At 37.0% G+C, this 72,089-nt stretch overlaps 1 protein-coding gene across 1 annotated transcript; it reads left to right on the forward strand.

The window, feature by feature from the left end:
• Positions 1 to 9,792: 9,792 nt before the first annotated feature.
• Positions 9,793 to 47,781, forward strand: ADRA1B (adrenoceptor alpha 1B). Its single transcript, XM_031953611.1, has 2 exons — positions 9,793 to 11,133; positions 46,600 to 47,781. The coding sequence occupies exons 1-2, from the start codon at positions 10,185 to 10,187 to the stop codon at positions 47,166 to 47,168; spliced, it is 1,518 nt and encodes a 505-aa protein (XP_031809471.1). The 5' UTR covers positions 9,793 to 10,184; the 3' UTR covers positions 47,169 to 47,781.
• Positions 47,782 to 72,089: the final 24,308 nt, after the last annotated feature.

Genomic DNA, 72,089 nt, shown 5'->3' on the forward strand with positions numbered 1-72,089 from the left:
CAAAGGAAACTCCTATGAGCTAAGAGCAGTTGGTTTCTCTGCGGTAAAGCTGGACTTACACTTTTGCCTACATAATTACATGGCTTCTATAAGTTTGAGTGTACCTTACTTTTGTTCAGAAATAAAGTTTATATATTATTATCTATTTTTAAAATCTTAAGCTAGTTGAAAATCCAGGAGCTATTCGTGGGTTTGACAATACTCTGATCTGGACTAGAATTTTGACCCACTCTGATTCTGACTTGGTCCTTTTTGCTTTTCTTCTGGCAACCATTAGCCCCAGCTCCTGAGGGCTCTCTATATCAACATTTTTCTTAGGGCATATAAGAGCAGTTCAGAATTCCCAAGTCTATGGAATCTGCTAGCCTCAGCCTCACTGGTAGCTAAGATTATAGGAATGCACCATTATGTCCAGCCAGAAATTAACTTAAAATGACAAACTATACCTTTATACAGACCAGAAAAGTATATTGCATAAGGCTTAGAGGGCTAGACATGCAACCAGGAAGACATGGATTTGTCACCTTTCAGCATTTCTTCCTACTTGATAATCTCATACAAGACTTTCTAAATCCTGCACTAATTTGAATCTGTCAAAGGCAATATGATTTAGCAGATTGAATACTAAGTAGAAGACATGAGCTACTGGGAACCCTGCTCAAGTTCCACTTCCTGCTTATAAATATCTCTAGCAACTTTCACTAACATGGATTTCCTATATATCTCTTGTCTTCTATATTACTCATTCTAGTACTAGTACACATATTTTGTTAACTTTGTTATGAAATGTTTTTAACAGCACTTTTGTAATAGCAAAAAATAAACCTGGAAACTAAACAGATGTTCTTCAATGAGAGAAAATAACTTTAAAAATTGTAGTAAATTAATGTCAAAGAATGCTTTTGTGCTATAAGTGTTAAATATAAAGAATTTGGAGAAATATAGGAAGATTTATTTGAACTGATCCAGAAGAAAGTTAGCAGAACTAGGAGGAAATATATACAGAAATATATACAATGGCTATAATAGAGTAAGTTAATGCTAAAAAGGCAGCAAAACTGAAGTTAATTGAAATAAGCAATTTTGGTCTTAGAGAAAAAATAATGAAATACATTCCCCTCTTCCCTTCAGAACACAGAAGATGAGGGGAGCAGAATGTTGCATATGTTGTGAGACATGTTCATTTTAGCTGATTTTGCTTACCTGTTTTATATTGTTACCATGATTTCATTGGGAAGGATAGCGTTATAGCAGAAAATAACTAGTATGCAGCAAATGAGGCATCAATAAAACTCTTCTGTATTTTTTTCTTAAGTAAAAAAAAAGACTCAGTTCCACCAGAGAAATTACTGATAGCATGTGACAAACTAATGTGTAAACTCACTCAAGCAACAAGCAAGGTCTTTATATTTTAAGACATTTAAGAGCCAGGTCAGAAACTGTGCTGATTACATCAGTCCCCTGAAATACTATAGGCTTCTTTAGTAAGTCCCATGGTCAATTAAAAGATTGGCCAAGAAATCCACACAGCAAAATCCAAGTGGATAAGAATATGTATTGTGGAGTTCTGGCCAAGACAGCTGCCCAAAAGGAGGCAGACTGCCCAGCTCCCACATATCTACTCCAGCAAAAACCTGAAATTTACACCAGACCCAATAACAAACCAGAAATCTAATGAGAAACTACAGCAAACGACTTCTTCCACCCCAAACTGCAAAGTCAGCCAGAAGCCAATGGGCAATAAGGAAAAAGAGCCGCTAGCAAAGCCAGCGCCAGAGCAACCAGTGCCAGCAGAGGCAAACAAGCCTTTCTTTGCCTTATAGCCTTCTTGCAAGAACAGAAACATGTGCAGCCCACAGGACTCTCCAGGGAAAGCAAGAGTATAAGGGTTCCTTAAACAAGTTCCAGGGAGGTCAGAAAGCCCCAGACTGGGGATCTCGGAAATCCAGAAAAGCAGCAGACATAGGTTCAGGAGTGCTCAGACAGGGTATTGAGATGCCACAGAGAGTCCTGAACATCCATAGCCCTCCAAACCAAAAATCTCAAAGGTCCTAACCTAGGGGTCCAGCACAGAGATCCAGAGGCCCCCAGATGAAAACAAGCAGAATGAAAAAAACCCACCCAAAAATATAACCATTGGCAGAGCCTTGTCCTGGCAAAGAAATGACAAAACCAGAGACTCACTAGCATATATATGAGCGTGTATGTATCTGTTTTTGTGTGTGTGTATGTATATATTCATCGAAGATTGAAAGTCCCCAAAATGGTATAATTCTATAACAACTATAAACATAAACTCAAAGGAAAAAGTTGATTTTTCACAAGTATTATGTGACTACCTAGCAAAAATGAAGCAAGCAATTTTTTAAAACGACGTTATAGAATGCATATTGGCCAGATTATGACATATAGCTGAAAGGTTGGCTGAATTGATAATTAATTTATGAAAGTATGAAATGGAGACAGGCATGTCCAGTTCTCTGGGTATTCACCATGAAAGACCACAATTGGCGGCAGGAAATGGGACAGCAATTGCATTTTATTGAGGCTCTGATAGTACAAAGACAAGCAATGAAAAAGGTATAAAGATAATGTGATGACAGGGGAATAAGTTGGTGAAGGAAGGCAAGTGGAAGAGGATTGAAAAAGCATAAAGAAGAGAATGGGAAGAGAAAGCAGAAAATATCATTTATATAACCATGGATAAGATTTGGGAGCATTTAGCCATACGGACCTGATAGAGATAAAAGAGTTTTGGGAGGGAAGGGGTTTTAATGTCTCATTTGTATAGGACTGGTTTTTTGGGTTTTTTGGGTTGTTTTTTTTTTTTTTTTTTTTTTTTTTTGGAGGAATAGACTTAACTCCTATATATGTGTCACTTTGAGATTAGTTCATTAATATACCCAAATTACCTCAAAGTTATCAGTAAAATTTAAAAGTTAACATATCTACATAATTTCAAAGTTATCAGCACCTCGATGTTCTGCTAGTCTGAAACTGGAGATGTGGAATTTATTTTGAATCTATATATTAAAGTACTATAACCCTGACAGAAACACCTAGATGATGTCTGCTAACTCAGTACCTGGTACCAGAATATCAATTATGTTCTTTGGATCTTTGGGATGGTTTGTATGTGACTTTTGGATTCCTTTTTGCAATCTTATTTCCTTCTATTGTTCCCTTTATACTGGCTACTTATAAACTTGCTAAACTGACTAAAGGAAGACCAGAACAAGATACAATTTAACACAATGGACACTGATTTAATCCAATAAGAGAGTGAGAGAAAGGTAGACATAAATCTAGACGTAGACACAGAAACAGAACCAGACACAGACATAAACAGAAACATAGATGTAGACACAGATGCAGAAGAAGATATTCTGGGTAAGTCCTGCAAATGGAAAATGGTCTAGCTCAAAACTGAAAGGAAGAGAACAATGAGCAGAAAGACACCATAAAATGCTCCTTACTGCTATACATTATTGTTTTAACACCAATATTCTCTTAGTGGTGTTATATGTATCTATAAATCTAAAAGAATACAATCTCAGAAAAATCAGTGTTACCCAAAAGACAATGAAAAATACATTCTGAGTATATCTGGTATAACATATTAACAGTGTTTTTATATATACATATGAATTTATATTTATATATATATATATATAGAACTTTTATTCTAGAAGTGGCATAAAAGACACTTTCAAGTTCACATGCACATAAAGCATGCTCTAAACATATGGTGAGAGAAATAAAAGATGAGAGCTACACTATTATCAATCAACAAACATTTATTAAGCAATGGTATGAATAATTCAGGGTATAATATGGACAACTATCACACAGAATGAGAAGATGTGAAGGGTTGATCTACAAGGAAGAATCAATTTGATTCGATTCATTAAGACTCCATAGGACAACTCCGAGGGAAGCGTTGACAATAAGGGTGCATCTTCCCCTATTCCCATACCTCCATACCAATCAGACCTCATGCAGTAATCAGGCAGGATCATTGGACATTTTCACCAGACCTGCCTAAAGACTCCCAAGGTCTTACCATTAGTCCCACAGCCAAACTATGTTATATGAGTTGTCTCCCTCAATAGAGTGGAAATTTTTTTGAGAACAAGACTTTATCACTTTTTCTATTTTTATCCCCTGGCATTTAGCACAGTTCTTGGCATGTTAAATACCATATAAATTGTTATTTTGTTCATTTATTCAACAAACATTTATTATATACCTACTATGGTTGGGGAGAGAAGTATACATATATATGTATACTTATACAAATATATATATATATGCAAAGACATATGTGCATTGTATAAATATTTATGTACATAAATGTATATGTATGTACATATGCATGTCTATATATCGACATTAATGTATAAGCATGTATATGTATATATGTTGTATTGTGTGTATACATGTATATATACATACACAAAGACATCAATATACATGCATATAAAAACTACATAAATGAGAGGGCTTTGTCCTTAATAAATTCCCACTCTAGACAAAAAAGGGAAATAATAAATTTTGGAGAAAATGTGTGAAAATTGAAACACTAATACATTGTTGCTGGAATTGTGAACTGACCCAACCATTCTGGAAAGCAATTTGGAATTTTGCCCAAAGGACAACCAAACTGTACATACCCTTTGACCCAGAAATATCTATATCCCAAAGATATCATTAAAAAAGGGGAAAGAACCCACATATACAAAAATATTTATAGCAAGTTATGTGGTGGCAGAGTTAGGAACTGAAAGGATACCCAAAAGTTAGGGAATGGCTGAACAAGTTGTAGTATGTATTGTTCCATAAGAAATAATGAGCAAATGGATTTCAGAAAAACTTGGAAAAACTTATATGAACTAATGCTGAGTGAAATGAGCAGAATCAGAAAAACATTACACACAGTAATAGCAACATTGTGTAATGATCAATTATGATAGATTTAGCTCTTCTCAGAAAGACAATTATCTAAGACAATTCCAAAAGACTCAAAATGCAAAATGTAATCTGCATCCAGATAAAGAACTATGGAATCTGAATGCAGACTAGAGCATATTATTTTCACTTTTTTTGTTTTTTATTTTTTCTTTCTCATGGTTTTTCCCTTTTGCTCTGATTCTTCTTTCATAACATTAACTTATATGGAAATATGTTAAATATTATTGTTATGTATATTCTATATCAGAGTGCTTGCTGTCTTAGGGAAGGAGAAAAAAAGGGAGAGAGGGAGAAAAATTTAGAACTCAAAAATCATACAAAACTGAATGTTGAAAAATATCTTTATGTGTAATTGAAAAAATATTAAGAGCAAAAAGAAAAAAAAAGGCATACTCTAATCGAGGAAGACAATTTATATAAGAGAATTCAGCTACAAGGCAAATGATAATGCCTAAGGAGCCTTGAGGTCCTGTGGAAATGCCCAATGGTCTTTCCTGGCTACTACAGAAGTCTGAGTGGGCTATATATGCATATGTGTGTGTGTGTATATATATATGTGTGTGTGTGTGTGTGTGTGTGTGTGTGTGTGTATACACACACACACAAGCCAAAGCATGTGGTCAAGGTGCTTATATTCTCTCTGGGTATGAAAAAAATTAATGTCATAGGGAGAAGCTAGATGGCCTAATGAATAGAGCACTTGCCCTGGAATCAGGAGGACCTGATATCAAATCCAAACTCAGACACTTAACATTTACTAGCTGTCTGACCCTGGGCAAGTCAGTTAATTCCAATTGCCTCTCAAAAAAATTAGAAAAATAATATCATTAGCAGGGATAACAGAAGCACTAAGAAATAAAAAAGAGAAGAGACTGAGATTCAAGTCTGAGGTAAAGGCCTATGTAGAAGTCCAAAGGTAGGAGATTTAAGGTAACAAGTCTGATTTGCCTGGCATATAGAGTTCATAAAGGACATTGACATAAAATGTGTCTGAGAAGGTAGATTAAAGCAGATAATAGAACTATAGGGACACAAGGAATAGACAGAAGTGTTAAGAGTGTAGAGGCAAAGAAGTACTTTGGGGAAAAGCTGAATTTGGAATATAGAGGACCTGTCTTCAAATTCCTTTTCTGCTACATACCATCTGCATGATCTTGAGCAAGACCCATTCTCTGGGCCTCGCTTCCTCATTTGTAAAAATAAAAGGGATAGGGGTACACTAAGTAATCTCTAAAGTCCCTTCAGCTCTAAATTTATAGTACTATTGAAGACAAAAATAATGTCATCTCATTTTGAATGACCTAGAACACCTAGCACAGTGTCAGGAATATAGTAGTGTTCAATAACTATTTGTTGTCATAGAAGAAAAACAAGAGGCTGAATCTTCAGCAATTGTAGACCCACAATCCTGTTCTTGGCACATTAAACCAATCACTGAATCTTTCTGAGCTTTAGTCTCTCTGCTTTGACAGCTTTTCTTATAGGCTATTGAAGACTCACCATAGAAGTAGCCAAAGGGGTGAGGTAGACTATTTTTAAAAATTGTAAGTTCATAATGCATTAATAAAGAGAATGAAAGGCTTTCTCTCCTTCATTGTGGAACGTATCAGAGCTCTGTAGTATGTTCTGTCCCAAGTAGTGCAGAGAAAATGGTTTCCCATGATGATAACTGAACAAATAAATCTTTAGCTCAGTAGGTTAAAATTCACTCCTAGTGATTGTTAGGCATATGTCAGGGAACTTGGGTGTAAGAAGAATTAACAATTATAAATTCATTTATTAAGGTCCTGTTTACAATGCTTTTGTCAAGGCTAATATAACTGCCTATTTTGTGGTAAGAGGTTCTACCTTCATTACAACCCTTAAGGGAGACTTGGAAATGCTAGTATTTGAATTCCACAAAGGTACTTGAACTTCACACTTAACTCAGTTAACACTTTCACTTACTAATACCTGTATTCAGAGCATAGAATTTTACTCAAATAGGAAATGATTATCCCTAACAATGAAAGCATATAAAGAGTCCTGATTGTTAGAGTGACTAATTATTCTCCCTAATGGCCATAGTGTATGCCAGAACTCTGCTTAACAGGATAAATTTTTGGCATTTTCAAAAATATGGCTATCTCAAATAGGGAATAGGGATGGGACCCACAATTTAATAAATATAGGGATCTTCGAGGTGAGGAAACTCCCCTTCCTAATGCAGTTGGCAATTTCCACTGTTTCCACTATGCTGTGCTGTATTTTGGGTTATCAGATAGCAAAATTCAGGCTGTAGAAGGTAAAGAATGGTATGAAACTAGCAAGGGGGAAGATCAGAAACAAGAACATGTGACAACAGATAACTTAATCTCTTTGACCTTCAATTTCATCTTCTGGACACAATGTCTTCTAAAGTTCCTTCAAACTCTAATATTCTATAAAACTCTACAATTTGAGTTACTCCACCCTCAGTCCCATTGCTCCTGCCCCTTTTAAAAGTCTTCTGTCCACTCCTCTGGACTACTCTTTCCATTCTTGCCTTCCTGCCTGTATTGCCACTATATCTCTTTTCTCTTCCTTCTGCAAACAAAGATGACAAGTCAGTCTTTCTAGGTTTTAAAGGCATGTGTAAAAGGTGAGGAGAGTGATTTTAGATATCGAGGACCAGCCAGTGATGATGTTCAGGAAAAGAAACCACCATGGCTAAAATGCAGGATTTTTTCTATGCTGAACAAAGTTTATAGAATCTTGGGGTTTAGGCACCCTGAGTGGTCATTAGTCCTGTCCCCTGTCTCTAGGTAAGATGAGATCTGTTATGAATAAATGATAATTTATGGAAAGATACCACCATAACCATCTTCAGTAATATTTTTCAAATTTTAACATCATATCTTGTTAGGAAAAATGGTTTTTATAGGAGACAACAAAGTGTGTTTTTTTAAAAAGGCATGAGACGGATAGCACAAAACTTAAGTTTTAGTTCTGTTTTTGGGGGGGGGGGTTGTTTTGTTTTGTTTTGTTTTTGCCACTGGGATGATTGAGCTGAATGACCTTGATCAAATCTTCTGAACTGGACCTCTTTCTGCATTGATAAAATAAACAGCCTGGACTAGATAATATCCCTTCCAACTGTGACATGCTATAGATGTTATTTAACCTAAGTCAAACATAGACCAGTTCTGAAGGTGAAAGAGAAGAGTTCACAAAGCTGTCTCTAATGAGGTAAGGGATCTGGGGCAAATTACACTGTGTGGTTCTTCTTCCTCTTTTTTTTTTTTTTTTTAAACTAGTGAAACCAGGTTATAAATTAATACCAAGGAAAGTCTTAAAGTAAAAAAAAAAAAAAAAAAAAGTAGCAATATGCAGCCTTTGGTTGAGGTCAGGGTACAGATATGGGATAGAAGAGAAGCAACAAAGAGGATAAGAAGACCAAGGGCTGAATTTACATGTATTTGCCTCAGGTATTTTTTTTAGCACCAACTATCCACTGGACAGCACCAGCAGGTTCTACCAAATGAACTTAAATCTCTTAAATCACTTTGGAACCTGAGTATTTAAAAAATCCCTTTAATTAAGGATTTCCCTCCACCTCTCCTACCTCAGACAGAATTATCCTAGTTTAGTCTTTTCTCAGCTCTAAGTGGCCTACTTTCCTAGTGGAAGGGTTCCCTGAATTTTCTGACACTTGCATCATCAATGAAAAAAGATAAATTCTGCAAATAGCTCAGCCCTCATCTTTGATACATCAGTTTCTGTGATTTTAACCTTTTAGATATTGTCTCTGATAGTGAAGATCACAACTCATTCCTACCTCCTGTGATTCTCTATTGTCCTTGTCTCTCATAAATCCTCCCACTCAATATATTGGGGGACATCTTGTAAATCTCTTGGCTTTGGTATTGTAGATATCAATACAGCATATGAGCTGCCCACTGGTTATACCTTACTCTCACTGAATAACTAGGTCCCATGTTCTCATTTTCTAGTCCTATGGTATCCTTTTCAACACAGAAGTGCAACTCACTGTTTGTAATTGCAGAATACTCACACCAAACATGAGCCTCTCCCCTTTAATTCTTCAGAGGCAATTGTGTTTCATGACTCAAAAAGATGTAGCAGAACATTGTTTTTTTTTTTTTAAGAGCAAGGCCTTTGTTTTGGGGAGAAGTTTTGTGTTATCAACTCTGGCCCTTACCAAGGTTAAAATATATACATCTATAGATATAGAGATATAAACATGTGATGAGTCTAGGAGGGCTCGGTCCTAGACAAGGGGATGAGACTGGAGGGACTATAGTTCTGAGTACTCATGTCTTTCTACTTGTCTAACTGTGGATTTTTTCCCTTATTTTAGGTGGTATGAGAAGTTTTACTTACCGCATCCAAATGGTCTAAAGTTCTACTGTCACCATCTAAGTGCTACTCAAAGCTCCAACCTGCTCCCCTTTCCTCCTCCCCTACGGGGGGCTCCCTCACCTGGGCTCTGGGTCCCCTTAGGGATTAGGCTCCACTAAAATAGAAGTGTCCGCTGAGGGAGGCTCTCTCCCTAAACCCCCTCGGTCACCTGGGCAGGGTGGGGGAGGAGAGGGAGTAGGGTAGAGTGGCTTCCAGGCCGCTTTCCCCAGTGACAAATGTTTTAATTAAGCCCCGCTGGTGTGCTTGGCTGTGGTTTCAGCTGTCAGGGCTGGGGAGCGCCTTAGCTGAAACTGCATTGCCCCCTAGTGCCTCGCGGTGTCAGGACAGGACGGCTCTCCCCTCCTTGATGTCACTGCCATGCAGAGCCAGCCCAGCAGCTCATTGAAGGCTGCCTGCAGACCCTCCTCGCAGCTCCACGGAGTCAGGCGCGCCGCCACCACCGCCGCTCCCTGCAGACCCGCAGAGGGCAGGGGGGAGAAATCACGGAGCGCCCCTCCCCTGCGCCAGCTCCAGTCCCTTTCCTCACCACTGCCCCCTCCCCAGTCACTGCTCCTGGCGTGCCTGACGTGGGCAATTAAACTTGAAGCTACCTCTTCCCTCTCTCTTTTTGACAGGCTTCCGAAGATTCTGAACAGGCAAGGAGGGACTCACTCGCTGCCCGTCTGCTCTGGGAAATGCCTGTTCGGGAGGCGAGTGGCTCCTGCCCAGTAGTGACGGCTGAGGTGGAGGGAAAGTTTCAAGAGAACTGAGGTACTTCGTGCGCTGTCCTTGAAGCTTAATTACCCTCCCGGCTATGGAGGGTGGTCTTTAAAATGAATCCCCTTCTGGACGTGAACCACAATATATCAGTACCTGCCTATTGGGAAGAACCGACTGGTGGAAACCTCACTGGCCCCAATCAGACGTCCAGCAATTCCACTCCCCCTGAGCTGGATATCAGGAGGGCCATTTCCGTGGGCATCGTGTTGGGCGCCTTCATCCTTTTTGCCATCGTGGGCAATATCCTAGTGATTCTCTCTGTGGCATGCAACCGTCACCTACGAACACCCACCAACTACTTCATAGTTAACCTCGCCATTGCGGACCTGCTGCTGAGTTTTACCGTCCTGCCTTTCTCCGCTGCCCTTGAAGTACTCGGCTACTGGGTGTTGGGGAGGATATTTTGTGACATCTGGGCTGCAGTGGATGTGCTGTGCTGCACAGCGTCCATCTTGAGTCTCTGTGCCATCTCGATCGATCGATATATCGGGGTCCGCTATTCTCTCCAGTATCCAACACTGGTCACCAGGAAAAAGGCCATCCTGGCCCTACTCAGCGTGTGGGTGTTGTCCATGGTGATCTCCATTGGTCCTCTCCTTGGGTGGAAGGAACCGGCGCCTAAGGACGAGAAGGAGTGTGGGGTTACCGAAGAGCCATTTTACGCCCTCTTCTCCTCCTTGGGTTCCTTTTATATCCCGCTCGCTGTTATTCTCGTGATGTATTGCCGAGTCTATATCGTGGCCAAAAGGACCACCAAGAACCTGGAGGCGGGAGTCATGAAGGAGATGTCCAACTCCAAGGAGCTGACCCTGCGGATCCACTCCAAGAACTTTCATGAGGATGCCCTCAGTAGCACCAGGGCCAAGGGCCACAACCCTAGGAACTCAATAGCTGTCAAACTTTTTAAGTTCTCCCGAGAAAAAAAGGCAGCCAAGACCTTGGGCATTGTGGTCGGCATGTTTATTTTATGCTGGCTTCCATTCTTCATTATTCTACCGCTTGGTAAGTTGGGGACCGGAACAGGAAGTGGGGAAATTTTGAAGTAGGTAATGATACAGTGGATTTAGAGACAGAGGGCCTGGGTTCAAATCCCAGCTCTGATACTTCTGTGACCTTGGACAAGCCACTCAATTCCTGTAGGTCTCAGTTTCCTCATTTATAAAATTAAGGGTTTGGGCTATATAATAATCCCTGAGTCTCTTGGTATTCTAAATCTTTACTACTATGATCGGATGGTGGTGGAGGTGGTAGTAGAGGCAATCGTGATGATGTTAAAAGCTACTCAATGCAGTATGATCCTTTTCTGGTCTGGTTTGGTTTCCTATGCAAGGGCTTTGCAGCGAGTTAGTTTGCTAGGAACCAGTTCAGGTGTTAGTTAAACACACTAGTTCCTTGCCACTTGAAATAGACACAGAAAAATCAAGTACAGTGAATGATTCACTTGGCATTCTCTGTTTAATAATTAAAAAGGACAGTCAGCTCAAACATCACACACAGGCATCATTTTGGTAGTAACGATGTGTTGGCTAGGACAGCGTCACTAATGCTGCATACAAAATAGTTTGTTGGTGACTGCAGAAAAGACAGTTGGGGAAGAGTGGAGAGGCAGCTCTTGCAGAGGAGAAAAAAAAATTGCAGCTTTCATTCAAAGGCTTCGGTTCAGAGCTGGGTTCCTCTAAAGCTTTTCAGTGAATGCTTTCTCCCCACATTGCTGGTCTGGCCCTTCTGCATTGCTGGGGTGAGGATGGAGACACTTTGTTATCAGTTTATAAGGCATTTTACAAGTGCTCCTTGCTGCCTTCTTCCAAAAGTCTTTCAGTTATCTAATGACTGAAATATAAAAGGGAAGGAAGTTTACATATTCTCCATTTTCACCCAGAAATTTTCTATAGAGTACCCCATAAATAGCTTGAACTTTTCCCTTGTTTTCAGTAGTAAAATCAATGGGCCTAAATAGAGGTGAGATGTTTACCTGACTAAATTACTATCTAGGTTTCTTTTTGCCTGTCATTCTCATAATTTGAATAGGTCCAAAGATTTTATGTTTCTTGTAAGGTATGTGTTCCCTGGAAGTCTAAGCCCCAATGAAGAAGTAATCCTGCATCAATAGAGTTGTGACATACAGTCCACATGGCATCTGAAACCATTGTGCATACTCTGAGTATCCTGTCTCATAACCCTAGAGGAAGCCACATACCATCACAGGAAGCAAATATGCATTTCACTGGACTCTGCTATTCCTATAAGAAGAGGTAGAAGCTGTGCATGTATGTCATGGACCATAGAAAACATTAAATTAGAATAAAGCCACAATTAACCAGAACTCAACTATATTTGGTAGATGAGAATATGGTACTGCATCTTGCATTTAAGAAAAATAAACTGGCAAGAAAGCAAGTTGCTATCAGGTATTTATCATGTATGTATGTATACATATACATGTGTGTATTTGTATATATGTATATGTGTATGTTAAGAGTATTCCCACAGCATTATAAGCAAATTATTTATGCCACAGACTAACTATGTGATTTGAAGCAATTTACTTTTCTCTGGCAAGTTTCTTTATCTATAAAATTAAAGAGTTGAGTTGTATTGAGGTTCTTAACCTGAGATTTGTGAATTTGAGGTTTTTTATGTTTTGATAACTGTATTTCAATGGAACTAGTTTCCTTTGTATTTTATTTTATGCATTTATAAAAGTTATTCTGATAGTGGTGTTTCATCCAATGGCCAAGGGGTCCATGACACAAAAAAGCTTACTGCTTTCTAGACTAGATAATCTCCAAGTTCCTTTCTATGTTCTATGTCCTAGAACCATTCTAGCTTCCTATTTATAGTACTTTTAAATGAGAATTCAGTTAGAGAATGATGAACCTGAGATCATCTGATATCTTCATCAAAAAAGGTGATGATACTCACTACCTAGTGGTATTTACTAACAAAGGACAATTGATTAATATTTTTAAGAGAGATTTTTAACAGTTTAATCCAAATGCATTTGTTGTTACTCTCAAGTTAACTAGAAAATATCATTACCCAAAACACCATTTCCCAAGCAATCTGGATACCTGAGATTTGACTGTGCAACATGGTATAGAGAAAGAATTTTAGATTTGGAATCAAAAGATCAGGATTCGAATTACAACTTTGTTACATGTAGCATTTCATATAAAACTTGATCTCAGTAAATTCAACTGTAAAATAAAAGAAGCTAGAGTACATTGATCTCTAAGGTCCTTTTCATCATCAAATTCTATGACCCTAAGCCTATAAGTGGTAGAGAGAGCTCTTACTGGGTTTAATGCAGAATTTCAAAAATACTAACATGAATATAAGAATTTCTATAACCAAAACCAGATTCCCTTCTTGATGTCCCTGTCATTCCCCTTCCATCCCTCTCTGGCCTCCTACCTTGCCACTCACCATCCTCCTCCCACTTTCTCTCCACCCTTTCATATCTCATGCTCTCTTGTTGCAGCACTTGGCTTTTCTCCTTTTCTTGCTTTGTTATTTCCTTTATGAAATGGTAAATACCTTGAGCATTATCAAGGTTCCAGAAGGCCCTGCTACAGAGTTAGAGAAGGAGTGTCAGTAAAGGAAACTGGCCTTTTGAAATCTAGGGGCCTTGAAATTGGTAGAATGAAGAAGCCTGCCAGTAAACATTGCTGAATCAAAGGATAGAATGAAAAGAGCACTAACTTGGGATTCTTGAGACAGAAGAAGTTCTAGTCTTGAAACTGCCCCCACTAAACAGGTGAATTCACTTAGCCCCTATGGGTCTCAGTTTTCTCACTTATAATCAATTGAGAATGGGATTCCCCCATTATCCTCTCCTTCCCAAGGTCTTCTTACCCTGACCTCATCAAAAACTCTGTCTTCACTCCCTCTCTTCCTCTTTCTCTTATAGGCTTTCCAAAAGGATTATTGCCCTAATATCTTAGGCCCTTTGTATATGCAAAATATGGACAATGGAAAGTGAGATGTAATTAATGCCCTGAGGTAATTCCATCTCATTCTTATCCCTTTTCCAGTCACTGGAAGCTTCCTGATCACCCACATTGTGGTTGTATGAGGACTTCCTGATAGTATGGCATTGTGAAAAGAGCTCAGGGGTCAGAAGATCTGGCTCTTCCACTTTATTAATTCTGCTACTTATTTCCATCCCTTCTGGTTCTGAAAGCTATGAGTCATAAATTGTGTGACTTTGTGCCAAGGAACCATTCTGAATCTCAGTTTCCTCATTTGTAAAATGGAAATAATATACTTGCTGCATTTATTTCATAGAACTATGGTAAGGAAAATACTTTATAAGACTTCAAATGTCATAAAAGTGAGATATTATTGGTATTGTGTTGGTATGTAATGTATTGGTATGTGTGGTATAGATAGTATCCTCCTGAGAGGATATGGCCATATCCTTCTTTCTTAGAAATGTTAGTTCTTACCAGGAGTAACTAGCAGAGAGGGAGTAGTTGAGGTTGGGAGAGGGGAAGGGAATGCACACTTAGGAGATGACTTGGAATGGGACAGGATCATTGCAGTGAAGGGATATAGTCACTTTTTTTTCCAGGAAAAGCAAATACTCCATTTAAACTTCAGCTGGGTCCAATGATAGTCAAGCAAAGAGGAACAGCTAGACTTAGAATAGCTCATAGAATCCTGAATGGGGAATATAAATCATAAACTGCTTGAGATTTCTTTTTTAATGAGACCTGTGATTTCATTGTGGGAAGCTCCCAGTGAGGAAACTTTCTTCTGCACTAGTGCAAATTGATATTTTCTCTGAAACCTATAGTCTTAAATGCTTGATGGGCACATTAAGAAACTGAATGACTTGTCCAGGATCATGTAGCTACCAAGACTTAAATTCAGGTATTCTCCACTTTCCAGCCAGCCAGCCCCTCTCAGTCCATACAGGTTTTTCAGCATCTGTTCTCATTAGGAAAGAAAAAGGAAAAAGGAAAGGTAACATTGGCAAAATGGTGGTTTTCAGGACAGGCAGGTGGAAGTTACTTCCAAATTCAAGACAGACTCACAGGTGCCTGGCCACAACAAGATTTCCATATTTGTGTTTGTTATTTCTGTGAGAAAGAGGAGAAAGATTCCCCAGGGGAAAAAGGAAAACAACATACCCCACAGTAGGGTTCTGCTTAGGACCCTGATTGTTTTCTCTCTCTCCCTTGTTTTTATTTTGAGGAGAAAAAGCCAGCCTGCAGACAGGGCTCCATTTCTCTGCCCCTACTGTGCTCCACCTGTTACATACACAGCCCCCCCACTTCCTTTCTCCTCAATACTCTCCAATGTGGCCCCAAACAAAGTCAGACCAGGGAGGGGAACAGACTCCAAAATAAGAAAAAGACACAAAGAAACAAGGATCTCTTTATTCAGGTCCTGGAACATAGGCCCAGAGAGAGAAGGAGAGACAGGAAATAATCCGAATATAATATAGGGGAATTTATACTCGATGGTTTGTTGGCAAGATGTCTGAGAGAATCATCAGCTGCTCAGCATTATAATTAAGGCCCTGGTCCTCCCCAATACTGTGAATGCTTGGTCAATGCCTGGAGAAACGGTTGTGCTATTAAGTGATGCACACTGCAGTAGGAAGCATTAGGAAGTAACCAAGCAGCCAACTGGTAGCTGGGCTTACTGAATTGTTTAGAAAACACTGGAATCTTGCCTCACTCCAAATCATTCTTCTTCTTTTAAAATGCTGAAAGGCACCAGGAAGCCATTAAACAACTAACTGCCTTCCTCTCTTGAATAAATGAAGGTCAATTTCAAAGGAATAATTGTGTTCCCTATAGCTTTGGGACCAAATAGGGATCCCGTACCACTGACTTTTTTCTAACTCTCTCATTCAAATACTGGGCTTATGAATTTCCATCTCTAGGACATGTGATATGGAAAGGAAAAATCCCTATGCTGACAAGACTCTCAGCTAGTCCTCCTGCCTGTGGTTTCTAACACACAGAGGGCTGATTTATAGGGTAGGAGTGGCTCACATGAAGGCGGGCCAATGGGGTAAGCTTGATGGGCAGCAATCTAGGACTTACTTATGGAGGAAGGAGACTTCATCCCCACCCATGAGATGTCTGCCTCTTTGCCCTTTGACTCAACCATTTCTATAATAGCAAAAGATGCTGGTCAATCCTGAATGTTCCTATTACATAATAGACTCTGTATTCCTTTTTCAGAGCCCTGGTCTTCCTATTAAAGAAAGAAGGACTGAAAAGATCTGGTATACAATGAAAGAAGGAATGAATAAGCATTTATTAAGAGTATATATATAAATGAATAGAGGGAAATGTGAGAGATACAAATAGACAACAGAAACAATCCCTGATCTCAAAGGGCTCACATGCTAATAAAGGGAGACAATATATGTATTAATAGGTTTCATCTGCAAATCATATGGGAAGATCCCCTTCTTAGGGGTAGAAACAAAGCATGGTAATTCAGTTTCATTAGTACTGTTTCTATTGATAAAATCATGCCCATTTCTAATGCTGGATCATTTGATGATGTCAAGGACTTTGGTGGTCTAAGCATTCTTTTCTGAAATTTCAATAAATGTAGTTGTGGAGGAGGACAGAGCTATAGTACCTGCAAAGGCAATTGCCAGGGCACATTTCCACAAGAGTTGTTCCTGCAGGTGATGGTTCCAGCTGGAAGCAAGGCTGCTGGCATGAGAATCCATCTATGGGGTTCTCATCTGCCCTTTGGTTCAGTCTTAGGATTTCTCAAACCCGTTCTCTGTACTTATTACCAACCACACATAAACATGCCACAAACTCACACCTCGATGAACATGGATCCCATTCTTCTTCAAGGCAATGGTTATCTTTGTTGACAGTTCTATGGATACTTTTGATTTTGCACTTAGGTCAAGACACTAGGAATGGTTTGTAGACATTACACAAGTTGAATAGGTAGAATATGTCACCAAGAAAATGTTGAGAGACTTGGATGAGAGTATCCAATAAAGAAGCAGGAAAAGAAATCCGTAATTTGTTACACTGCCCTAAGAGCCTCTGAGCAGATTGCAGATACTTAATTACCTGAATGCAACTGAAATCCTTCCCAGCCAAAGATCCCACATGCCAGTCTGCATGAGGAATTCGGAATGCCTGAAAACAAAGATTTGTGAAAAGGAAAAAACACTCTTTAAGCAAGAATCAATGTCTTTAAAGGGCTTGGCAGGCACTGCTGCTGAGCGTTAAAAGTCTTCCTAACTAGTGTTAAATGGAATAGTCACTTGGTCAAGCCAGGGGAGGAGGAAGGAATCTTATTCCTGAAGGACTTTGTAAGGAAATACCTTTCTGAGACTATAAACATGTCAACTGCTGAACCTAGAATCCACTGTTCAAAGTGTTCATGGAATCATAAAGATAGAGAAGAAAGGAACTTCAGAAGTCATCAAATACACTCACCTCATTTTAGAAATAAGGAAACCGACTTCCTCAAAGTTCCATAGGTACTAAGAGTCAGAATCAAGATTCAAATCCAGATTTTCTAACTCCAAATCCAGAGTTCTTTCTATCGTAGCATGCTATCTTTCTCAGAGACAATCCCCATGGCTCTAAATGGTTATGCCATTTCTAAGCCCAAAAGCAAAATCATTCCATGGTTCTCTTCCCTGGCTTTCTTCTTACTATATAAACTATACCTCCTCATATCTGTTTGCAAAGAAGAAAAACCCACCCACTAGGTTCAATAAACATTTTACACTGGTACTTGCATGTACCAGTTACCATCACTGCCTACTTTATTCTTCTCTCAATGTATTGAGTCATTATTTTCAGGTTTAGTCCCACTTGACCTACCATCAGAATAGAGGGGGATTGGGTTAGGCACAGACAAATGAGGAGGTATGTTTACACAAGAACTGCCCACAGAGTACAGAGACCAGGGCAAGCAAATTCAGCCTGCTGGTATGATAACTCCTGCATCCTCAAACCACTGCAACTTCCTACTGTTCTTTCCATGACTTGGCTTCTTGGATCCAGTGTCCTGGTCTCATTTACTATGTAGGTGTGGTGGTGGGTGCCCTGCAAGGTATAAAGGATCTCCCTTGCATAAAGCTCCTAAGTCTGAGAAGACTGCCACTATACCCTCTTAATTCAGCACCTCTGAGCTACTCCAAAACAACCCTGCCATGGCCCCTTCCTTGTTGATTCACTACATCACCCCAGCAGAGTCATCTTTTCCAAGAATCATATCTTTCAATTTTATGATATTCCAGTAGTTTACACATGCAGTAATATCACAGTTAATCTCCACCCACCATAAGGGAAAATCTCATTTTATCAAAGATTCACATGTGCTAAAGGGAGACATGATAAATATTACTCAAAGAGGCAGGAGGGGAGTGGTATCAGAAACTCATTTTAATTCCATTTACCATAGCACAAGATTTAGCGTAATATGGGCTAGTTTGGATTTAGTCCAGTGGGAAAAGTTACTGAAAATGCCAGAAAGACCTCATTAGGCCATTATTTCATCTCTGACACAATACCAAGCATAAAACTAGAGGAGAACATTATGATAGAGGAGAAAAACCCAAGGCATGCCTTCCAAAGATAGTATAGAGGTCAATTTTCAAGACTTAATGGCCTTTTTGCATGCTCCTTCCCCCTCCTATTGCTTATCTTCTTGAAAATGGTCATGGAAATACCCCCCATCTATGCCCCTAAGCAATTTAGGTAGATAGAGTATTGTTGTATGAATTCAAATCCTACCTCAGGTATTTATTTAGCTATGTAACCTGATCTAGTCATTTAATCTCAGCGTCAGCTTCTCCTTCTGCAGAACAGGGAGAATAAAAGCACCTACCTCACAGGGTTTTTATAAGGATTAAATAAGATAATATATGTAAGGCACTTTTGAAAACCTTAAAGCACCATATAAATAATTGCTATCCTTTAAGAAGGATGAGCTGAAATATATGGCTAAACCTAACCACCCTCACCCCCACAGGCTTCTGTCAATAATACATGCCCTCTTCCTCGGTTGGTAAATGCCACAAATTAATAAATTAATTGGCAGATAAATGAATGGATAAACACATAAATTAAAGCTATTATTATTATACTCACCATCATCATATATTGTCACCTGAATCTGTGATCCAGAGCTAGAAGGGACATTAAAAGTCATCTTATTCTCTCTTTTTATAGATGCAGAAACTGAAACCAATTATTATGAAACTTGCCCAGGGTCATAAGGTAGATGGCAAAGCCAGTCATCATACCCTCCCCACTCTCACAATGATAAAAGCCAGAGTTCAGTTACCAATATACCCCTACCCGGGGTATACAAGATAAACAAGAATCAAGAAGGACCTTGGCAGGCAGCTCTGAGAAACTGCCAAGCCCTGCTCAGAATGAATTGAATTCCTCTTCCAGGTGGCAGCCCTTCAATATTTGAAGACTGCTCTCAGGCAAACCCTTCCCTAATCTTTGTGTGTTTCTCTTCTCCTAAACATCCCCAGTTCTTTCTATAAAGCTTTACATAACATAATCTCCAGGGTCTTCACCATCCTGAATATCCTCCTCTGAACGATCTATAGCTCATGAGTTCCCTTCCTGAATGGCAGCACCTCAAAGTGAATACAAAACTCCAGTGTGTTTTGACTAGGTCAAAGGACAACAGGATTATCAGCTTCTTATTCCTAGAAGCTGTGTCTCTATTAATGTAGCCTAAAATCTCATTAGTTCTCTTGACAGTCATATCTCTTGACTTGCTACCCTCTAAAACTCATAGATTATGGTGAAACAAATTGTTTTCTCTCCATGTCTCTTCCATCTTGTATTTGTAAAGTCCATTTTTGTTTTTAACCTGAATCTAATTCTTTATCTTTATCTCCATTAAATTTTACGTTATTCAGATCAATACAATATTCTGGTTTATTTAGATCTCTTTGAGCCATAACTCTTGTCAACCAGTATGGTTGGCAATTCTTCCCAACTCTGTGTTATCTGTAAATTTGATGGACATGCCATTTATGCCTTTATCTATGTGTTGATTAAAAAAAACTGAACAGCACAGCACTCTGTGTGAGGGGGTTGGGGAAGTGTGTGTATCTGGGGTACTCCACTATAGACCTTTCAAGTTCATATCAATACTTTTTAGGTCTATCCATTCAGTCTTTTACAAACCCATCTAACTGTTTTATGCTGGAAACCAACTGGCCCTTAGCACAGTCACTGGAACATGGTAGGCACTTAATAAATAAATGTATTTTCCTTCCTTTCCCCCACCCTTCTAGCCCATATAGCTCCTTCTTTTTTACAGGACTACAGAAATAACTCTACTGAATGTTTTGCTAAAATCTAGATAAATTATGCCAACAGCTTTCCTTTAATCTACCAATTTAGTAATTCTATCCAAAAAAAAAAAAAAAAAGAGGAAGAGGGATGAAAATGATATGGAGTTACATCTTATTGCTAAAATCATACTGGCTTTCTACTACCACTTCTTTTTCGAGTTATTCACTAGCCACTTCTTTTAGCTTAGCACATTCCCATCATTTGATATAGTGCTTTGCGCACAGTAGTAGCTTAATAAATGTTTATTAACTGACTTGCTGATTTAATAATATGCCCTAAAAATTTTTCCAGGAATTGAAATCAATTTAATTCAATTTAACAAATACAATGAAGTTCCTGCTGTGTTTAAGGCACTGTTGAGTACTAAGAATAATGGCAAAGATGAAAATATCCCTGTCCTCAAGGAGTTTACAGTTTCCTTGATCTATAATTTACAGATTTTGTTCTGTTCCCCTTTCTGAAAAGCAGGGCATTTGCCTTTTTCCAATTCTGCTATTCTCCACAGTCTATCAGAGTTCATTGATAGTAACTCATCACCTATACCTTCCAGTTCTTTCAATATCTAAGAATGTAGTTCATCTGATCCTGATGACTTGAACTCATCATTAAGGTATTTTCTTACAATTTTCTTATCTTGGATACTAATTCTCCGTTAGCCATATTTACTCTGTTCTTTTCCAGGTCAGAGTTCATTCTCTTTGGCAGAGAAAAACAAAAGCAAAATAAGAAAGACTTTCTGCATTCCCTTTGTCCTCAATTAGCTGATCCACCCTGAATAGGGTCCTGTCCCTTCTGTAAACCCCATCTTTTCCCAAAACATAACTATTTTTAAAGCTTTTTTGTTGCTATTAGCTTTTCCAACTAGCTTCAATCCATTCTAAGATTTAGAGCTCCTGTCACGAGCCTTACTCAGACACACCATTTTTATCCAATCTTTATGACTGTTTTTGCTTCCATCTTTCAGGCATTTTTTTAATCTAAATATGTTGGTATGCAAGTCCCTATGCATCTATATCAGGCTTTTTAGACAACTACTCTTTTTACTCTACATTGAAATTGTTTCTCCTTGTACCTATCTGTAGAATTTCATTTCGAACTTCCTCTCCTTCCTGGGCTAACATCTCCTTGTGGAATTGTGAAACATAAGACAGTACCTCTTCTTCTTTAATATCTGCTTTCCTATAATTTATGGTATATGTCAGACTAACACTAATTTTCTTTTCTTCTCTATCACAAGCTTTAGAAGGTAGCAGTCAAGTCCTCTCTTATTTCTCATCATTTCTACCCAGCAATTAGTTTCGCCTGTTTGTGAGAATTAAGTCCAGGAAAGAATTTCCTCAGTTCATTTTTCCACAGATTATAGAGTATGGTGCTAGGGGCTAAGGAGACAAGAAATAGAGATAAAACATAGTCCATGCATCATGGGCCTTTCAGTCCAGTAGAAGGATAAGATACCAACACCAAGAGTGAGGATCACAGAAGGAATAGGACTACTATCAGGATGGATGGAAAGAAGTTAATTGGTGACAACAGGAAGGCAGAGAGAGGGTCTTACATATATTGCTTCTGTGTCTCTCTGCCAAAGAGATCAATCTCTGGCCTGTTAAGGTCTGAATAAATATGGATAATAGAGAATTTTTACTCAAGATAAGTTTTGAAAAATTGTAAGAGAATATCTTAGTGATGAGTTCAAATCATCAGGAGCAGATGAACACCATATTTTCAGGTGCTAAAAGAACTAGTAGGTATAGGTAGTGAGTTATTCTTGAAAGATTGTGGAGAACATTAGGATTAGAGAAGGGAAAATATACTGTTTTTCAAAAGGGGAACTGTAGACCAAAAAATAGCTACTACAATAACAATATTACATGAAAATGCCTTAGAGAAGTACAAAAAAAGGTATTTTGTGAAGTCTGCAGAATGAATGCCAACTGGAATAATCAGGGAAGTCTTCTTGAAAGAGATGTCATTTTTATTGTGCTTTAAAGATTGAGTAGAAATTTTACAGGTTGGGGAAAGAATAAAAAAGGCATAAGGAATAATATCAGCAAGGCTCAAAGATATGGGAGCACATGCCTCTTCAAGGACAAATAATTCATTTTGACTGGAACTAGAGTACATGGAGCTAAATTATATAAAGTAAAGCTGGAAAGATTAGGTTGACAAGATTTTGGATAGCTTTAAATTCCAAATAGGAAAATTTGAACTTATTTGGACAGCAATAGGGAGCCACTTAAGATTTTTGAAGGGAACCGTCAGAATCATAGACAATAAAGAATATTCTATCTATACAATGTATGAAAGGTGGATTAGAAGGAAGAAAGAGTAAAACTGTGAAAACCTAGCTTTAAAAGGATCTAATGTAATAGTACAAATGAACTGTAATGAGGAAGTGGAACTGAGAACAGTGAATGAACACTAAGTATGTTTTAGAGAGGGAATTGATAAGACCTTGGAAATTAATTGGATTTAAGAAATAAGGGAAAGAAAGAGTCACAGATAATACTAAAGCTTTGAATATGGGAAGCCAAGGGAATAGTGGGTCCATAGATATAAATAATGAAGTCCCAAGAAGTAAGCGTGGAGAAAAATATAATGAGTTTGGTTTGGGGCACACCAAGCTCAAAGTGTCAAAAGAATATCTAGGTAGACATGGTATGGAAGAAGCAGCCAAGGGAAGATAAAAGAACATTGAATTTGAAATCTCAACCTGCTATTCACAACCTCAGTAACTATGGGAAAATCACTTAACTTCTCTGTCTGTTTCCTTATCTACAAAATGCCAATCTTAGATAAGATGATTTGTAAGGTCCTGTGGACCAGTAGTATCAAAACTTAAACAAAAATGGGAACCTCTAAATCCTATAAAAATTCCCTGCTGGAATCATATTCACTTAGAAAATCACATGGTAACATCATCTCTGCTCTATTATATTTTTATTTACTGACTTCTGCTAAAGGCAGCTTACTGTATAGATCTGAAGCTAGAACAAGCAAATCAGATTTGGTAATTGTGTAATAATTGCATATGGTGCAGCTACATGACACAGTAGATAGAGTACTGGGCTTGAAGTCAGAAAGATTCATCTTCATAAATTCAAATCTGGCCTCAGACTCATTAGCCATGTGACCCTGAGCAAGTCACTTAGCTTTGTATACCTCAGTTTCCTAATCTGTAAAATGAGCTGGAGAAGGAAATGGCAAACCACTCTAGTATTTTTGCCAAGAAAATTCCCAAATGGGGTCATGAAGAGTTGAACATGATAGAATGACCAAATAGCAACAAAAATATTTGCAATGAGATTACAAAACCTGGAGAGGAGAAGAGAGGAGTGAGTTAAGGACAACCCTTTGGGAAATATTCGTATTAAAGATTTCAGACAAATATTGAAAAATAGAAAGTGAGCAGGTAAAGGAAAATTGGAAGAGTATGATGTCTTTGAGTCAAGGAAGGAAATAATATTTAATAAAAGAGGATTTATGGTGACGAAAGTCACATAGAAATCAGCACAGATAAGAAATGAAAAAAATGACCAATAGATTTAGCAATTTGAAGGTGACTTTTGAAAGAGAAAGATGGAAAATAGTTTGATCACTTTTGTAGATTAGTTGGAGCAGAAATCCAATTTCAGGAAATTGAGGAGTGAAGTGGTAGTGAGGAAGCTGAGGCATCAGCCATTAAACACCTTCGTCAAGAAGTCTTGGCAGTAAAGCATAGGACAGAAATGGGATACTAATTAGATGACTTATAAACATCAAAGGAAATTTTTGTTTGTTTGTTTTAGGACTGGGAAAACCTGAACATGTTTGTAAGCATGTAAGAAGGACAGTAACAAGAGAGAGAATTTGAAAATACATGAGAAGGGAAAAACTGTATGATAGAACAAGGTCCTGGAAGAGGTAGGAGAGCATGAGACGAAGGGTTCAGAGTGATTCAGCTTAGTTAACATTAGGGTTTGCTGTTCTCCTGGGACTAGAAAATGGAAGAGAATAGATGAGGATGTTCTCTTCCAAAAAGAGAGAAGGGGAGCTGCTGATGCTTCCATGGGAAATCTCAGGAAGTAAGAGATCTTCTACTGTATTAAATTTCATCTGAATTTTGAAATTTAAAAACAGAATTTAATCTGTATTTTGAAAGAAACTAGGAATTCTGTGAGATAAAGATGAGGAAAAAGAGAATTCCAGGCATGGCAAGCATCCTGTACTAATGCATGGAGGCTAGAAAGGAAGTATATATACAAAAGTCATGTACAAAACTCATAAAGTAATTCAGTTTGCTTGTAACATAGAGTGTGAAGGGTAAGGATATATATACATGCCAAAGTGTACAGGGCTTTAAGTGCTAAATGCAGAAGTTTATATTTCATTCTAGAGGCAATAGAATCAAACATCTAACAATTAGCAAGCAACTAAGTGTCTCAGTGGCCTGAAAGTCAGGAAGATCTGAATTCAAATGTAGATTCAGACACCAACTAGCTCTGTAACCTTGGGCAAGTCACTTAACTCTGTTTGCCTCAGTTTCCTCATCTGTAAAATGAGCTGGAGAAGGAAATGGAAACCTTCTCAATATCTTTGCCAAGAAAACCTAAGCGGGGTCACAAAGTCAGAAATGAATGAACAACCACATAAACCAGCATAATCAAATGATATATTGTGGAAAGAAAAAATGGAAATGCTATAGGAATTTAGAGGAAGCAAAAGTCAGAGAGGGATGAAAGAGAGATGTTTTGTTGGAAGAGATGTAGCATGAGTTGAGGCTCTAAGTTTGGGTAAGAGTTTAAAAAAAAAAAAAAGTTGAAAAGAGGAGGACATTCTAGGTGAGAGAAATACTTTCACGCTTATTCCTTCCCACCCCTATTCTCACCAAAGATGGGCATGACAGAGAGAGAAAGTCGTCCAGTAAACCAATAGGATCTGGTTTTTCTACTGGCATATTTGTGTTGCTAGGGGCTCTTGTCAACAAAGCAATTTTGGCTTCAGCTCTGGGTAGGATGTCTGTGCCCCATTTGAATGCTCACATACCCCCTCTGTGTGTCAAGCCTATTAGAAGCCCTGTAAAAATTACATGGACTCTAACACTGAAAGTTCAGAGTGTAATGTTCAGAAACAGAGTGTTCCAGCACAAGGAAGGGATGCCGTTTCTTAAAGATCCCTATTTGCCCTTTTTAGTGATTGCTACGTGGTCTCTTAGTCAACCAGTTTTGTCTCTGGGCAGTGCATATTTGGAGGATGGGTTGTTCATGGTTCTAGAAATTCTAGTTTAAGATTGTCTCCTATTAGGTGTGTACATATGTAACCATGAAGACTGAACTTACCGTATGGGATTTGTGACAGATTGCTGTTAATTGTGTCTCAGGGTGAGACACACTCCAAAAGCTATCCTGTGGTAAGATGAAGGGAAAAAGGTGAACTTGGGCCTTCATTTTAGAAAACCCTAAAATACTGATCCGTGGCAGTAACTCAAGATAGCAGATAATAGCAAGGATAAAAAAAAACAATGATAATAATAATCATATATATTTAATCAATTCATAAATTCTATAGCCACTAAATCCATTACCAAAGCTAAAGAAAGGACTATCCCAGCCTCCTTTTTTTGTATTCCTCTTGGGATACAAAAAGATATAGAAAGGACATAGACTTTTCTAGACCCATTCACTTTATTCTAAATAAGACTTGTGATATTTTTTAGAAGAGAATTCCCAGGGGGAGCTATATAGCACAGGGGATAGAGCACCTGCCCTAAATTCAGTAGGCCCCAAGTTCAAATCCAGTGTCAGACATTTACCACACTTGCCTCACAAAAAAAGTAATAATTTTAAAAATAGGGAATTCCCAGTGAGGAAATTCTTCTACCAATGCAGCTCATCACTGGCTCCACAAGGACCAGATAGAGCATTTATTAAGTACAATGTGCCAGATACTGAGCCAAATCCTAAGGAGACAAAAATAACCAAATAACATATTGCCTACAGTTAAGGAGCTTATATTCTAATGGGGGAAAATAACATATAAAAGGGAGCTATAATTCAAGGAAATAAGATGGGCCTCTCCTCTGCAAGATAAAGATAAAGAGATCACTTAATTATCAGAGTCTCAGTGGTAGAATTCAGGGTTCCAGTGGAAGATAAATGAAGATAATGGTTGGAGCTCAGACATAATGGTTTGGAAACGGTGAACTGGAAGGTATTTGCCCTATATCACATATACGTGTATATAGTACATATAACATGTATTAACAAATAAGATCTAAACCTAAGTTCAGTCAATAAACATTTATTATTCACCTACTGTGTATAAGATCTGTCCTAGACAGGTGACAATGTGGAGAGTCTTACAAAAGACATTTCAAAGGTAAAATTGACAGGACTTGACAACAGATTAAATATATGTAGTGAGAGAGGGATTAGTCAAAGATGACACATAGGGTATTTGCCATATAACTAGGAGTATGATGATACCCTTAACAGTAATAGGGAAGTGAAGAAGAGGGAAGTAATCTCTGGAAATTATGGAAAAAGAAAAAAAATAATGAATTAAGTTTTTTCCATGTTCAGTTCAAAATGTTTATGGAACATGCTGTTCAAGATGACCAAGAGGTAGTTGGAGATGTGAGACTGGAGATCAGCAAAAAGGTTAGGGTTGAATAAGTCTCTCTGAGAAACATCAGCAAAGAGTTAATTGAATTCATTGAATTTGATGAAATTTCCAAGTGAGGGATAAAAAAGAGAACCTAAGATAGGAGTCATGAGACACCAACAGATAGTGGACATGATCCAGTAAAGAAGATTGAGAATGAGTGGTCAAATAGATATGAGGAAAACCAGGAGAATGTCATGAAAACTTGGAGAGGAGAGAACACCAAGAATAAGATGGTGGTCAACAGTGACAAAGGTTACAAAGTAAGTCAAGATGGGCAGTTAGGTGGGTAGAGTACCAGCCCTGTAGTCAGTAGGCCCCGAGTTCAAAGAAAAAGAGTAAATTGCATATGAACTTTCACATTTTAGTAATGCTAATAATATTATGGTGGTACCAATCAGTGCATTACAAGACGGAGTGTGAGATCAGTATTATTGACCAAAATAGATTCAAGAAGACAGTTACCTATGAGAGAATAAAAGAGTTACAGTAGGAAGAATGAGTTCATAAAGAAAGATTCCTTCCAAAACCCAGGCAAGCTTCTTTCCTCTAAAGAGAACTGAGAATCCAATGAATAACAATAGCCATTCTATATTTAGATGTTAACATAGAAAACATACCACACAATTTTTACATATAAACTTCAAATTGGTTCAGAAAGATGCACAAAAACAAAAATTGAAAATAATTTTAAACATCCTTCTAGAAGAGGGGTTCTGTGAACTTTTAAAGATAGAGAGAGAGAATGTATTTCAATATAATTGGGTTTTGTCATAATCCTATGTATTTTTGGTTTATGCATTTAAAAATATTATTCTTTAGAATATGCCCAAAGACTCTCACATAGCCAAAGGGATCCCATAGCGTGCACACACACACACACATTACTCTACAAAAATGAATAGTTGGTTTGAGAAATGCCCCATTCAGCCAGAGCAGGCCTCTCAAGCAGTAGCCAATTTATCCCACTCAGGTCAGGTTGAAATTTAATCATAATCTTGAACATGATTGCCTTTCTGAAAAGGAAGTTTACTGTGTGTTCATGCTATTTTCTGATGATGCTAAATTAGGTGTTCTCACAAGAGGAGAGTAGAGAGAAGCAATTCATGTAAACATAGCAGGATGACAAAGTTAGAGCTGGGACCTAATACAGAGATTATCTACTTCAATAGCCTTATTTTACAGATGAAGAAACTGAAGCCAGGATGGACCAAGAGTGAGGACCAGAGATAGCATTTGAACCCAGATCTGAACTACAAATCCATCACTTCCCAGGACACCCCTCACAAAAGCAGGGAGAAAATAATTATATAATATGATATTAGAAAGTCTCTACTCAATCTATAAAGAGATCTCAAAACTAAATTTAGCTTGTTTAAAAAAAAAAAAAAAGGTAGATGTAACAATGAGGTGAGATAGTCAATAGAGCACTGGATTTGAAGTCAGGAAATTGAGTTCAAATTGAGTCTCAAACATTTAATAGTTGTGTGACCTTGGACAAATCATTTAATCTCATCTATTTCCATTTTCTCAAATGTAGGAATAATAATAGTAATACTAGCACCTACCTCTCAGCATTGTTAGGAATATAAAATGATATAATATTTATAAAATGCCTTGCAAGCCTTAAAGTATTATATAATAATATATATTATAGATAAAACACTAAACATATATGAGATACTGAAACAATTTACCCCTGCTATACATAATACTCCCCACATTCTATCTTTTCTTGACTACAGTGGTGAAGAGTATGAAGACTAAGATCTACTTAGTGATAAACCAAGTAAGACTTGAAGATAGCTCATGATCAACCTTTGGAAATCCTTACATAACCCCTTCCTTCTTTTCTCACCTCCACAAAGTAAATTAACCTCATTTCTTCATTTCAATTAAACAAACATGGACCTATTAAATAACTCTCAAGTGACTGGAACCCCCAAAATAAAAAGTTACAGTTCCTGCCCTCAGGGAGCTCACTTTCTAGTAGGGAATACAATTTATACGAGATAAATATAGACAATTTTTTCCTGGTAAGGAAGGATGAAAGGAAACATTCTCCAAAGCTATTTCTGCATACCTATGGGGATATGTTTATCACTTTAATTAAATCAAGGTGAAAAGTTAATTTTTTTTACTCCTGATAAAAACAGGTTAATGGGTTAAGTAGAAGCACTAGGAAGCTGAGCTGACCCTTCTTCACCTTTTGTTTTGACCTTTCAGCAACAAAACAGCATGATTTAAACCACAAAAAATTCTTTTAATATAAACAGGAAGAGTATTGCACTTCTAGTATTTAATTCTAAGAAAATATACAATCTAATCAGATTCCTGGGCTATTAAGGGACACTTGTCTCTGTCTTGTATGAAACCAATAAAGGAGAATGAAAAAGAGAAACAGAGAGCAGAGGGAGCCCAAAATTGGATCCTTTGATTCATTCAGTTCAAGACAGGGTATGGACATAAAATAAATCAGTAACATTATCATTCTAGCGTTGCAGGCCTAGTGGAAGATGTGACTGTCTTCTAACAATCTGGGCCATCCAGTCCCCTGCATATTTTCCTTCCTTTATCCCACTTATTTTGTTTCCTTGTTTATCTTTAAAAAAAAAAAAAAATCACAGAATCTGAATTGGAAGGGATGACCATCACATGTCATTTTAATCAATACCTGTCTGAGTGGGAATTCCCTCTTCAACAATCCATATACACTTTTCCAGACTCTTGAATTAAATCCTACATTGACTAATACAAAATCCTGCTGTAGCCTATTCCACTAATGAACAAGTCTAATGGCTAAGAGGTTTTTCCTTATATCAAGATGAAAACTGCTTCTTTGTCCCTTTCCTGCTTACCTACTTTCCTCGGTGCCCAGAATGGTCTAAAATAACCATATCCAAATATCAACCCACAGACATAAGTTATAAAAATAAAAGAATAACATATTTGAGATCATACATTTAGAGCTAAAAAGGCAGCTTTCACTCAGGATTACATAGATACAAACCAGGAAGGAAACAAGCATTTAAAAACACCTCTTAAATACCAGGATCTATGTAAAATCCTTTTTAATAGCTTTTTTATTTTTCCAAATATATGCAAAGCTAGTTTTCAACATTCATCTTTACAAAACCTTGTGTTAAAATTTTTTTCTCCTTCCTCCTCTTACCTCTTCCTATAGACAGCAAGCAAAAGGTGACTCAGCCAACATAGTTCTCTTTAGATGCAGATGGCTCTCTCTATCACAAGTCCATTAGAACTGGTCTGAATCACCTCATTGCTGAAAAGAGGCACATCCATCAAAATTGATTATCACATAATCTTCTTGTTGCTGTGTACGATATTCTCTTGGTTCTACCCACTTCACTTAGCATCAGTTCATGGAAGTCTTTCCAGTTCTTTCTGAAAATCATCCTGCTTATCATTTCTTATAGAACAATAATATTCCATTATATTTATATGCCAATTCAACCAACTCTCCAACTAATGGGCATTCACTCAGTTTCCAATTCCTTGTTACTATAAAAAGGGCTGCTGTAAATATGTGATTTTTGCACATATGAGTCCTTTTCCCTTTTTTTTTTATGATCTCTTTGGGATATAGAACTAATAGAGACAATACTGGATCAAAGGATATACACAATTTGATAATCCTTTGGGCATAGTTCCAAATTGCTTTCCAGAATGGTTGGATTCACAACTCTACCAACAATGGCATTAGTGTTCCAGTTTTCCCATATCCCCTCAAACATTTACCATTTATGTTTTCTTGTCATTTTACCAATCTAAGAGGTGTGAAATGGTACCTCAGAGTCTTAATTTGTATTTCTCTAATCAATAGTGATTCAGAATATGTTTTCATATGACTAGATATGACTTTAATTTCATCATCTGAAAATTGTTCATATCCTTTGACCATTTACCAGTTGGGGAATAACTTGTATTCTTATAAGTTTGAGTCAATTCTCTATATATTTTAGAAATGAAGCCTTTATCAGAAATACTGAAAGTAAAATCTTTTCCCAGATTTCTGTTTCTCTTCTAATTTTGGCTGTACTGGTTTGTACAAAACCTTTTTAATTTAATGTAACCAAAATAGTCCATTTTGTATTCCATAATGTTCTCTAGTTCTTCTTTGGCCATAAATTCCCTCCTTCTTTACAGATCTGAGAGGCAAACTAGTACTTGTACTCCTAATTTGCTTATAGTATCACACTTTATGCCTAAATCATGAAACTACTCCAACCTTATTTTGGTATAAGATGTTAGATTAGTCAATGCCTGGTTTTTGCTATACTATTTTCCAGTTTTTTCAGTAATTTTTTTTTTAATCAAATAGTGAGTTCTTATCCCAGAAGCTGGAATCTTTGGGTTTATCAAATATTATGTCGTGTGTACATAACCTATTCCACTGATAAACTATTTTATTTCTTAGCCAGTATCAAATGGTTCTGATTACTTCTGCTTTATAATATAGTTTTAGATCAGGTACAGTTAGTCCACCTTCCTTTGCATTCCCCCTCCCCATTAATTCCCTTGAAATTCTTGACCTTTTAGTCTTTTAGATAAATTTTATTATTTTTTCTAATTCTTTAAAGTAATTTCTTGGCAGTTTGATTGTATTTCTATACTAAATCTTTTACAAATATTATTTCAGTTGATCCTCACAACAACCCTGGGAGATAGATGCTATTATTATCTCCATTTTACACTTGAGGAAACTGAGACAGATAGAAATTTAAGTAACTTGCCTAGAGTCACATAGCAACTAAGTGTTTGATAACAGATTTTAACTGAGGTCCTTCTAACTCCAGGACAAGTGTTCTGTCCAGTGTAGCAATTACTGTTAGTTATTATTAGGAGAACTAGTATTTAAAGTAAGAATCTCTTATTCTAAATCCAACACTCCTCACTGCATCATATTGACCATCATTTTATTGATAAGGATTCAAAATGTGATTTTTCTCAATTAGAACCCAGGTTTCTTATCTCCTAGATAGACAGTTAGTTAAGAAATAAAATAAATTGTCCACTAACATGTTAACAAGATAGCATGTTTATCTCTCACTCTTCTTAACATTTTAATAGGAACTTCGATGTATTATTTTCCTGCATCCAAATGTGCAATTAATGGTGGGAATTTTAGGTACTGTTACAAACAGATGAGGTATATATTTGGGACAAAGAGGCTTTTTGAACAACACTCAAATTCTCCATCCATTGTTGTTGTTGTTGTTGTTAATCTTGAAGAGGACCAGGGCATCAGGGAGGTGATGCTATGACATGTACGTGAATTGGATTTAAGTGAGGGAGGGCTATGCAAGGTTACCTGCCTCATTTTCCCCTCTTGAGCCATCTGGATCTAGTGATCAGGTATAGATCAGGACAACTAGAAATGGCCCTGGATGCAATGGGAGGCCTTAGCCTTTTTTAAGCTAAGTTCTTTAACAGGTCTAACAGACAGGAAAACAGAAAAGAAGGAAAACTTAAAAAAAAAAAAAAAAAAAAGGATTCTTTTAGTCCTGCACTGGATTTCTGAAGTAAGGGATGTAGTAAAGGGAAGAACAGGGGTCTGAGTCTTCAGATAGGTGGGAATCCCATAAAAAAAAATTAAATAAAAGACTAGTGAATAGATTGCCAACATTTAATATAATTACCTTCGAGCTGCATAGTTGAATGTAATAAAGATTCGTTAAAAAAGAAGTTGCAACAACTAATAATACCCTAATTTAATTAGCTTTCACTGGGCAAACTGCTTTCAAGAACCTAATTGAGTTATTTGCTGCTTCTGGCCACAAGAGAAACTGAATGGCTTTTGCTATCTTCCAGAATATCGAGCAAATGTGTGGCTTTGATCTAGAGTCTGAAGTGTTCAGTGTGGCTGTGTTAGTGGCCAAAAGATTTGCACCCATCCTACCTAAAACAAGAGACAACATGATCCTAAGGAAAAAAAATCTAAAACCACAGCTTTCCATATTCATTCTAATCACTGCTCAGTCTTTCCTGAATCTCCAGAGTTAACAATGGTTCTTCTACCACAAAAAAAGAGATCTTCCAGGCCAGCTTCTTTCCTTTTACTTGAATTAGCAATTGTAAAGATAGAGACAGAGATAGAGACAGATAGAGAGAAAGACATGATAGAGATCAAGGTCGAGATCAAGAGATAATACTTAATACTACCTGCAAATAACTAGAATCTATTTGGGTCCATATTCCACTGCTAACAAATTCCCATTTTTCCCTCAAATTCTTACCCAGACATACAGGGTGGCACATGTGCACACATGCACACACATATATATTACATCACTGTGATATAAAGGACACTTACTTGAATAAAAATATGAGATAAATAATGTAAAAATAATGACAAGCAGCATACTCCAACTACCAGTTTTATAAAACCTTCTCCCATCTTCCATTGGTCCTCATCCCATGTTGTTAAATCAACGCAGCATTCAAGATAAAGGAGCAATAAAAGATATACTAATGGCCTGTCCATTTGATGAACACCGAAGGCATTACATCTTGATAACTGGGATATTGTTATCCCTGATTCTAGACCAGTGAATTTTCATGATCCCTCAATCATCAAAGCCTTAAAGTATTGTCCAAAATATTACCACATAAAAAAACCTAACCTAGTATGTGCCAGTACCAATAAGAGGAAACATGGACCAGACAATTCCTATAGTTTTGCAATCATTTATTTTCTTCTTCCCTTTCTCTTTCATTTTGTGGCTGCTCAGCTCTGTCCAACATTTTTAGTCTTACCCACTAGCCCTTCATGCACTGCTTCTTGGGTGATATCATCACTTCAGCCAAGGACATATCCTCCTTGTTCTAGTAATAATAGCACAGAACAATCTTCTGAAATAGGTAATATAAATATTATTATACCATTTCACAGATAATGAAATGGAAGCACAAGGAGATTTAGTGACTTACTCATAGTAACATTCTTCTCAATCCAAATCAAGTATTCTTTCCACTATACTATATTGCTTAGGTAGAGAAAGTTAAATGCTTGGCTCAAATAGGCAACTTTTTCTTCTAGTGGTTCCATTTTTTATCTTGGAAACATATTGTGTTTAAAAATAAGACTGAGACTGTTTAGAAATTAAATTGGAAATCTGGGCATAAATTTATTTCTATTCAAGAGGCAAAGGGCTATGTAAGCCAGGGAAAGTTTAACGCTAGCTGTAAATTCAAGAGAGAAATAAATGGGCTCAATTTAAATCTCTGAATAAAAGAATGTGGTCATGAGACTGAGTATGGAACATAAATAGTATCACAAGATACATTATTAAGAAGGAGAACCTGCAATTAATGAAGCAATCTAGATTAACTACATTAAGGTCTGTGTGAGCTTTTTATTCTTCCTAACCTTCTGGAATGTCTTCAGAGTTACAACTGTACCCAAGATCTCAACTATGCAGCTCTGAAGGATTGAATAGATTAATTACATTGCTATTTGCTAATTAGCAAGCAGTGCTATCTCTTCCCATCATTTTGTAGTAATTAAACTTGGGATACAGTTTGCTCACCAATTTTCATTAGCTGACAAATGTCTTACCATTCTTGAATGGCCCTTATCCTTGATTTTGCTATCTGGCTTTGGATAAATCCAAAGCTTAATTTCCTCATCTGTAAAAGGAGAAGGCTGGATAATGTCTAAGGTCCTTTCCAGCTCTAAGGCCCATGATCCTAAGTAACTAGTTTTGTGTATTTATTTCCTGGACCATGCCTGATGATTTTTGAAATAACAAGAACAAAACAAAACAGAGTAGTAATCCATTTTTCAAGCTCCTGTCTTAACTGGAATCTTCTGCTAACAATTTATTGCATAATAGTCTACACTATTTCAGTGCTCTATTCACCATGAAGCCTTCTCTGATTCCCACAGGTAGCAATGATTTCTCTCTCCTCCAAACTAGCAAAGCATTTTGTATTTCTTGTTGTATTTTCATAATGTATCTCATAATATTGGTAGGATAAGGGGATTGTATCTACTTTTGTCCCAGTTTTTTTTTATAAATAACAACTTTTTTATTTTCAAGATATGTACAAAAATAGTTTTGAACATTCATCCTTGCAAAACCTTGTATTCCAAATTTTTCTCTCTTCCTTCTCCCTACCCCATTCTAGACATCAAGTAATCCAATGCTACATAAGAAAAATCAGATCAAAAAGGAAAAAATGAGAAAGAAAAAAAAGCGCAAATAGCAACAAAAAGGTGAAAATATTATGTTGTGATCCACATTCAGGCCACATAGTTCTCTCTCTAGATGCAGATGGCTCTCTTCCTCACGAGTCTATTGGAATTGGCCTGAATCATCTTGCTGTTTAAATGAGGCACATCCATCAGAACTGATCATCACATAATCTTGTTATGGTGTATAACATTGTCTTGGTGCTACCACTTCACTTGGCATCAGTTCATGTAAGTCTCTCCAGGCCTCTCTGAAATCATCCTGCTGATTGTTTCTTATAGAAAAATAATATTCCCTAACATTCACATACTATAACTTATTCAACCATTCTCCAACTGATGGGTATCCCCTCGGTTTCCAGTTTTTTATCACCACAAAAAGAGCTGTCACAAACATTTTTGCATGTAGGTCCTTTTGCTTTTTTATGATTTCTTTGGGATACAGATCCAGTAGAAGCACTGCTAGATCAAAGGTTATGCACAGTTTGATAGCCCTTTGGGCATAGTTCCAAATTGCTCTCCAGAATAGTTGGATCAATTCACAACTCTACCAACAATGTATTAGTGTCCCAGTTTTCCCATATCCTCTCCAACATTTATCATTATTTTTTCCTGTCATCTTAGCCGATCTGAAAGGTGTGTAGTAGTACCTCAGAGCTCTCGTAATTTAAATTTCTCTGATCAATAATGATTTAGAGCATTTTTTTCATATCTATCCCACTATTTTTAAGAAAACAATAGAATCATTGTGATATATAAGTAGAGCCAAAATTGGAGTCAGGAGGATCTGGGTTCAAATCCTGCCTCCAACACTTACCAGCTCTATTACTCTGGGCAAGTCCCTAAATGTGCCTCTGGAAACTACCTAAGACTTCACTGTTAAGTCATAAATAAATTTTGATCCTACATCCCGAAATCACAGATTTTTCTCATGTTTGTGTACTTAGACAATAAGCTTCTTGAGAACAGAAATTATATGCTTTGTTCTTTTTATCTCCAATACCTTTTTCCCATAAGTACTCAGATGAAGGAATGAGTGAGGGAGTGAATGAATGAATTGCTGGAAATGGTGGGAGTAGAATGCTATTACGAAATTATTATGTTATCATGATATGATATTATCATGTTAGAGCATACACCTGAAATCTGGTTTGACTCAGAGTAAAATGAGCTTACCTTGATATCCTGCTACTCTTTCACCAAAACCACTGAGAGTTTAGAGTATAGATGAATGAACAGTGTTAGTGTTTTCTCCAATTGTGCCTTTTCGAAAGCATGATTGAAAAGATGAGGATCTGCCTGCCAAATGTAATTCTTTGCAAATAAATATTTTTTATTATCTCTCTTGGATTCCATTTGGTTATGGGATGGAAATACCCATGCTGTTCCCTCCAACTGAAAATAATAAGTTTGAAATAGGCAGAGAAAGACTAAGAACCTAGGGTTTTGTGGGTTCTAAAAGCTACCACTGAACAGGTAGATGGATTATTTCTTTTTTATTTTTCCCACAAATTCTTGCTCCTGGAAGTAATGGATTTATTTTTATAACAAACTACTAAGTTTCAGTGACATGTTTAGGATTGAGGATAAAATATCACAGCTGAAAGAGGCAGAGAAGGAAGCATTCTCTGTTCCTGCGTGATATGCCCTTTTACATGACCAAGAAGAGAAGTGAGCTCCAGGAGATAGGCAGGCTAAGGCTGCCAGACTGCCCTGAGTGCCAGGCAAACAATATACCACTCATCCTGAAGCGTAATCAGAGACCCCTCTGGGCTCCTTGTCTATCCATCTGTCTTTCACTTTAAACCCAACATAACAAAATCATACTTTTTCAGAACTAGAGTCTTTTTGCTGTTTTACTGCCTGGCTCTCTCCTCTCTGTTGAGCTCATGTTTTGCTTTGTTTTGTTTTCCTGTCCTATGAAAATGTTGCCCTTCCTTTCCTGCTCTGAATTTAGCTCTTGGCTTTGCCATTTGTACATCAAGGAAGAATTTATGGACTAAACACCCCTTGTCCCTTGACGCTTTCCTGTACGGACTTTCATGAGGTGGTGATATCATAGAAGAATGGTTTTCAGACTTTCCTTGACTTGGCTAGCCAGAACCGCCATTTTATTCAAAGCCAACATTCAAGCATTTCTTAGTTTAGCTTTTTGCATTCCCCTGTGAAATCTTTCTTCATCTTCATTTTTGTGTTGAATTGGCAGGTTCACTTAGAAAACTAAATTAATGAAGGAGAGAGCAATAAGGCATCAGCTCAGGCAAAGTATACACATTCTTTTGCCTCTTCATAAGATTATAGAATAAGAACTACAAAGGCTTTTCAGGATCACAAAAAGCAACCTTTTCATTTTACAATTGGGGAAACAGAGGTAAAAAGAGCTTAAGTGACTTGTCCAGGGTTACATAAATAGCTAAAGTTAAATATTTGTAGGTAGGTAAACATAGGTAACAGAAATAGTAGCTAAGCCTATATCCTATGATTCCTAAATTTTCCAACGGATAAAGCAATTCTTTGAACATAGCATAAGGATTGAGCAATTGGTTTCATTCTCATTAGTGAGATATTGAATAAGCACTTCATAATATCATAGCTCTAGAACTGGATGAGACCTTAGAAACCATTTAATCTAATGCCTTCATTTTACAGATGAGGAAAATTGAGACAGGTTGTAAGTTTCAGAAACAGGATGAGAATCTAGCACCTCCATTCTAGTCCCAAGGCTCTTTCCATTGTACCACAAACACCCAAAGAGAGGTCACTACTCTGGAAATAAGCAATTTGCTACTAGCTAGCTGAATGAATTTTCATCAGTCACTCAACTTCCTTGTGACCCCTCTTCCCAGAATGATATTGTCTATCTTACCTAATAATAGTGTGTATGTGTATATGTATATATCTATATGTACATGTGTATATATACATAATATATGTCTTTCTCTCTACCTTTGCATCTTTTATCTCATTTGATTGTGAGCCTGTGAGGTAGGTAGTCTAAGTAAACTTCTCACCAGAAAGGATGAGTAATTTGCCCAAAATTACATCCCTATTAAGTGATAGAAGTAGAGCTCAACCCTTGTCCTCAGGACTCTTCCTGCTATATATATAGCATGATGTCTCACAAAAATGGAAAGAAATGAGAGATATAAAAAAAGATAACAGTACAAGGTTGCTGCCAAATGTATAGTAAACATTAAAGGAATTTAAACAGAGAAATTTAACTATGAGTTGATATGGTCAGAAAAGACTTCAGGGAAAAGAAAAGATTTGGATTGTACCTAGAAGAGTAGTTAGAACTTAGATATGTTAAGGGAAGTAAGAATAATCATTCCAAGCTGTCATTCACCAAACTACTTGCAATTTCAAAAGCCAGTTTGGTTACAAGAAAAGCTTTAGATTACTGCACTACCAATGAAAGAAGAGAACAAATGGATGAGTCAGAAAGAAGAGGGGGAAATTAATGTAACAGACAGAAAGGAAGGATGAAAGCGATAAGAAAGGATAATAACAAAAGACACCTTATCATTGGTACTTTACTGATTCCTTTCTCTCCCTCCCATCAGCCAACCAAACACTAAAGAATATAATCATGGTATGTTTCTTCAAGGAGGCTTTCATCCAAAGATTCATCCTGCCCTGTACTAGCACTAATTTGTTTATCTTCTCCCTGGAAAGAAGCAAGTTTTATAAGCCCTATTTGTTCATATTCTAAATGTTTTTTTTTCCTTTAATTTCTTTTTTGAATATTAAGGCAATGTTTTGAAGAATCTAAGAATGAATAAAGAATAAAAGGGCCCTTAGAGATCATTTATTACAACCCACTCACTTAACAGAAGAGAAAACTGAGGCCCTGATAGAAGTTAACAATTAAATGCTAAATTATGTGATATTTATTGTCTTTCACTCTCAGAAGAGGACCATGATATCATGATTTGCAAGTGAATTGGATTTAAGAGAGAGCAGTTTATGCAAAGTCACCAGCCTCACTTTCTCCAACAGAGCCATCTAGATTCAGTGACAAGATATAGACTGAGACAATGCCAATCCAGTGATTAAGTCTAGCTAAGAAATGAGGCAAAGGATGGCCTCTTTTAACTAATCAAAAAAACAAAAAAACAAAATCAGTCTGGGAGCAAAAATCCTTTGGGTTTCTGACCAAAACAGAAACAATTACTCTTTGCATTCATTCTGAGCCATCATAGCCCAGTGACTAAGTGAAGGTTGGGCTGGGACCTATTGTTAGCCAATCATTGAAAGCCAGAGAGATTAGAGTTTAAGGCTTGGTGCTTAAAGAAAAAAAAAAAGCTAGCCTGGAAATTCCAAGGTATCTCACAAGGTTTCAGCAATCAATATTTTTGTTCCTTTGGGCAGAATACCAGAAGGTAAAGGTATGATCCCTTATGTGGATAGAGAGAAAGGAGGGAGAAAAGAAGAGGGAGGAAAAAGGGACTTGTGTTGCCCCAACTGGAACTGCAATGGGGCAACTGCTTCTACTCCCAGATGGTTGTTTGTCCTTCATTCCTGAAAAGAATCATGCTATCAGGAAAGTGACGGCAATCAAAACTTAAAGGAGATGTATATGGGATGGAATGGCTGGAAAAGACTTCATGAAAGGAAAGTCTTCAAGATGAACCTTAAAGGATAGGTTAGATTTAGATAAGAGAAAAATACATGAGAAGTCTATTCCAGATACAATGAACAGCTTGAATGAGGTTATGGAGAATTATGTCAATTAATAAATATTTGTTGTGCAACAATGATTCCCAATATTTCTGTTATATGATCTGGGAAAGGCAAAATTGTAAAAAGTGCAGTCCTTGCCCTCAAAGATTGTATGATGTAATTGAGAAAATAAGATATACTTCCAGCCCAGGGAAAGATAACTAACAAATCTATATGAGAGGATTCCAATAAATGGGAGAAAACAAGTGCTATAAGAGGAAGAAGAGATCACAAGCTAAGACAGTCAGAGAAACTTAATAGATTTAAGATTTAATTGGAGTACTTAAGGGATAGATAAAAATTAGATGGGAAAGGATGGCATTAGAGACTTGGGAAATAATTAAAAACAGAGGCAGAAGAATACATGTCATCTTTCAAGAAGGCACAAAAGATTAAGCCCATAGACAGAGCCAGATTATAGAGTTTTGAGTGCCAAGCCACGGAATTTGGACTTTTATTTCATAAGGAATGTGAAGTCATGAAAGATTTTTGAGTAGGGGAGTAATTTATAAATAGTTGTTACTCTGAATACTAAGAGAGCTGCCCATCATTACCCCATTTAAATGTTAATCAATTGAAACACTAGGGTAAGATCCAAGTCTGAAAACAAAGTTGAACTTGCGGGAGAAGAAGCTGTCCAGGAGGTTAAGATCAGGTATCTGCCAGCTAGTCTTTATTTAGGGGTAGAGAAGCTGCAGAGTTACTGCTGAGATATTAGCTCTAAATTTGGAATCCTTTGGAAGAGAAACAGAATTCCATCATCATCACCAGCCCTAAACAACATGATAAAAAGAGGACTATGCTTTCCCAATCTCTCTGCTTTCTGTCCTTTTTCTCTTTAGTGTATTCCCTCTATCACCATTCAGGAACTCAGCATCCATTGAAAACCTGTCATGAAAGTGTCTGAAATTCATTCATACTAAAATTAAAATGACTGATAACAGCGTTAGTGTTTCCTTCAACAGGAAAGTAGGGAGGGAATCACAGAAGCTTTTAACTAAAGGAATAAATCACCATTGGAAAGGAAAAAAATATTAAGGATTTGGTTAGGAAGGGCAATGGAAAAAAAAAGGGGAAAGACAGAACTAGTACAAAAAGAAAAAGCAGAGACAAAAAACATTCTCAGGAATCCAGTAATTACAGTATATATGTGCTAAACTATTTCTTCAATGGTTAAAAAAAAATCCTGTAGCCTCTTGCAGGGGTCCTCAAACTATGGCCCTCAGGCCAGATGCAGCAACTGAGGATGATTATCCCCTTCACTCAGGGCTATGAAGTTTATTTAAAGGCCCAGAAAACAAAGTTTTTGTTTTTACTATAGTCCGGCCCTCCAACAGTCTGAGGGACAGTGAACTGGCCCCCTATTTTAAAAGTTTGAGGACCCTGCAGAGGTTGATTTCTTATTGGGAAGAGTTTGTCTATATGAAAAGAAAATAGATTCCCTCAAAAAGCAGATGACCATAGAGGAGTAGAGGCTAACAAACTACTGCCTTCAAGCCAAATTCTGCCCACCTGCTTTTGAACAACCCCTAGATTTTTACATTTTAATAAAGTTTTATTATATTTCAGAGTGTAAAAACCATTCTATCTTTGTTGATGCTGTCCTTGAAGTATCCTGAGAATACATTAGGAATACATTAATTAGAAAGCTGCAAACCATCTTCCCAGAAACCAATAAAGTATTAGTATGACTATTTGGCACAGCCTGGATCAAGGAAAGCTCGGGGCAAAAAAGCAGAAATCATAACTTACATTTGTGCAGGGTTTTATAAATTGTAAGCTTTCACTTTTCCCTCATTTGATCTTCCAAACAGCCTTGTGATATAGACAAGGGCAGTTAGTATTTTCTCCATTTTACAGATGATAAAATTAAAGCTCAGAAAGATCGAATCAAAACACGACTATAGTTAAGTGGCAGAGCAAAGATTCTTCTGACTCCAAGTCTAGAGCTTTTAACATGTTTTCAGATTAGGCATGGTTGACTTCCTAAAACACTTTCAATTACTCTTGTCATTTTCCCTAGAATTGAGTAAACACCTCGCACTTCCAATGGACTTTATAAAGGAGCCGAGACTAACACTTGCTGTGAAATCTGACTGTAATATCAGGTTTTTATTATAAAGAACTGTTTTATAGCCAAATCCTTAAGAGAATGCGGTATGATATATGGGGCTTCCACTCGGATTATCTACCATTCAAACTTTTTAACACTTGCTCTCACCTTATGGTAATCTATCTTTTACTACAGTTGTACATTGTAAAATTAATATCTGTTATTACTAACTCATCATTCATCATAGTAAGCTCCAAGCACATATCTACCTATCTGCTGCTGCTGGTGGTGGTAGAAGTAGTAGTAGTAGTAGTAGTAGTAGTAGTAGTAGTAGTAGTAATAGTAATCATAGTAAGTTCCAAGCGCATAGCTCCCTACCCAGCTGGAGGAGGAAGAGTAAGAGAAATAAATCATAGTAAGTTCCAGGCACATAGTTTCCTACTTGTTGAGAGGAGAAGGAGGAAGAAGAGAAGATATAATGGTAGTAATGGTGGTAATAATAGTTATAGTGGTAATACTACTAATAATAATAGTAGTAGTGATAGTAGTTGAAATATTAATTGTAGTAGTAATATTAATAGTAGTAGTAAAAGTAGTAGCATACCAGGAGTGTTGTTTTGTCATTGTTGTTGAGCTTCCACACACTCTCTGCTCCCAAGGCACTTCCATAAACATTTCACTTTTTCCTATGAATCTCATCATGACCATAATTCAGGAGACTAAAGGCTCATAGGAAGGCTCATATACCTAGAGCTAGACGGGACTTTAAAAGCCATCTAGTCCAAATCTCCCATTTTACAAATGAGGAAACTAAGACTCAAAGAGCTTAAAACATTGTCTAAGTTTGTAGGATCAGATCAAGATCTGGAAGTGCCTGCAGAGACTGTCCAGCCCCTATACTTGTTTGCTAATAAAGGAATTGAGGCTCCAGGAGATTAAGTGATTTGAGATGATGGTTTAGGGTTAGAAAGCAGAGACAGGATTTGAATTGAAATCTTGTGGTTCCAACTTCACCAGTGTTTTTTATATACAACCCTGCTTACAGAATATGCATGAATATTACCTTTGATGAATGACACAAAAGAGGTTAAATGACTTGTATAAGATCATACATGGAGCTAGTAACATTCTACACAGACACATACACATACACCCACACCCCACATTCCTAGTTCAAGATTCAAGCTTTCCCTTTTTAAATATAATAGTTCTAAGCCTTTTATATTCCACAGTTACTTTTCAATAAATCCTCCTCTTCCGTTGAACCTTCCTTTATTACAAAGAAAAACAATTAAGCAAAAACAGCAAAAAGATCTGATGGTATATGCAAAATTCCACACAGAAAGTCCACCTCCTCTGCACTGAAAGGAAGAAACTGGATTTCATCATTGATCCTCTGGAATTAAGATTGGTTATTGTACATAATCTGAAGTCTGGTATCATTTAGTTTGTCTTCATTTACATTCATGAAATCATTATGTATATAGTTCTCCTAGTTTTGCTTTCTTCCTTCTGCATCAATTCAATCAAGTCTTCTCTGTGACTCAGTAATACCCAGCTGTAATGAATAGCCAGCCCAATTTTATAGTCTCTATAATAGAAACTCTCAAAGTCTGGGACTACATAATTCCTGTCTAGTTCTAATGGATTATACCTTCATAATCATAGGCAAATTGAATGAAAGAGGTTACTTCCTATTCTAATAAAGGGAATATGACATAGTGTAATAGCTAGAGAACTGCCTCTTGCTGAAGTCAGCAAGATCCAAATTGAAGTTCTTCGAACACATACTAATTATACATCCCCTGGCAATCTCTCAGACACTATAAGAGTATAAACTAAAGTTGCCTACCTATGCTGGCAAAAGGAATGTTCTCACTGAGTTCTCTATGCCAATGAAATTACAGATTTGGAAAAAAAGGCAAGGTAAGAGACTGGGGGGAAGCTTTTTAATATGTTGAAATTGTTACAGTAATATCCTTTCATCTTTGTTCTTTATAAGCTCTCCAGAGTGAAACTTAGAAGGTCATAGGAATATTCAAGTGATGTACATGGTCTTATTCAAACATCTCCTGCTCTCTCTCCCAAAAAAAGAGGGAAATAATAAATACCTCCTTTGTGAATACTATCTTCAAGTTCTCAGTCATTTCAATTTGTACTCACTTTTAAAAAATAAGGTTTCTAAACCTTTTTATAAATAGGGAAACTAAGATAGTGAGCAGCCAAATGACATCCCCAACATCATACAATGAATTAGTGATATAACCAAGAATAGAATTCAGGTAGCCTGACTCACAACTCCAACCTGTTTTCACAAGACCCTTAAGGTAGGAACTTGGCTCCTCCAAGTTTTTGTAATAAACAGAGACACACACCCTAAAAAGAATGGGATATTAATGTCTTCTGTTTGGACCAAATGCCAATTATTTCCCTAATTAACTAAGTCTTTGTGCCAACCACTAGAATAAGGTGTGCATGACATAAAAGGGCCCCTGCTCCTGCTTGCTACTGTTCTGTTGTAAGGGGAGGGAGATCAGAAATATGTCTGGAATCTTATCCCTCCCTGCTTAGGCCCTGAGAGGTTATTGCTGATTCAGTCTCTCACCCAAGCAAAACAGAAGCTGACTCTGCCCCTCTGTGGTGAGACTAAGAATCAGTGCAGGAATTCACTGCTACTTAATTCAATTAAAACATTTATCAAGTGGCTATTCTGGGCAAGGGCCATACTGGCAATGTTTTTGATCTCAAGATTCATAGAATATGAAAGCTAGACAGATGCCTTAGAAATCTTCTAGACATCTAGAAATCTTTTCTCATTTTTAGGCTTTCCCTCCTCAGAGGCAAGAAAGGATTGTACCTCACTTATAGACTTTTCTACCATGCCCCTCCCTCCCTGATACATTGGTTGACATGAGTAAGCTGATTTGAACTGCTCTTCTTTCTTCTTTCTCTTTTTTTCTTCTTTCTTTTGTGTCTTCTTTTCTTTCTTTTTTCTGTCTTCTTTCCCTTTTTCTTTCTTTCTTCCTTCCTCATTTCCTTTCAGGCAATTGGGATTAAGTGATTTATCCAGAGTCACACAACTAGTAAATATCTGAAGCAAAATTTGAACTCTGGCCCTCCTAACTTCAAGGAAAGTACCCAATCCACTGCCCCACCTATTTGCCCCAAAATCATTTTCAAATAAGCTATGTGTAATTAAGGTGAATTTTTGGCAAAAAAAAAAAAAAAATGTAGTGCATTTCAAAGCCATCTAGTAAATGAAGGAACCCTTAGATTCAAAGTCATGAGACCTGAATTCAAATGCTGCCTCAACATGTTTAAAAGTATGCTGCGTACAAGGGTATGCCCATAAATCAAGCCATATGAAAATAAGAAGGTAAATTTGCTGTAAAGAAAAGAAAATCATGTTGTGTATTCCAAAGCCAAATATAAAGGAAGGAATAATAGATTTGGATTAATGATACCTGAATTCAAATACTGTCTCAGACACTTTCTAGTTATATAATCTCAGGCAAATCATTTGGCTTTCTCAAAAGTCAATTCATTTCCTCATCTGTAAAATTAAAATGTTAGAATAAGATATTACCTAGCTCGGGGCAGCTAGGTGGTGTAGTGTATAGAACACCAGCCCTGAAGTCAGGAGGACCTGACTTCAAATTTGGTCTCAGACATTTCATACTTCCTAGCTATGTGACCCTGGGCAAGTCCTTTAACCCCAATTGCCTCAGGAAAAATTAAAAAGGGGCTCATAAGCTATGAATCCATGATCCTATGAAGTAAACTGAACCAGGGAAACGATATCCACATTGACTAAAATAATGTAAACTAAATGAACAATAAAATAAAGCCCAGTGATTATAATGCCCAGTCATGGTCCCAGAGAAGAGATGAGGAAACGTCTTTCTCTCCCCTCTGTTTGGAGAAGTGGGAAACAAAACTATGAGCAAAGAATGTTGCATATATTGTCTGATGAGTTCTTGAGTCAAGTGCTTTTCTTTAAATGTTTTCCTCAACTACAGGGGAAGAATTGCCATGAGAATATCCCACAAGTAGAAGTGAAATAACTGTGATACTTCAACAAAACTTTAAAAAAAGAGAGGACACTGGACTGGGAAACAGGAAGTCAGATTTATGGCCATGGTTCAGTATAACACTTTGGATTCTTCTTTGGGTCTCAGTCTTCTTATCAGTTAGATGGGGAAGGGGTTGGATTAGAATGAGTTCTAAGTCCCTTTAACTTTCAAAAGTAGATGGTTTTATACCTAACTTTATCACATGGCCATTCTGAGTGTTCTGCCAAACAATCATTAGGGTATGGTCCCTTCCTATCCTAAGTCCACTCTACAGAGAAAAGTAGTCTGGCAGAATATTGCTATTTGTATGAATCACTGAAATGGAAACATTTATGAGAGCAGCAATGGAAAGCAATCATATTTCAGCAGAGAGTTACAGGGAAAGACACTGATAAACTGTTGCTTTTCTATTCTTGTCTCTCTACTCCACAGGGTCCCTGTTTGCTACTCTGAAGCCCCCAGACACTGTCTTCAAAGTGGTCTTCTGGCTTGGCTACTTCAATAGTTGTATCAACCCCATTATCTATCCCTGCTCCAGCAAGGAATTCAAGCGCGCCTTCCTCCGCATCCTCAGATGCCAGTGCCATCGACGGAATCGGCTAGGCTGGTGGAACTACAACTACCGAGCCTGGAATCGAGGCTCCTTTGAACATTCTCGCAAGGACTCTCTGGATGACAGTGGGAGCTGCCTAAGTGGTAGCCAGAGGACCCTCAACTCAACCACTCCCAGCCCTGGGTACCTGAGCAAAGTCACCCACCCACAGGTGGAGATGTACACTTTCTCAGAATGGAAGAGCTCTGGCACCTTCCTGAGCCCACCCCACCCAGAGCCACCAGGGCGTCACCGAGACACAGGCCACCTCTTCACCCTCAAATTCCTAGCGGAACATGAGGGACACCCAGGGCTGGACAGCAACGGGGGTTGTGAGGTAGCTGCTGACATGGCCAATGGCCAAGCTGGCTTCAAAAAAAACATGCCCCTGGGGCCAAATCAGTTCTAAGGGACCATCCCTAATATCCCCCCTCATCCTGCTCCATCATTCATTGGCAGACCCCACACCTGGTTTCCTGCCCTGGGGAAGACATAGGGGAGCAAGGAAGTTCAACACTCAATAAACACAGTTTCCCAAAGGGAAATTGAAGGGAGGAGAGAAGTGAGCAAAGGATAACTGCATTTCTGGCGGATGCACGGGTGCCAGACTTGTTTCCAATTATAAGGAAGATCTAGGCCCAGAGCAGGTGAAAAGGAATACACACAGCTCAATGTTTAGCTGCTGTGGAATTGCTAGGTGACAGCTACAATATAAGCATATATGAAATGAGTTGCGCTATATATATTTCTATATATATAATATACATATGTATATAACAGTAGATATACAGTGTCTATGTATGTGGTATGCATGTATGTGTGTGTGTGTGTGTGCATGGGCACCCCAGTGGGGAAAGTATGAATGTGAGTCAAAGAGGAAACCGGTGGCGTTTTGTTTTGTGATTTAACTTTGTACCTCTCAGCGATCTCAGTAATCGCCGTCCAGCCCTTCCCTGTATTTTACTGAACGTTGGCACTTTAGGGGGGAAAAAAGTCAGACATTAAAAGTCATTTCTCATGTGTTTGCTCTTGTAGTTTGTGGCTTGTTGTTCTATTTAACTCTGGCCTCAGGATTCCTCCTCTTCCAAGGCTGTTCAATCCCCTTCTCTTTCCTTCCTCTCTGCTCACTTCTGGGCTATTATATCTTTCAAAATGAGTCCTTCATTTCCCAGATGAACTCTTTTCCTCTCGTTTTATTAAATCCCAGTTTCTTGCAATGGTTGGTTTATGAAAGCTTTCAAGTAATCTCAGAGGTCATCCAATCTAACTCTTTACCCAAAAAATTAATCTTTTCTACAAATTTCTTCTTAGATCACCTAAATTAAGTATCCCCTCCTCTGTCAGCTATTCTTCAAACTTGAAAATACACGTTCAACATGAAGAGATCTCTGACTCATAATCAAACAAGTTCTCATGATTTAGCACTGGTGAGAATAATACTCTCCTTGAGCATCTCAGAGCATAGATTAAAAAATAATCTAAGCCAATTCACTCATTTTCCAGGTGAGAAACCGGGGTCCAATGTCTTTTTAGTAACTTATCCAAGACAACTCAGCTTGCTTAATGATGGGGTTGTTATTAGAACCTACATCTCAAATCCTACTCCAGTATTCTTTCTCCTGGATCACAATACCATTCTACACCAAACCACCTCATTAGGCTATGAGACTCCCTACCTGCTTTTGGGGAACTGACTTTCTAAATCTAACCTTAACCTTACAGAGTAAAGGGTAGGCTAGAAACATGTGGAATGAAAGGAAATTACCTCCCCCTACAATTTTCCCTTCTCCCAGTCACAATAATCCATCAAATACCTTAATAACCAGCAAAATAAATGTATTTCCCAAACTAGTTCTGCCTAGTTCTATGTTTTGATTACCTAATCTCATTACTGGCATGAGCACCTCATAAAGGAGGGATTCTCCAAACCACTCTGCTGCACAATCAAGGATTTTGCTCAAGGATTTTCTTCCCATACAGATTTTCTAGAATGGAACCCAGAAACAACAATTCACCATAATTCTCTCTTGCTTCCAGGTTACCTAACTGTGTTCAAAGATATCATGGACAATTTACAATGCTTTTATATAAAAAGCTATTGAGAAAGGTCATCAGGCTTGGCAGCCAGTAATTCAAATCAATTGAGCAAAGATTTATTAATCCTGTTGCAAGGTACAATCTTAGGTACTAGGGATACAGAGGTTGAAAATTACAACAAAGTCCTTGTATTGAAATACCAAAAGGGGAATAACACAAATAAATATGACACAATACAAACTATAATAAAAATAAATGGGAGCCCAGATAAAATGTTATAAGAAATTTTAGAAAGGAAAATTTTAGCTGAGGAAATCCTACTTTGTGTCAGGAGGTTAGAGGGTGGAAAATACAATACAGAAGTGTGAAGTCCTGGGCATTTTCTTTCAATTCATACAAGCAATGGTAGTATTTCAGACCAGTTACATCACTCTTAAGGTTTTAAGGGTGATCCAAAGGAATTATTTGGTTCCTCCTATGCTATCACTTTAAGCTTCCATTCTGGTATACATTCCCCAAATCATCTGCTGTGATATCATCTAACCAATTAATATGAATTAGCTTTTAAGAAAAGACATTGAACCCAAATATCAAATGTCAAGAACCCAAATACAAAAACAGATTCCACAAATACTGGGACCCATGTTCCCCTCTATCATCTTGGTGCCTAGGGAGATGTTAGAGAGCTGCCAGTCTTCCCACCAACAACTTCACTTTAAGGTATAGCTTAATTAGTGGACAAGTGTTTCTCTTGCTTGTACAACACAGAGTCTCAGTTGCTATGGTTAATCTGATGGGCTATGTCAAGTAAGTCCCTCCAAGGGTGGTTGCAGTTTCTCACAAATTCTGCTGCCTCTCCCAGCTTTGCAAAGCTCATAAGATAATTCCATCTCCAATTGTCCAATTGAGAACTATGAAAAGAATAACAAGGATGAAGGCAACAGGAACCAGGTGTTCAAAACTTCATTACACCCCAGTGGGAATGACTTAAAGACCTTCTCCAACCAAAAGGACCAAAGCAGTTCTTGATTCACTATCAGGAATGAAAAGAGATATAATCAGTCAATGAGTGCCTTTTTGTTTGCATGCTCATTTCCAACTCAGCAGGCAATTAAACGGTTTTTCTTTGCTACATAGCAAGTGGACAAAAACTTGACGCAGAAGATGCTCTGAAGTAGAAGAATTGGGTTACTCCTTTTATATCATCACCCATTGCCAAAAAGGGTTTTACAAGTTCCCATTTGCTTCCCTTACCCATGTTCTCAGGATTAGGTCCCCAGTAGTCAATTTCTCATTACTTAGGGAAGAAAGGAAAGACTATTGAGCATTCAAACTAAATAACTGTTGTAATGCTTTTCTTGTAGAAGAAAGATGTAAATCCTCTGGAGAAAGCAGGTTCGTGTGTTGTAAGAATGATTATCCAGAAATACAAGGAAGAACATTCAAGGAATATTGGTTGAATATGGAAAAAGCTATTATCTATCTACAAACTAGTATTTTCCCATGATGCTATACAGCTGAAAATCAATATCCCGCTCTCTAAAGAATCAAAATTGCAGACATCTGCAATTGGCAAGAGAGATATATGATTAGTATAGCAAGTGTCAGAATAGCACTAATGACAACTTATGAACAAAACATTGTATAAAAGTATCATCTATGAAATGTCTGATCAGAAAAAGAGATAGGCCAATCATATAGCAATTGCCAACAGATGATAAATTGACAGCCTAAATATGCTAAGTCTCACTGAATGTTAAAAGACCTAAAAGAAGACCTCCATATTGGAGACTACATCAGAAGACGAGAACTATTCAAGAAAACATGAATGGTTTGCAATCAAATAAAGAATCATAATTTTAAGAGCTGATAGGCACATCAGCAGTCATGTTGTCCAATGCATACATCAATGTATACAAGTGGTTGAGAGAAATGATCATTAATAACTAATGATTTGGTGAGATTCAGAGTTTCTCTTTTTTTCTAGTTTCAAGAACTCAGTCTCTGAAGGTTGAATTAACTTTTTCTTCCATCTGACCTCACCCAACTGTATAGAGAATCTTTAATCTAAGGTAAATTCCATTCAACTAAGCTTGGATAGAGGCAGACCCTTTTGTCTAAATTCCCCAGGGCTAAAGGTAGTATGGACATAGGTATAGTCTTTTTGTCCAAGAATAATGATGTCATTCTCAACCCCTCATTGTAATATTCATTTGCTCATTAGTTGTTAACCAATAAGGGTTGATTCCCATCCTGGAGAATACCTACTGTTTGAAGGGTATGTAAACTGTGAGCCTGCCACTTTGACTGTCTTTGATCTAAGAGAGATGACCAAATGACCATCCTTTTATTAAAATGCTGTCATTATTAATAAAATGACCAAATTACCCAAAATTATGTCTCTTGAATCTTTTTAATCACTACATAGTCATGTAGCCTTTTATCAAAGACATTCAAGAAGGAAACCACCACCGCTCCATAGTCTGTTTCACTTTCAGATAGCTTTAAGTGTAAGAAGCTTTTCCTGATATCAAGTCTAAATTTGCCTCTTTACAAATTCTTTCCATGGTTCCTGGTTCTGCTCTCTGGGGCCAAACAGAACAAGACCAATGCATCTTCCACATAACTGTCCTCCAAATAATTGAAAACAGATAGCTCATTCTTTCTGAGTCTTTTCTTCTCCAGGCTAAATGTGAACAACCAATCTCCTTCAAGCAATCTCCATATGCCATCAGGTCAAGACCTTTCATCATACTAGCTTCCCTCCTACAGAGCTATTCCAGCTTGTCAGCTCTCTTCTTAAAGTAGAGCCCAGAACTGGAAAAAAAAAATTACTCCAGTTAAAGCCTAATGAGGCCAGAGTACAATAAGATCACCATCTTCCTGTTCCTGGAAGCTATACCTCTTTTAATGAAGTACACAAGTACTTTAGCATTTCATAGCTACCATATTATACCACTGACTTATATTGAGTTTTTGGCTTACTAAAAACTTCAGATCTTTTTCAAACAAGCTACAGTCTAACTATACTTGATGTTTGACATGACATAGGTACTTAACAAATGACAAAGGTACTTAACCTTAACAGGTTTGCTTACCTGTCTTGTACTAGTTGCTTTATTTAGACTGAAGATTTTATGTTTTTCCCTATTGAATTTCATCTTAGTTCCAACCCAATGAATGCTCTAATTTGCTGAACAGTTTTTGGATACCATCACACAATGTGTTAATCATTCCTCCCAGTTTTGTATCATCCACAGATCTACACCAGATGAGGGAGATAGCCACTTGGTGAGAACAAAGCTCCATAAAGAAACAAATATTACAGAGGTCTGCTGTGTTCCTAAAGTCATAACAGGGAACCTCCAAAACTTATCAAATCTAATGATCACTATGCCTACTGATGATTCATTTGAGGAGCAAATGATGCCACAAGAAGGAATTTAGAAAACATTTCTAAGAATTGTAAAATGCTGGACAAGAAACTGAAGACTTCAAGGTACAAGTGATGCTTAATCATGAGAACTCATTTAAAATGGGCTTACTATTGAATTAAGGACCATAAAAAGTAAAAGAAAAGTTTACATATGGCTAAGAAGATGATACTAAAGGATAGGATGTAAATTTCTGGACCATAGTTTAGAAAAAATAATAATGGGCTCTTGGCACAGTTTAGAATTGAAAGCCCATAAAAATATATTTGTTTGAGGCCTTGTGAATCTGATCAATAGGACTGAAAATTGAAAACTGAAAAGGCAGAAAACTGCACGCACACACATACTTTTAAATACAAATTACATATACATACACACACGCACACACACACACACACACACACACACACATACACACATACACACATCCCCCAAACCAAATAACCTTAAAAAGACAGGCATGACAAAGAAAAATAGAAGAGACCAAAGGAGATAGTAAAAAATTCCATCAACAAAATATATGGCTTCAAATAACTATATACAAATGTAGAAAGTGTGGATAATAAATAGAATGACCTAGATATCCTAATGCCAGGGGAAATTTTAATGCATATAATCAGGATTTGGTGAGATAGAACTCCTGACCAGAATATGGTTTTGGAAGGTATACTTTATTCAAAAGTTATAAGAAGCAAAAGGTAGAGGGAGATGGAATAGCATTAAATATTAAGATAAAATTATGTGAGGAGACCCAAGAACTTTGAATGAAAGCATAAAAGAGAATATTTGAGGATGGAAAGCAGAAATAATATTTCTATGCAGCACATTACAGGCCACCCAGACAAAAGGGGGAAATTAGACAAAGAGTTGGAGGCAGAGCACCAAAAAAGAAAAAAGAATATATGATATACAATGACTTTATTCTTGATTCACCTTAAAAATAACTTCATTTTTCAAAAGGTAAAGAAAGAAACAAGCTTACTCACTTCTGGCTAACAAGAGTAAGAAAAGAATTGAGTGCTGAAGAACAGATAATAGGTGCCTTCAGGGTAAGGGACCATTCCATTCTAGATTTTCAGACAAAGAAGAAAGTCCAACAAGTTGGAGTTGGAGGTTTTTCTCTAGAGAGAATGGGTGCTGTGTTAGAATTACATCTCTCTGCTCCCTTAAATATTGTTAGGCTAGGAGATATATTTGGGTTCCCGCTAACTTCTGATCACTCTGTCATTTGGAGGAAAAGGGAGATCCCAAGCTCTTTATCCAAGTTTTAACCCCTTTATCACCAAATGCCAGTTCTACAATGAACATACATAGCAAATAGCAAAGAAGCCCATTTATCCAAATCATAGTAAAATAGAAATCTGAGAAAGTAAACATAGGAGAATTTGTACTAGACAATACAAATTGAAGGACCTCTATCATTGAGAGCAAAATAACCTTAGCTCAACCAAGAGAGAAAATCCTGGTTCTCACCCAAGGAGAAACTCTCCATAATCTAGGGTAACAAGTTGAGGATAGGGAATAGGGACAGAATGGAGACTGTCAGCTCCTCTTATGTCTTCCCAAAGGTTTTTCCTTCAACAACTTAAATTGAAGTTCATCTCTTCCATCTTTTCTCTCAAAGCTGGAAGTCAGGAGTACCCAAAGCAACTTAACATTTAAAAGAAGCCTTGAAATTTAACCTGTAGAGTATCAAAAGGGAATTGAAGCCCTTTAATCTCTTGCCAACTCCTCCCTATCCCTCACACCGCAGAGGGTATTCATTGTCACCAATAAGGAGACTGTCCTATACTAATGGGTTTTGGGAAGGAGTTACACAGGGGAAAACTTCCTAAAATTGGAATGGATGATATAATGATCATAATAACAGAGAAAACAGCTGCTCGACTCTTAACTTCTCTGTTTCCTCTCCAAAGTACAATAAACTTTTATAAAGGATTAGCTTTTTGCTAAGTCTTAACTGACAGTAGTGACTCCATGTTCGATCACTGATTGACATGCTTATGTACCAGACACAGGAACTTTCATTAATCAGTGTATGCAAGGTTAACAAACTTTCCCAGTCACAGTGATTGATAAGAAGCAATTGTGGTCTGAGTCATCTGCTAATTAACTTTTCCTTAAGGTCTTTCTCTATCTTGGTTCCTGTGAATCTGCCCAGCAACAGCAATCTAGATATTAAGGCAGAAATCTTTAAAGTATCATGTTGTACACTGAAGCCACCACTCATGTTTACCTAAGGAACTGAAGGGCTAGGGATATGAACACTTAAATATATATGAGTAATAAGCTATCTATGATTCCTGAAGGCTATGTTCCTTTGTACCTTGCCCGTATGCGCTTTAACTATAAATAATAAAATAAAAGTGACTAGACACATTGATAGCCAATGTAAGGAAGGCTATATTTTAAAAGTGCCCAACTGCTCTTAATGAATTCATGTCAATTGGTTCACTTGAACAACATGTTTCCTAAAAGAACTGGCAAATGTGATAGCTGAGCCATTATCAATAACATTTGAGTGAATTAATAAAAAAGAATTTATTAAAGATCTACTATGTGTCAACCACTATGGTAAGTGCTGGGGAAATAGGCAGAAAAAATGAGGCAGTCTCAGCTTTCAAGGAACTCATATGCTTTAATTGGAAGGGACAACATATGTGAAAGGCAAATTTTTTAAAAACTGGATTTCCTAAAGCTACAGCTATGATACAAATGACAATTCCCAAAGAAAAAAATCAAAAATCATGTAAGATGAGAGAGATGGATGGTGAAAGAAATATGTCTTACTTTAAAAAAAAAAAAAAAAAAAAAAAAGGCTAGAGTCCAAAATAGAGGCCACCGAACTTGATTTCAGTTCCCAGAGAAATTCTAGAATGAATTTAATCATTATGAATGAAATCATTAAGCATCTAGAAAGAGATGAGATATGTATAAATCCAGGATGGCTTCATGCAGGACAGGTTATACCAGACTAATCTCATTTCCTGTTTTTGTTTTTGTTTTGAGGGGACTTTAGGACAGGACTATGTAAATGAGGAAATATTTTGAATATACTATAACTAGATTTTTTTAATTAATTTTTATTTTAATTTATTTTCAGCTCCAAATTTTCTCCTTCCATTTCCTATCCCACCCTTTGAGAAGATAAGAAATATGATACCCATTATACATATGAAGTCATATAAAACATATCTAAATTAGCTATTTTTTTCAGGGAAGGAAAGCAAATAAAGTAAATGGAAAAAAGTATTCTTCAATCCTAGTTCTCTCTCTCTGCATTTCATCATAAATCCTTTGGAGTTGTAGTAAATCATTCAGAGCTACTAAATTTTGACCAACAGTTTAGTGATACAATGGATAGAATACCAGGTCTAGAATTGAGAAGACTCTTCTTTGTGAGTTCAAACCTGGTCTCAAACACTTAGAAAAGTTAGGAGCTTTTATCACCAAAAGGACCAATCATAATTCCAAAGGCTTAGTAAATGAAAACAGATTACCTACTTCCTAATAGAGTAATACAGATAAAGATCATTTTTAAAGACGATATTGGGGAGCGGGAGAAGAGCTAAATGATGTAGCTAATAAAGCTGTAGCCCTGAAGTCAGGAGGACCTGAGTTTAAATATAACCTCAAACATCTAACATTTAATATTTAACATTTAGCATATATAGGGCAAGTCACTTAACCTCAGTTGCCACACACACACACACACACACACACACACACACAAGACAACGCAGAAATTTTTTTGGGTTTGACTATATGTGTATGTTCTTTAGCTCAAAGACTCTTAAACCCATATACAGTCATGTGACTGAGTACGAGGGTCATGAAAAATTTGTTAACAGTAAAAGGTATGAAAATATTACAGCAAGATTTAATGCTTTATGTAAAAAATAAACAAGCACATTCATCTCATTAGTATGCAAATTTGTTCTCATCTTTAATAAATGGTAATATTATATATATCCCAAAGAATTGTTTTAAAATAAATTATGATTTATTATAAATAAATATTTTATTTGTATGCCTGTTGTATATATTTATGTACCTAGGGTCACGTAAAAAATTCTCTAGCTAAAGAGGAGGTCCCAAGTAGAAAAAGTTTAAGAATTCCTGCTTTAGATCTCAAAGCAAGCAGTGACACTAAAGAGTGGGGAGTGAGGAGTGGAGAATGGGGGGGTAAGGGGTGGAGAGTGGGGAATGGAGAATAGGAGGTCAAGAAGGTAGTTTTTGCTGATAAGAAAAATATATATAATTAAATATTATATACATAAATATTTTAAAAAGAAATGGATTCTTCAGTATTTTGATAGATACATGTTTCATTGATATAAGTAATCCTTCAAAAAATACAACTCATAATCCATCCATACCTTCTCCTCCAGTGTGATTTTTACTCATTTTTTCCTTTGAATTCTTCACAATGGGTTCTTTCTGGGTATCTTCTTCTGAGTCTTTTGACATTACTTGGGTACCCATGGAATTCTTGTTCTATCAAAATTTATTCATACTACATGACTGCTCCACTTTCTTTTACAACCATACACCTATCGGACAATATATTTATATCAATTTTGTATGAAATTTTTCATTGGAAACAATACTGCAACCAACTAATGTATAATATGTATCTTTCCATTGTCCCTTGTGTGATTTGTTATTTTGATTTTTCAGAGATTATGATTCACAATCTCTCTTCAAGATTCACAGTCATAGAGTATCACCAGAAGAATACTGATTTTTAAAAGATAAGATAGTTTCTGCAGAACTGTAAAATTTACCAGGTGCAATGCAGTTCTATGGTCTCTCCTTTTCATATCCTAACCATGCTTTTTTGACAATTTTTTGTGAGTATCCATGGGATGTGTGTGTGTGTGTGATGAGGGAGCAACTCTGTGGTTTGTCTATCCTACTTCATGTAATCTTCTGGACAATAAGCATTCTTCATTATTTCAGAGCTTCCCATATGGACAATTAAGAGATGACCTTTTGAGAAATTATGTATTTTGTTTAGGAGTGTTTACAAAGTTTCAGGATTTTATCAATCAATGAATAGATATTAAGTGCCTACTATATGTCAAGCACTATATTAGATGCAAGGGTACAAGTGGTAAAGAATGAAGTTATCCTGTCATACAATTAATTTAATAACAAATGAGAGTAGATGAGTACATATAAAAATGTTTGTAGCATAAATATAAAGCAAATACACAACACACACACACACACACACACACACAAATTAATTAAACACAGGATAGTTTGAGGAGAACATCAGCAGTTGGGAGGGATAGAAAAGATTTCAGGCAGTAGATGATGCCTTAATTGTATTTTAAAGCAAGAGAGGGACATTATAATATGAAAGGAAAGAAGATGTGTGTTACATACATGAGGGACATACAGTATAAAGACAGAAAGATGGGAAACAAATACAATGTCATGACTAAAGAATTCAGAGAAAGTCACTTTAGTTGGATCACAGAATGTAGGAGGGGAGCTATGTCCTATTAAAATGGAAAGATAGATTGGGACTAGGTTGTGAAGTCTTAAAAATTAAAGAAAGAGTGTTTTATTTTTGAGAAAATAGGAAGCCACTAATGTTGATTGAATCGGGAAGTCACATGATCACATTTGTCCTTAAGGAAATTACTTTGGCAGCAAGGTGTAAGATGGACTAGAGTGGTCATTTTCTTGAGGATGGGAAACAAATTGAGATACCTTACAATAGGACTTCTGGCCAAGATGGCAGAGAGGATACACATATCTACTTAAGCTCCGTCTTTGCTCTCAGAATACTTTATTTCATGACAAGGCCTCTGAATTAGTGCTTGACTGAAAAGAAAAACAACACAAATAATTACCAACAGATGATATCCTCAAAATTCACCAGAAAAGGTTTGTTTTTGCTCACAGGTGGGGACGGTCAGATTGGATGCAGACTGAGGACAGGCAGTGAGAGTATGGCAGACAGCTCACACTGAACAGACTGGAGTGGGGTGGGGTGTGATCTCAACCATTTCTGTGGGGAGAACTTTACCATAGTGTGGCTACTTTGCCCTAGCAGCAAACCAGTAGATCAGCAGAAAAGCTATAAACACAGGGGGTAAAGACTATAACCTCGAAAAGCTGGGGTCTCTTGGGACCTGGCCACACCCACCCAGACTGTCTCAGCATGCTCTCAGAGTCTCAGAGCATAGACACAGCGCAGCCATTGCTGTACTTCTAGTGCCTCACTGCTGCCCCTGTAGTCTGTACAGGAAGCTTGGTAATACCATCCAGCCCTCTCCCTCCCCTCCAAAAAAGCAGATTGCATTTGTTTTTTTGTTAGTTCATTTTCTTTGATTCTTCTTCGCCAAAATGAGCAAAAAATTTAAACGGGCTCTAACGATTGATAGTCTCTAAATGGATAGAAAGCAGACTTTAAACCTTGAGGAGACTAAAAACAGACTATCTTCAGATGAATCCCCAAAGGGGGATATGATCTGGTCCTCACCACACAAGACTCTCATAGAAAAAATTAAAAAGGCTCTCACAAGAGAGCTAGAAGAAAAATGGGAAAAGGAAAGGAAAGCTTGGCAAGAAAGTCTGGATAAGTCATCCCACTCATTTAAAGATAGAGTGGATAAAGAAATCAAATCCTTGAAAAACAGAATTAGTGAACTGGAAAAGGTTTAAAAAAAAACTCCAAGGAAAACAGAATTAGTGAATTGGAAAAAGAAAACAGCTCTCTAAAAAATAAAATTGGTGAAATGGAAAAAAAATGTATAGAACAAAACAACTCACTTAAAAACTCAATTGGACAATTAGAAAAAGACATTTAAAAAGTGAGTGAAGAAAATAATTCATTTAAAATCAGAATTGAATAAATGGAATTGAATGACTCGAGGGGACACCAAGAATCAGTCAAGCAAAACCAAAAAAATGAAACAATGGAAAAAATGTCAAATATTTACTTGGGAAAACAACAGACCTGGAAAATAGATCTAGGAGAGATAATCTGAGAATTATTGGACTTCCTGAAAAATGTGGTTGAAAAAAAAAGAGCCTGGATACTATTTTTCAGGAAATTATCAAAGAGAACTGCCTAGATCTTATAGAGACAGAGGGTAAAATAGACATTGAAAGAATTCATTGATCACCTACTGGAAGAGACCCTAAAATCAAAACTCCAAGAAATATAGTGGCTAAATTCCAGAACTATCAGACCAAGGAAAAAATACTACAAACTGCTAAAAAAAAAAATCAATTCAAATATAGAGGAGCCACAATAAGGATTACTCAGGATCTAGCAGTGTCCACATTAAAGGATCAAAGGGCCTGGAATCCGATATTTCAAAAGGCTAAGGAATTTGGTATGCAGACAAAAATAATTTACCCAGCCAAAATGAGTATTTTTTTCCAGGGAAGAAGATGAACATTCAATGAAATAGGTCAATTTCATCTATTTCTGATGAAAAAAATGGAACTAAACAAAAAGTTTGATCTTCAAATATAGGACTCAAGAGAAACCTAAAAAGGTAAAAAGAAATCTTGGGAACTATATTTCTGTTATAAAGATATATAAAGAACACATGTATAATTCGTTTTAGAAACCAGAGGTGGAAAGGAAATTGTACCAGAAAAAGGGTAAAGTGGAGGTACTATATCCCACGAAGAGGTAAAGGAAACCTATTATATCTGAGAGAAAGAATGGAGGAGGATGAACATAGTGTGTATCTTACTCTCATCAGAATTGGTTTAAAGAGAAAAATATTAGACATATTTGATTTATGGTGAAACTTCTTCCACCTCATTGAAAAGTGGGAGGGAAAAAATGAAAAGGGAAGGAATAAGCTAAGCAGAAGGGAATACAGAAATTGTGAGGAAAAGAGGTAAGATAGGGGGAGGAATTCTAAGGTGGGGGGGGGAGGGATCCTAAAAATGGAGAACTGTGAGAGGCAATTGGTGCTCACAAGTTTAATACTGGGGAGGCAGGTAAAGGGGCAAGAAAGGAGAAAGGCATAAATGGGGGTTAACTAAAATAATACAGAATTGGTCATTTTAACCATAAATGTGAATGGGGTAAACTCCCCCATAAAGAGGAAGTGATTAGCAAACTGGATTAAAAGCCAGAATCCTACAATATGTTGTTTACAGGAAACACACTTGAAGCAGGATGATACATACAGAGTAAAGGTAAAAAGTTGGAGCAGAATCTTCTATGCTTCAAGTGAAGTCAAAAAAGCAGGGGTAGCCATCCTGATCTCAGATCAAGCAAAAGCAAAAATTGATCTAATTAAAAGAGATAAGGAAGGGCACTATACCTTGCTAAAGGGTAGCATAGATAATGAAGGAACATCAATATTAAACATATATGCACCAAGTGGTGTAGCATCTAAATTCTTAAAACAAAAATTAAGAGAGCTTCAAGAAGAAATAGACAGCAAAACTATAATAGTGGGAGATCTCAATCTTGCACTCTCAGAATTAGATAAATCAAACCACAAAATAAATAAGAAAGACAACAAAGAGGTAAATAGAATACTAGAAAAGTTAGATATGATAGATCTTTGGAGAAAACTAAATGGAGACAGAAAGGAGTACACTTTCTTCTCAGCAATTCATGGCACCTATACAAAAATTGACCATATATTAGGACATAAAAACCTCAAATTCAAATGCAATAAGGTAGAAATTGTAAATGCATCCTTTTTAGATCACGATGCAATGAAAATTACATTCAATAAAAAGCCAGGGGAAAATAGACCAAAAAATAATTGGAAACTAAATAATATCATACTAAAGAATGATTGGGTGAAAGAGCAAATCATAGACATAATTAGCAACTTCACCCAAGAAAATGACAATAATGAGACATCATACCAAAATGTGTGGGATGCAGCCAAAGCGGCAATAAGGGGAAATTTTATATCTCTAGAGACCTACTTGCATAAAATAAAGAAAAAGACAGTCAATGAATTGGGCTTGCAACTAAAAATGCTAAAAAAGGAACAAATTAAAAACCTCAAACACTAAACTTGAAATTCTAAAAATAAAAGGAGAGATTAATAAAAATTGAAAGTAAAAAAAAACTATTGAATTAATAAAACTAAGAGTTGGTTCTATGAAAAAAACAACAAAATAGATAAACCCTTAGTAAGTCTAATTTTTTAAAAAGGAAAGAAGAGATGCCTTACAATAATCTAGATAACAAGATAAAATCTGACTTAAGATAGTAGTTACGTAAGTGAGGAGAAAAGAATGAGTTACCAAAAAAACTTGGCTTTTAATGAGTTTAACTATGCTTTTGATACATTTTCCTTGAAGTGAAAAAGGCTACTTTCTAAACATTTGTCCCATTTCAGCTGAAGCACTAGTTTAACCCTTTACAAAATTTCCTTCTTGTCACTTAGCCTAATTTCTGGGTCACACATGTAGGTTCTTAGTCCCATGTTGGGCACCAAATGTAATGTTCTCCTTGGTTTTCTGGAGGTCTTGGAAACAGCCTTCCTTTCAGCAGAATAATCACCACAAGAATAGTCAGGTGTTAAAGTCCAAGTCTTTATTATCTTCTTTGCCTGGTGCTCAGCTAGCTTTCTTGTAGCCTTCAGAGGGGACTTGGTTTCAATGGAGAAAATGCAGGAGGACAGGCCTGCCACCACAGGGTGTGAGATGGGATGAATGAATCTGTCTCTCAGTCCCCTAGAGAGCCACCAGGAGCCTGACCAAAGATGGAATGAATGTCTCTCCTTGGCTCTGAGAGCTTGAGCTCCCGCCCCAATCCTTTTGTCTTCCTTGCCCTCTTAATCAACCTGGCTGAGGCTTATATCCTCTATACCAGTGGTTCTCAAAATATAGTCTAGAGAATCCTGGGGATCTCTGAAATCCTTTTAGAAGGTTTGCAAATTCAAAAATAGTTTTTATTTCCAATATGGTAAATGTGTATAAATATAATCCAGATAAACAAAAACACTTTGGAGAGATCCTCAATAATTTTTAATAGGATAAAGATACTGAAAACAAAAGTTTGAGAACCACTGCTTTACACTGAGTATAAACCAATCATTATATCACTAAGAAACCATTATTTGTTGTAAGATTAAATCAATCATACTGAACTTAGAGAACTATTAAACACCATGCTAAACTAGATAACCATTGTCTTGATCAATTCCATTGACTCAACACCTTGTAAGAATCCTTGTTTCAGAGTTCTGGCCCATAAACAAGAATGGAAGCAAAAGATAACTTAAATATAGAAATGGAAAGATTTTCCAGTTGGTCAGATATGAGGGAGTGTGGAGTCCAGATAATGTCAAAAATATAAACCTAAAAATCTTAAAGTTCCTCAGGTTTTAAAGCTAAAATAAATTTAATTAAAAGAGAAAAATAGGAAACTATACTGTGTCACCAATATTATTTAATATTATTTTATACCATTAAAAAGAACTAGACATTATAAAATACCTGAAAGTATACCTCCCTATAAGGAATCCTAGTGAGGAATCCAGTGAGTCTTGGGCATGCCTTTGTTTAAATTTGTTTTCTGAGGACCCTGAAATATGCTCACAGTTATCTGATAGAATTTCAGGAAACATAAGAATGGTTAGCCACCCTTCTGGTACCTTAATTGATGAATATCCTTTATGGAAGTCCTGTGTTACTCCAGAAACCTGACCAGTTCCCCCTAAAGGAATGAACAAATATTCTCTTTGGTGGGCCCTTGTAATGGAGCATCCTGTACCTGGGAGGCTGCTATATCTCAAGAGTCATGTATTAAATGAGAATACTTAGCATAGTGCCTTCTTTGCTCTCAGCCTATAAAAACCCCTTAGTTAATAGAAACTGAGAATTTGGGCTAGGAAGTCTTGTACAACCTTGCTTAGCATTCATGAGTCCTCCCAGCCAATGAAATTCAAAGGTCAGTGCTTCCTTGGAGTGGTAATGATGTATGTTGTAGCTTTTTTATTTGTTTGCTATAATGGCCACTGTGTTTGTTAATTGTGTATTACTTTTGTGCTATGAGTTTCCTCTTCTCTTATGCTTTTTTAAATCAAGGTTCTGAGTAGTAATAAAACATACCCACCCTCTTTAAGACTATGCCCATTGAAATGCAAATTCCAAAACTAAATTAATCTTATACTCCCCAAAGAGACAGAGGAACTATGTGAACATAATTATAAAACATTTTTTATACAAATAAAGTCAGATCTAAATAATTGGAGTAATAATTATTGTTCATGAATAAAGTCAATATAATAAAAAAGCAACAATTTTACATAACTAATCTATTTTTTAATGCCATTCCAACTAAATTACTAAAAGATTGTCTTACTGAGTAATAATGATAATAATAAAGTTCATTTGGAAATAGGTACTTATTCATTCATTCATTTTCTATTTTCAAAACTCTTAGAAGCTCATATTGTCTCTCCCTCTTTTCTTACATTCGTCTATGAAAGAAGTTCATAATTCATAATAGTTAAAATTCATAATAGTTAAAAATTCATAATAGTTAAAAAACTGCTTTGGGCCTCTCATAGCTTTGTTAGGAAACAAGGGATTTTTATGAACTATTTCCAAATGATGCCCTTTAAAAGGGATGATCTACAAATTTGTGTAGTGAGATTCTCTTAGTGGCATCTACAGCTCAGAGTCAAAATAATGTAGGCATTCCACTTTCTCCCTTCAACTTTACAAGAAACATAATAATATCTTGTTTCCATAGTACTCACTACCTGTTTCCTCCTTTATCAATGTAGGTAATGCAATTACCAATGCAAATCTTAACCTATCCATACCTCTTCCTCCTCCACAATTCTTGTTCACTTTTTCTATAAATCCTCCAGAGAAAAGCTTCTCAAGATACTGAAAACCTTTGGATCCTTTTAATATTTCATGCATAACAGTGAAGCCTTTAGGCTATCCATCAGTATATACATCTTGGCCCATATCAAATTTAGGAAAAATTCACAACATTTTCAGTAATTCCAAGCTTAGCCTGCCACAAAAACTCAACTCCTTAACGACAAATATGTTACTAGCAATGTTAAATCATTGTAAATCATGGAATATCACAAACTTAGAAAAATAAAAATATTTTGATAAATAGAAAACTTATTTGTTATCTTTCAGTCTTCTTATCAAAATATTTTCATATCCATTATCGCATTTGATTCTTGCAATACCTCTTTAAGAAAGGAATGGGCATTGTTCTCATTTGGTACTATGATACTTTGAAAGTGTACCAGTTTGAGGAAAAAAAAAAAAAAGATTGAGGCTCACATAAATTTAGTGGATCAGCCACTCTTAGTCCTTGACTTTTCCTATTACACCACACCCTCTGTGCAGACCCACTTTAAATCATCTCTTCCCCCATCAGAATTCAATTTGAGAAATACATTTTAAGGAAATGATGGAAATTTTAGGGGCTAGTAAATTGTGAAAGTGTAAGTGCTTCCCATTGATAACTTGCCCAAGGTCCACCTGAGAGACAGGAATACCATTAGCAGTAGCCAGAACCAAAGTCATACTTGGGGAGGGATAGGACTCTCTATGGGACTTGAGTGCTATCTGCTACTTAACTCTAACTTGCTTAAGCATTAGTATTGGCCCAAAAGGGACTTCAATGTTCTCCCTGAATCGTAAGACAGAAAGAGAATGAGGGTGAGAGACAAATCAGTAGGAGTCAGTAGGGAAGTCCAGGCCCCCACCTGTTTTGTCTTAGCAATGAGAATTAGATCTAATCATCAATTAACCAATCAAGCAACAAATATTTATTAAGCACTCACACTATGCGCTAGGCATTGTAGGTATGGGGGAATACAAAGACAAACATGAAATAGTTCCTGATGTTATGTCACAGTTCTCAGTTTTCATAATTATCCTGACCCAGTCCTGACTCAGTTTCCCTGCTTTTCAAAGCTCAGTCCTGCAAAACCTCCCCTCCCTCTTAATCAGAATATTTGATAAGGATAAAAGATCTTATGTTTTAGAATATCAGAATGCCTCTCCCCATCCCAAGCTACCAGAATGTCAGATACCGTCTTATCAAGATGTCTCCCCCCATCTCCAAGGTTCCTCCCCCCATGTCTCCCCTCATCCTGTTAGAACCCGATTGTCACAATCCCATTCCCACTTTCAGCACCCTGACTCCACCTCCGCCTCAGTTTACCCCTTATATCTGAGCCACATGTATATAGGTCATTGAGAATTCTCATTGTGGGCTGGATTATTGGAGACAATAGTCTCCTTCAGCCCTGGGACCAAACCATGGATCCATTTGGTCCCAGTAAATCTCTCCCATTTAATAAATTATATTATAATATATATACAAATAATAAATTATTCTCGAATCTCTATCTTGCTTCAGTTTCTCCAACATTACAAAGGATACTGGTAAGGAAAACAAAATATACACAAATTAAATATAAGGAAGTAGGGAAAGAAGTAGAAGGAAACAATAGCACTTGAGGGTATTGGGATAGTCCTAGAGCTTTGACGAACAGTGTCAAGTAACTTTTTATACCAAGAGTAGACCCACATTCCTTCCAATACATTAAGGAAGGGAGCAGTGTTCTGACATAGAAAAAGACAGATCATGGACCAGTTGGACTTAGCTCAAATCAAGGAAAATATGTTATCTGTCATATGTGCATAATATAAAGCGGTATTTGAAATGGAAAATTGAAGGAAAAGGACAGGAGAAAAAAACATTGTCTTTTTCCCTATTCTGATAATATGTGAAAGAGGGGTCTGTCTTGCTAAAAGAGCTGAAACTTCAGTTTGGGATGTTAGCCTAAGAGAGAGATAGGGAGAGAATCTGGAACTCAAAAGTTTTTTTTTTTTTTTTTTTTTAATGTAAAAAGAATTGTTTTAAATGTAACTGGGAAAAATACTAAATAGATAATAAGATTAAAGTTTTTAAAAATGCTCTAAATTACTATTGATAAGTGAAATGTTAATTAAAACAACCTTGAGGTACCATTTCACACCTATCATATTGACTAATAGGACAAAAAAAGGAAAGTGATAAATGTTAGAAATAAGGGAAAATTATTGGTGGAGTTGTAAACTGATCTATTTTGAAGGGCAATGAAATTGTGCATACCTTTACATCCAGAAATATCACTAGTAGGTCTATTCCTCAAAGAGATCTTAAAAAAAGAAAAAGAACCTAATTGTACAAAAATATTTATAGCAGCTCTTTTTGTGGTGGCAAAGAATTGAGGGAATATCTACCGGTTGGGGAATGGCTGAACAAGTTGTAATGTGTGAATTAATGGAATTGTTCTATAAGAAATGATGAGCAGGTAGATTCCAGAGAAATCTGGAAAGACTTACATGAATTGATACTAAATGAAATAAGCAGAAACAAGAGAACATTGTACACAGTAACCACAATATTGTGTAATGATGAACTATGATAAATTTTACAATCATCTTGATCTATATCTTGCCATTGCACCCAGATGACTCTGGATGGGAAAAGGAGGCAGGTGACCTCCCACAGCCCTCCTTCACTTAAATCTAACTATTTGCTTGTCATGGCATCATCTCCCTGATATCATGGTCTTCTTCAAAAATAAAGGACAAACAACAATCTCTGAAAATAAAGCTGGCTTGATATTGATTGGTTAAAAGACTCCTTCCTTCCTTCCTTCCCTCCTTCCCTCCTTCCCTCCTTCCCTTTCCCTCCTTCCCTCTTTCCCTCCTTCCCTCCTTCCCTCCTTCCCCTCCTTCCCTCCTTCCCTCCTTCCCTCCTTCCCTCCTTCCCTCCCTTCCTCATTTCCTCCTTCCTTCCTTTCCTCCCTCCCTCCTACCTTCCTTCCTTCCCTCCCTCCCTCCTTCCCTCCTTCCCTCCTTCCCTCCTTCCCTCCTTCCCTCCTTCCTTCCTTCCCTTCCTCCCTCCCTCCCTCCCTCTGTCTATATAAGGTATCATACCCTTACTTAGATATTCTCTCAAAAGCATTTTTTTTTCTCTTTTGTACCTCTGAACCCTCCCAAGATATCTTGGAGTCTACTGGCCCGATTTCTTTCTTAAAGACCAGGCCTTAAATTAAAACTAATCTGATTATAATTGGCCACCCATAGGTTCTAGATCAAGCCCCATTTGGTCATTGTTTGCATCCTGATTGATTCAGATTAAATGTCAATAGCAGTCATTTTTGCTTTGGCCAGAAATGCTGAGGGTCTTTTCCTTCTAGATTTATTCTTTTGTTTATTTATCTATTTAGATTTTTTTGGACTAGGTGAAAGAGGAGATTCTTTGCCTCAATTGCTACCTAGATAATCACAGAATGCTCCAGAAACTACACACTTAGTGGACACTGAAAATCTAATCAGACTAAATGGGGAATAATACTATATAACTAGCAGTATAAATCAATCAAAAGATACCAACCCAGCAGCATCAGTAGTATGAGTTTCCCCTCCACATATTGTAATGCCAAAGAAACTGAGCAAGACAAGAGATTAGAGACCAATTCAATAGTTTATTAAATGGAGAGAAATACTGGGACCAATGGATCCATGGTTGATCCCAGGGCTAGACAAGACTATCATCTCAAAGAGTCTATCCCCGAGTATCTGGGACAGCAAGCTTTTTATAGAATAACAAGTACAATGACATAATGGAGGTACCTAGGTGGGGATAACCTAATGCAGGGAGGTTTCTGATATTCTAATGACATCTAAAATGGATAAACCTTTATCTTGTCAAACATTAAGAAGGAATGTCTATAAAAACCTTTATCTCAAACATTAAGAGGGTTGTAACCTAAGGCAGAATAACTAAATAGGAAAATTAGAGAAACTGAGTCACGACATTAAAAAGGGAACTTTGGCATAACATTCCCCACTCTTTCTTTTGTAACTATTCAAATCTTTGAATTACCTTCCTCTAGAAGGTCTTAGTACCATAATTTTGAACAACCCTATGTGAAGTAAATAGACCAAATAAAAATCAAAATAAAGCTAGACCAATGCAAGGATTTATGGCAAGGTCACATCTCTCCCTGATAACCCCAGAGTTAATCAGCAATACACAAAGTTCCTTATTTCAATTATTTCTGACAATCAATTGTCAGATCCTCTGCAGTTGGGGAGCATATGGACAGCTGTAGTCGTTTGTGCATGACTCTGCCTCTGCTTACAGAGCAGCAGGGCTCAAGGCAGTTGTGCTGCCCATTCAGAGGGACAACCTTCTCCAGGGGAGAAGGGTGAGGCTTGGAGTAGCTCCACCTGTCCCTGCCCAGAGGAACAAACAGGGCTGTGGAAAGGATCAGATTTCTGAGCAAATTATGCACAGTTAGACCAAGGCAAGCAAACCCCAAACTTTTTTTTTTTTTTTAAATTTTTATTTAATAGCCTTTATTTACAGGATATATGCATGGGTAACTTTACAGCATTAACAATTGCCAAACCTCTTGTTCCAATTTTTCACCTCTTACCCCCCCACCCCCTCCCCTAGATGGCAGGATGACCAGTAGATGTTAAATATATTAAAATATAAATTAGATACACAATAAGTATACATGACCAAAACGTTATTTTGCTGTACAAAAAGAATCAGACTCTGAAATATTGTACAATTAGCTTGTGAAGGAAATCAAAAATGCAGGTGTGCATAAATATAGGGATTGGGAATTCAATGTAATGGTTTTTAGTCATCTCCCAGAGTTCTTTTTCTGGGCATAGCTAGTTCAGTTCATTACTGCTCCATTAGAAATGATTTGGTTGATCTCGTTGCTGAGGATGGCCAGTTCCATCAGAACTGGTCATCATATAGTATTGTTGTTGAAGTATATAATGATCTCCTGGTCCTGCTCATTTCACTCAGCATCAGTTCGTGTAAGTCTCTCCAGGCCTTTCTGAAATCATCCTGTTGGTCATTTCTTACAGAACAGTAATATTCCATAATATTCATATACCACAATTTATTCAGCCATTCTCCAACTGATGGACATCCATTCAGTTTCCAGTTTTTAGCCACTACAAAAAGGGCTGCCACAAACATTCGTGCACATACAGGTCCCTTTCCCTTCTTTATAATCTCTTTGGGATATAATCCCAGTAGTAACACTGCTGGATCAAAGGGTATGCACAGTTTGATAACTTTTTGAGCATAGTTCCAAACTACTCTCCAAAATAAACCCCAAACTTTTAGAGGCCCAATATCAACTACAAGGTCCTTTTAAGTATGCTGAAATACTAATTAAGGACCTGGGGTAACAGGAGTGGAGAAACAGATCAGAGAGACTGCCAGTTCCAAGACAGGTATCCAATTTCTGCTTGTTTCTAAAAAATAATCCCAAAAACTAAGTCTGTCAGGGCAATTCCAACAGAATAAGGGATTTCAAAGTTAAAGCACAACCAGCAAATCATAATCTAGTAAATTTAAGTAAGGAGTAAAGGACTTCCAGTTAAATCTGAACTAGTAAGATAGGGGATAGGGCAGAAGTGCCTAAGAAAATACACGTTTCCCTAATTTCCTATTTCTTCCTCTCTTTTTTCTTTTGGAAAGGAATTATCAAATAACCACCCTACATATAAATCATATACATATGCATATACATAACTGACTAAAAGTCCCTCAAACATAACAGTAATAGTTACACAAATTTAACAATTTCCATCCCAAGTCTTAAGCACACAGTAATACAGTTACAATTCTAACAAGTCAACCACTTTCCCATTCCCCCATATCAGTCCAAATTACATCAAGAAAAGGGGCAATTGTTCTCAATTGCTTCTTCTTGCTGAAAAAGAGGCAAAGATGCTCAGTCCTGGAGGGGGAAGGGTGTATGTATTGTGGTGTGCTGACAATCAAAGCTTGATCTAGGTCCCAGAAGCAAATCAATATATCTGCAATTTGACCAAATCTAGAAATAAAAACAAATCTAACAAAGAAAAGTTAGAACAGTCTGATATAGAAAGACTGGTCCACAAGGACTGCTACAAGATGTGACTTCCCATTACTTATAAACCTTAAAAAAAAAAAAACTTGAATATCCAGACACAATATCTAGTAACCAATAGATGACCAGACTAAATACTTATTTGCTCAAGTATTTAGGATATAATGATTACAGATAACCAGATTGGAAACAGCAAGGTATGACATAATTGAATATATCCCTCATCAATGGATGTTCCCTATATGAATGCTTCTCCTTAAGTGTTTCCTAGGTATATCCTCTTATCCTAGGGATGTCATGTGGGTTTGTGGGGATGAGGAAGGGAAGGTGTTTCAGGTTTATGGGGAAATTGTATTGTCATTTTTCTTACTATGCTATTTCATTAAAAGAACTGAGCAATTTACCAAATATGATCCAACATACTCTCTCCCTCCTGTTCAATTCTAAACCCAACTCAATGTCCATTTGTAGTATCATCTAAGACAGATAGATAGATAGATAGATAGATAGATAGATAGAAGAAAGATAGGTACATAAGATATGATATATATTGAATGAGTTCTATGGAATGATTGTTCATCTAATTGTGTCACATTCTGGGCAATATATATTCTTTGTCCACTTGGTTTTTTTATATGAATAGTTAACCCAAACTCTTTTGCAATGGTTATGGGTTTTAATGAAATCCATAACAATACAATATTCCAGGGTTTGGTGTAATCAGCATGATGTCATATACAAACAGAGCATCTGGAGAATATCACCATTCATGAAAATTTGTCTTCAACTTAGACTCCGTTCTAGATCTTTGCCTTGAAAACAGAAAACATCTGTGACAAATATACATCTCTGTTTTATATATCAACTGAGGCATAACTCATCAGAGAGTGTCTGAAGAAGACTATTTCTATTGTCATATCTTTCAAAGAATTTTACATAATTCTTATACATGCCCAGAAGATACCTTGCTGAGGGAGAGCCATTAAGGTGATATTTTGATCTACAAAAGCAACGAGCACAAACTTCCCCCTGAGACAAAAGCCTGTCTTTTAAAAAATATCAATATTCTGCCAGGGTTATTGTACAACTGAGTCATGGAACACTACAGTCTCTCAAGAATGGAAAGTATCACCCAGAGGGTCAGGTGAGTGTGACTAGACTGTACCACATTATAAATAAGAAATCACAGAGGAAAGTTAGAGTATGGGACAATGTTAAATAAATGTATATTTTAAAAAGGAACTAGTCATGTTAATGGGGTTCTAGTGGCAGTCAGAGTTGTGGGAATCCCCTTTTGGTCGGCACAGGTCCTTTGTGAAAGAATTAATGAACCTGAAGAGTTTTAGGTGGCAAAAAGGGAAGTTTATTGTTAGATGAGAAGTCAGCTTTGCTAGGAGACTGACTTTCTAGTGATGAAGTCCTATTAGGGAAATGGAGGCTGGCACTGAGAAGAGAATGTCTTCACAGCAGGCAGGGTTCTGGCAGCTATGCCGAATAGGCAAAGCATACTACTTTGGACATTCTGCAAAGAAATGAGAGAGCAGAAACCTATTTTAATGAGCAGATCTTGGTGGGGGAATGGAGACCTGGGGGCAGTTTGAGCTGATCAGACCAGGATCTCCCAACTAAAATTACTTCAAAGGATTTTTCAGCCTGAATTTGAATGGTGATCAGTCTATCAGTGAGGGTGTTTTGCCTTAGAAATGGCCCAGCCTGAGAAACACACTCTCTCATAGATTCTCTGGAGTCTGGGAGGCCAGGAATCAAAGGGGACAGAATTTCAGAGTGTTAATTTTACAGATCAAAAGGGAACATAGTTTCACACTCCCGTCAATGTGGTGAGAATGAAAGATATCCAGTGACTATTCTATGGGTTCTTACCTGTCAATGACAGGAAAAATCAAGGAAAGCTACAATAGTATTATATAAAGTGTGGGAGGATCTACCCAGGAGTGG

This window comes from Sarcophilus harrisii, chromosome 2 (genome assembly GCF_902635505.1).
Source record: "Sarcophilus harrisii chromosome 2, mSarHar1.11, whole genome shotgun sequence".
In the NCBI taxonomy this organism is placed as follows: Eukaryota; Metazoa; Chordata; class Mammalia; order Dasyuromorphia; family Dasyuridae; genus Sarcophilus; species Sarcophilus harrisii.

What these genes read in the sequence shown, in the direction of transcription:
- ADRA1B (XM_031953611.1), top strand. Translation starts at nt 10,185, where the DNA reads ATGAATCCCCTTCTGGACGTGAACCACAATATATCAGTACCTGCCTAT. An exon ending in CTTCATTATTCTACCGCTTG is followed by an intron (nt 11,134 to 46,599) that starts GTAAGTTGGGGA and finishes TCTACTCCACAG; the next exon opens with GGTCCCTGTTTGCTACTCTG.